This window comes from Bidens hawaiensis, unplaced genomic scaffold (genome assembly GCF_021521415.1).
Source record: "Bidens hawaiensis isolate Kalapana, Puna unplaced genomic scaffold, B.hawaiensis_p1.1 tig00024022_1, whole genome shotgun sequence".
Taxonomy (NCBI): Eukaryota; Viridiplantae; Streptophyta; class Magnoliopsida; order Asterales; family Asteraceae; genus Bidens; species Bidens hawaiensis.
Window position 1 is genome coordinate 302,503 of NW_027493786.1, and position 72,089 is coordinate 374,591.

A 72,089-nucleotide genomic window follows, 5' to 3' on the forward strand; every position below is an offset into this window, starting at 1 on the left:
TGTTCTAAATCATGTGATAAATAAAGTATTGGCATTATATCATCTTTTACATGTGATGTTTTTATATAGCTTGAAAAAGAGAAAAAAACAAAAACGGATGGTACCAATATCGAGGAGGGTTTCGATATTGTAAATTAGGTAATAAAGAATGGACGTCCCCATGGGGGTGCACACTTATAATTTCATAGGTGATTGGTTTTACAAAGGGCCTAAAAGGAGAAAGAAAAGGAAAACCAATTAGGCGACAAAGACGTTAAGAGATGAGGATGACACAACGACAACATGCGAGACTCCTGCTAATTCGTCCCGACACTTATTCTTAAAATCTGTTGTCCATTTATTTTCTATATATATATATATATATATATGAGTAACTATATCCATCTTTGCATGGTGGTGGACAATAGCGGTGTTCAATACTGGATATCCGGAGTTTCGGATAGTGGATTTCACTCTCCGAATCCGTATCCGTAATTTCGGATATCTAAAATTTCGGATATCCGTTTGAATAGTGAAACGGATATCTGAAATCTAAATCAAAATAAAACATTTCTTGCTCTCTACATCAGAACCTGGTTGTTATTTCTTAAGCCATTCGTTTAATTCCTCAGACCACTTCTTCTCAATTTTGTAAAACAGACAAAGCAACTTTAACATAAATATGATTCCACTCATGTTATTATCTAAATAGAGTAAAAACCAAAGTTGGCGCCACAGTTTTGCCATTGTGTCAGACTTGATTTATTAAATAGGTGTGAAAACATAACCAATGTATTCGTTATGGCTTAGTGGTCTATGTATTGTTATCATACTTTCTTTTTGTTTCATTGCACAGGCTCGAGTCCTCCTTGAGACAACCTTTTTCCCCGGCGCAACAAGAATGTTACTGGACCGTTTGTTTAAACCAATCATCTTTGTCCATCTATTGGCTGATCCTACTTTACTGCCACGTTTAGGTCTGACCTCCTAAATCCCAATTAAAGTTATAGAATCCGCTCACCACAACAGGAAAAAACCGACTCTGATTGATCGATTATGTGTACTCTTCTTTGTAACTCAACAGATATTCTGATTGTGCTTCAGCAGAACCCAATTTCCAACGATTGTTGCCGGGTTTCCTATCGGAACCCTAGGTAGCCGTTGTGTGGTGGTGGTCTGCTGAAGCGATGAGTGTTACCTACGGTGGGCTGAGTCGCTGTCGATGGTGTTTTATAATGACGCAAGGTACCTGTATCTCCTCTCCTGTTAGCGCCCCATGTTCATCATCCCTGACCGTCGCTTCCGGGTTCTTCCGTGGAACCCTAGGTTGCGGCGATGTCGTTGTGGTAGTGATGTGGTTGCCGGGAGCGGTTACCGCCTCTGATTCGAAGCTTTATGTGTAAGTGCTACTCTGTAATGTAACATTTTATTACTTATTTCGATTTTGTTGAAGGGTTAACATCAAACCCTATATTTACGTATTGTATGGCTTTAGATGCAGGCTATGACGATCACTTTAAATAATGAGATAACGAAGATCCGGGTTGTGGCTTGGCGGGGCAATTTTCGGATGGTACTGTTACAGTCTATGTAACTGTGAATTTGCAGCTATCACTGTTTTAGGTTTAGGGTTTGTGTTTTAACTTTTCTTCTATCTGTTATGCATGTTACGGATTTGGTGCTGCTATTGGCATGTATTGCCTGTGGTACGTCCAATTATGTATGCTATTTGTCTCAGAGTTGGTGTCGTAAGCTGCTCAACACCCACAATAGCAACTAACACATGTTAAAAGGTACTGCACAGTCTGGCTTTTAATTCAAATTGTTATTAGCATACATTATAGCTTTTAAAGTCTTCATTTCAAGGATTAACTAACCAACAGGAGAGATTATTGCTACAAAATGATTTCTATTTAGCATCAAAATTGAACTTGATTACAAGTTTAGTTTTCGACTCAGTCTTTAACCGAAACCGAATTCATTATTTGTCTTATAGTTCAGTTGCATCTAATAAGTTAGCATCTTTAGTTTTTATGTGTGAACCGTTTTTTAAATTTTATCTACACACGTTCATTATTCAGTTTTTAAACCAGCTTACCAAAAAAATGAACTGAGCCGGAGCCATTAAATCAAACCTTATTATGAATTCATTTTTCTGTTCAGTATTTAACCGGATTCGTTCTTCTTTATAGTTCGGTTGCGGTTAAGAACACACGGACCTGGTTGAAACCGAATAATGAATAACAATCTTTAAAGAGTTGTCCTTTACTAGTAGAGACATCACTAAGCATTCAACTTCAAGTGCTATAAACTTTATTTATATTATTTATAGATTTAATGTAAATTTACATGCCAAAATATGTAGTTTTATGTAACTTTGATAAATAAGCTATTGACATTATGGTATCGTATATCTGACGAGCTTATTGTTACATATGCAGATCAGCACTTAAAATTTTTGAACTTGATAGAAAGTGACGCAGAGGTTAGCGCTATGCCAACAACAAGTTTATTTAATTTTTTTATTACACATAAACTCAATTAAAGTCTATATTTAATGAACATTTTCTGCAAATTGAAAAAAGTAGGTGTGAAGCCGGTAAACGACTAAACATTATGATCAAGAGAGGGTGAAATATGAGAAGTTAGTAGAAGAGTTAGAATCAAACCTGATTTTACTTAAAACCAGGTATATTTTACGTTCCCGAATAGTTAAAACTATTCTAATTTACTGAAAACTTGATTTAACATGAATGGATCACAACTTCAAGTAAGAATTCTGATTAAATGGCAGCCATACTGGATTATAGGAGACCTGAAGCATGCTTCCTTATGGTGGATAGCAACGTAAGTATACTCGACTTGATAACTGCCACTATTATATACCATATACATATATATCACCATCTAAATAGTTCCAAAATACCCATTCAGATAAATTTTGAATTTGACCCGACTTATTACCTGTAAACAGATCCTTATTTGAATCTGATCTGCTTATGGTAATTTGTCAAAATCAATTTGACTATCTCAAGTCAATTGTTATTTCCAATACTACCCTTGGTAGCAAAACAATTCTACAATTTTACTAACATTGACTGCAATGAAAGTCAACTGCACTAATACCAACAAGAACTCTGACCTTTTCTTTTAAAAATACATACCCTTAATCACAATGACTATTACCAAATGGATTTGGAGTTACTTGCTAATGACCCAAAGCGGACCCAAAACCCATGTTAGATGATATGATATATTTTGAAAACAAATTAGAAGGTAACTATATAATTTGGTAAAATGTTTAAGGAAGTCAAGCGCACACAAATTGGGAGTTTGATAAAACTGCTTATTAAAAAATTAAAGGAATTTTAATCATAGGTTTTGGTAACATTTTGATTTTAAAAAGATTCTAATCAAACCCAATATCAAAACTTAAATGAAATGAGTTTTACTAAAACTAAATAAGTCCCAAATAAAGTACTCGTGATTTAAATACATATATTAAGATAGGATTCAAAATTAGTTTAGTATTGGATGCGGCAAGAGCAAGTAAATTAATATTTTATAAAATTGAAGACCAATAAGAAAAAATATATTGTTTACCTGAAGTCTGCAAGGTGTTAAAGTTATGAATAGGGGAAAGATGACTGACAACAGCCTCAACATTACTAAAAACACATATAAGGGCTTGACATAACATAATTGCATTGCCAAATATATAGTTTCTCCTACAATAATTTGATTTATTTTCGTGCGATGCAGGTTGATTGGTGTATTCGTGTTTGTCTGGCGTTTGCCATCATTTAGTTAAAGGTATTTCTTTCCAACAAGAGCAATAATTGCTTGATTTTTGTTGTTGGTTAGTTTGTAACATGAACAATCATGTTAAGTCTATCTGAACCTGCCCGGCGCAACGCGCCGGGTAAAAACCTAGTTTATAAACAAAGACAACACATTTATATGCCCGAAGACCCATTATCTAGAATATATGTCCTATCTAAACAATAACCCATTTGTCTGATGAACCATCCTTATCGTCAATCGATTGTAATTTGTGACGCCGAATCAACTCTGTAGTGGTGATAATAATCGAGCATCGGCGAGGATATAAGGTTGGATTTTGAACACAGATTCAAGTTTGTAGTTGAAGAGCTGCTATAGGAACTGGCCACAAGACATGTGATGAAACCCACCAAGCCCAAGACAACTGGCCCATAGCCAGAGCCCAGGTCAAGAGTCAAGAGGCGGGAATATATAATATGGGGGAAATCCATTGTTGACTCGGAAGAAGTGAAGACCACCCACACACGTATGATCAGGGAGAGGAGGAAGTGACCAGCTGGTAAAGGGAATCCCCATATGCTTTAGGCGACGAGGAAAAGAATCCATAGGACAAAGGAATAGTCAAAGATTTAGAGGATAAAAGAAACACCCTTAGGGTTGTATATATAGGAGGGTGAGTGTAAAGAATCAAGGCATGTAACCCTCAATATTCATAATAAATATTAACATTCTATTGTCATAATTGTTATACTCTTCTGAAAAAACTATCACTCGAGCTTACATTCCAACATAAGTCAAAGTAGGTTCGAACGTTGGCGCCATCTGTGGGACCTTTAATCGAAGGTCTCATCGCTTGTAGTGGAAGGGATGACTGATTGAAGCCTGACAGGGATGCCCACTGCGTTCCTATCAGGTTCTGGCGAAGAAAGCATGATGGTTATTCCTGGAGGAACGGGCGTAACACCCCAGTCAGTTAAAGAGCTGGGAAATAACGACGACCTTGTGTTGATAGAAGACGAGACGGAAAGGGAATAAAGGCAGGAAAATAAGACGGAAGATGAAGGAAACATCGGAGAAAAGTGGAAGATAACCCCCGAGTTTGTTCGAGCACACAAAGACACGCTTAAAGCATGCTTAGAATAGCACGGGAAAAGAGAGAAACTGATGGCGGTTAAAACGAGACTGTCGTTTGAAACTCCTGGCCCAGAAGGAGGGGAAGAACCAAAAAGGATCGAGGAAAAGGACTCGGGGGCACTATTTGAATCTTTGGCCACTCTTCTAGCTTCGGCCAAAGGAAATGAGAAAATCCCGTCCGGAGACCTTCACACTCCTTATCGACCTTCAGACACTTCAGATATGTCCAAATTCACCCGGCGGATTGCTGAAGCCACGCTGCCCCGAAACTGCGATATCCCTCCACAATAGACAAATACGATGGGACACAAGATCTGGAGGACCACCTGCATGCCTTTAGGGGAGCCGGAATGGTCAGTGGATGGTCTATGCCTGAATGGTGTTTAATGTTCCCCCAAACTTTGAAAGGGGAGCCCGAATCTAGTTTGACAGCCTCGAGCTGGGAAGCAACGATAGTTACGAAGAGCTGAGGCGGAAGTTTTTGCGGAATTTTAGTCAGCAAAGGAAGGCCATGAAAAATCCCAACGAGATTTTACACATAAGAAGAAGAGACGACGAAAAGGTGGAACAATTCATGGATCGGTATGTGACAGAAAGCATGAACATCAAAGGAGTGCCGGAAGTTATGAAAATTAGTGGGTTCATTAATGGCGTAAGGTTTTCCCAACTTACGAAAAAGTTTGGGGAAGATTTTCCCACCACTTTCGACCAACTCATAGACCGGGTGCGAGCTTTTTTCACGGGAAAAGATACGGGGACTAAGCTCATAGGATGGGAGACTAAGAGGGTCGTCCCGAAAGGTGGAAATGGAGGAAAATTTGGAGGAAGTCTGAGTCCCGGGAAGGGGAGATCGTCATTTGAAAGGGCTCGTTTCGCCCCATATCGACCTCCGCTAGTTACACCGTACCAACCACAACCCCCGAGGTTCCCAACAAGTATGCACCCTGAAGACCCCTGATATATACCACCATACGAGGAAAGAAATCTCTCGAGCACGGGAGACGTTCTTTTAGCTGATAAGGCCCGGTATTCGCCAAGAACCTCCAGCCCCTTCAAGATGGCCTACAAAGCCAATCCCAGGGGTACTGTAATTACCATAAGAGCCAAGGATACGCCACTGAGAACTGTGTCAAGTTGAAGAAACTATGGGAAACGACCCTGAAATCTGGCAAACTCCCAATCCCAACTTCCAAAGAATGTCCGTCAAAGGTAAAGAATGAAGACGAGGATAGACATTCCGTCGACATGATTAGAAGAAGAGAGGAAGAGGGAGACGACTCGAGAAGACACTAAGATGGGACGATTGGGACCTGGGTCCAGTAGCTCATCATGGAAGAAAATCCCCATATCATTCCGGGCCTAGAAGAGGAGGAGGCTCGAGAGATGCCCCTAAATATCTCAGCTAGTGTAGCAGGGCGTCGAGTGGCTCGAGTCCATGTTGATGGTGTGAGCGGAGTGGAAGTCATGTATGAGCATTGTTTTTCAAGGCTCCAAAAAGAGATCCGAAGTAGACCGGAGGAAGACATATGCCCATTGATGGGATTATCGGGAGAAGTAGTGGAGCCCCTAGGCTCCCTCGCGCTCTCTCTAACACAGAGAGACGGTGAAAGAACACGAACAGTAAGTCTTCGGTTCTCAGTTGTTCGTGCTCCATGGAAATACATCATCTTAGGGAGACCAGGCATAAAAGCTCTCAGGGCTGTTGCTTCCACAATTCATGGGTATCTAAGATTCCCCACTCCTATGGGGGTGGTCACTATTCGTTCTTTGGCAGAAATCATGGCTAGTATCTTAAAGAGCAGCAAAGCTAAAAAGATCTCACAAGGTACTGAATAATGGGTTCTGAACATGTATCACCCCGAGCAAACCGTTAGGATCGGGGCTCAGCTGTCAGATAAAGGGAAGGCGGGTCTCAAAGAAGTTTTGTTACGTAACACCGACGTCTTTGCATGGAGCCATGAAGACATGACCGGGGTTCCTAGGAACTTGGTGCAACACAGTCTGGAAGAATCCCAGTGGATAGAACCTATCGAGCAAAAGAAAAGAAGTCTGGGCCAGAAAAAGTCAATCCGTCCAGGAAGAAACTGGGAAAAAGTCACAGGCTGGAATAGTAGCAAGGTGAAGTACCCCCGGTGGACATCCAAACTTGTGATGATAGCCAAATCTGACAACAGTTGGCGTATGTTCATTGACTTTAAAGACCTGAGCACGGCTTGCCCCAAAGACTCGTACCCTTTACCTGAGGTGGAGAAGAAGAAGATTAAATATTTATCCTAGTTTCCGTTGAGGTGTTTATTGGATGCCTACAAAAGATACCACCAAATCCATATGGACCCGAAAGATGAAGAGAAGACAGGATTCTATACCAACAAGGGAATATTCTGTTATACCAAGATGCCATTCGGTCTAAAAAACGTTGGGGCGACTTACCAGCGGTTTATGGACCGACTTTTCGATCCACAAATGGGAAGGAACGTAGAAATATACGTAGACGACCTGATAATAAAAAGCACAGATGAGGACAGGATTTTGAAGGATATCAATGAGACTTTTAGAACGTTGAGGGGGGCCAACATGAAGCTTAAATACCAGAAAGTGTTCATTCGAGGTTGAGGAAGGAAAGTTTCTGGGAGTGTTGGTAACCAAAGAGGGGATGAAGGCTAACCCCGAGAAAGTGGAAGCACTGTTAGAAATGAAACTTCCCGCCAACATCAAAGAAGTCCAACGGCTTAAAGGGAGACTTGTGGCTCTCAACCTCTTCTTGTCCCGAATTGTAGAGAGAACACTCCCTTTCATGGCAGTCCTTCGAAGGAGCATGAAGAAAAACACATTTTATTGGGACACTGAGGCGGACAAAGCTTTCGAGGAGTTAAAATCTCACCTGTGCTAACATCCCACTATGGTAGCCCCCTGTCCAAGGGAGATACTATTACTTCCCATACGGATCACGCGATCAGTTCGGTCCTCATGGCAGAAAGGGGGGGGAGCCCAGATCCCCATATACTTCGTGAGTCGCATGCTGAAAGGACCCGAAGAGAGGTGGTGTTATCCCTCATTTACACGGCCAGAAAGATGAGATGATATTTTCAAGCCCATGTGATACGCGTTCTGACTGACAGACCATTACAACAGGTTCTCATGAAGCCCCAAGTATCAGGGAGATTAGCCAAATGGGCAATTGAACTAGGTGACCATGCTATCGATTACAAACCCAGGACGTCATTCAAGGGGCAAATTCTGCCTGACTTCATCACAGAATCAGTTCCGGGGGATGATGACATACTCGTCGATCAAGAGAAAGCCGGAGACGAGCTCGATAAGAAGACAATAAAAGACTCAAAAGAACCTTTATGGCTCCTCTATACGGATGGATCTTCTAACGGAGACGGGAGCGGTGTAGGTTTGATTCTCATCAGCCCCGAGGGTATTGAGTTAACATATGCAATACGGCTCGAATTACCCAGTACCAACAATGAAGCCGAATACGAGGCTCTATTGGCCGGACTCAGAATGGCTCAAAAGATCAAAGTCCGACACACCAAGGCTCATGTTGATTCACTGTTAGTGGTCAACCATATAAAGGGAGACTATGAGGCAAATGATCGAAAGATGGTGGAGTACTTGAAGAAAGTCAAGGTGTTAATGCAAAGTTCCGAAAAGGCCGAGGTTTTACACATTTCACGGGGGCTGAACAAGAAGGCCGACGCCCTAAGCAAGCTAGCCTCCGTCGCCTTTGATCATCTAGCCAAGGATGTTAAAGTGGGAACCCTTGGACAACCGTCACTTATGGAAGTTACTGTCACCAACGTCGAGGTACAGGAGGAAAACTGGATGACCCTAATCCTACTGTATCTAGGGGAAAGGGTCGTACCGGGAAATAAGCAGGAAAACCGAAGGCTTAGAATCAAGGCTCTCCAGTATGAGATGATCGAGGGGATTCTGTACAAAATATCCTATTTGTGGCCATCGTTAAAATGTGTAACCCTGGCAGAAGCATAATATATCATTCGAGAAATACACGAGGGTATCTGCGGGATGCACACGGGAGCAAAGATGGTGGCTGCTCTGGCCATGAGAGCAGGATATTATTGGCTAGCAATGTTCCTAAGAGCATTAAAGGAAATACAAAGGTGCGATAGCTGCCAAATTTATGCCCCAGTCACTCGCCAACCGAAGCTTAATCTCATACCCATTAGCTCCTCCTGGCCTTTCCAAAAGTGGGGCATCGACCTGGTCGGCCCATTCCCCAAAAGGCCTGGGAAGGCCAGATTTTTAGTAGTGGCTATAGATTACTTCACAAAGTGGGTAGAGGCGAAACTTCTCACGACCATCTTCGGGCATGAAGTAAAAAAGGTTTGTATAGGAAAACATAGTTTGTCGCTTCGGACTTCCCCATTCCATAGTAAGTGATAATGGGAAGCAATTTTCAAATGGTCCCTTCAAGGAATGGTGTCATCAGTTGAAGATCAAGCAAATATTCACATCCATGGCCCATCTTCAAGCCAACGGACAAGTGGAGAGGGCAACCGGAGCATCATGGAAGGGTTCAAGAATCGGCTAGGCCGACAAAGGCATTCATGGGTAGACGAGCTGCCCCATGTCCTTTGGGCACATCGAACGATGCCCAAAGTCAGCCATGGAGAAACCCCATTCAGTTTAACTTACGGGACTGAAGCAATGGTACTCGTTGAGATAGGGCTGCCCACCCACCGTGCATCAATGACTGAAGAGGAAAATGAGCAAGACCGCAGGCTAAATTTGAATTTAGCTGAAGAAAGGAGAGAGATGGCCGCAAGAAAAGAAATCGAATACAAAAAGAAAATGGAGAAATATTATAATTCAAGGGTAAGAGAGGTAAAATTCAAAGTGGGGGTTTTGGTACTAAGAAAAAATGAGGCAAGCAAACAAGAGGATCAAGGCAAATTGGGCCCCAGATGGGAAGGACCCTACCAGACCCTACCAGGTCATTTGGGATGGAGTCAAGGGATCATACAAGTTGGCATACCACTCCGGGGAGGAAGTCCCTCAGACGTGGAACTCCATGCAATTAAGAAAAATATTATGCCTAAACCCCCCGGGGAAGAGAGGAGGACGCTCACAACATTGATTTTTTGATAAGCATTAAAGGATGGCGTGTCTCCCAGAAGAAATGATAAATCTCAAATAACCTCTTCGCGAGGACACCAACCCTTTTATAACTGAGCCCTGAAAGTTCTTTTTGTAATCTATGTATGTGGTATGAGAGATTTATAGGCAATACGTTTTATTCGAAATTAAAGATGTGTGCACATGACAAACACTCGAGCTATTTTAAACCACATTCCTCTCAGTGAGAACGAACAAATGGATCCATTCATAACAATAACACGCTGCCTTTATGTCATAAATGGCATAAGGAAGGCCCTGCCGATGGGCTGACCGGTCAATCAAAGCAATAAGAATTAAAAGTAATAATAATCAAAAGAAAGTCATAATTAAGATACTACGGGAACCTTTCCCAAATTACCACATAGCCTACAAGGGCATAACATCCACATAAAGTCTTAACCTCCAAGAGGTTCATACATAAACATCAAATAAAACACAAAAGAGTATCATAGTGGGACACATGAGAACCAGCCACTATGGCATGGGAGAAGGAGGGTCAATCACCGATGACAAAGCTTTAATTTCGTCCACAGAGATGTTAGAAGCGGCAGAAAACTGGGACAGGATCAGGGGAATGTGAGCATTGTACGTTGCGAAGGCCTCAGAGAAAGTGGGGACCTCGAAGATGGGAGTCCCTTGTGCGCTATGATCATAACCAGTTTTGAGCCCATGCTGGAACCGGAGGAAAAAACAGTCTGGTTCAAAACATCACGAACCTGACATGTTTCACGACATGAACGAGCTCTCTCGTAAACTAGCCCAAATCCCTCTGTCACCATCCACAACCGATCCTCTCGAGCAAGAGCCAACTTCCCCTGTAACCCGGCAATAACCTGATATTGTGGAACTTTAACAGCCCCACCATCCTTCTTGACGACTTCAAGTTTCACACGTTCTTGGTCCAGCAAGACTTCCAACTGCCAATATATGACATAAAGAAATTCAACAACACACAAAAAAAAAGAAAAAAAAAGAAGGGTGCAACACCAACCTCAGAGAGTTTCAATTCAAGATTACCAGCATAATCACGAGACACTTTCAAATCAGCAGTAAAGGAGGAAACCTCATCCCTTGAAATCTTCAAAGCGCTTTCGAACCTAGATAACTCCAAAACCCTCTCTTCACTAAGAACAAGTTTCTGCTTCAAATCCTGAACCTATTGTTTATCTTTCTCAACCGCACGCTTGAATGAGGAAATCTCATCTGCATTTTCACGAAGGACCCGATCCGCATCTATTACCGCTTGACGAGTCGCGGCTCCCAAAGCCATGGCCCGATACAAGTAGGTCCCAAACTCACCTACGAGAGAATCAACCGGCAAGGATCGGATATAATCATAATCCGCAAGAGGAACAGCTTCAGTCAGGAACTCACAGCCAACTGAGGAGTATTAACACAAGACCCCACAATCATTTTCCATTTAGGAACAAAAATATCTTGTGATGGAGGCTCATCCAAATGGGAATCAGGAGAATCACAGGTCGGCGCCTAAGGTAATTTTCCTTTAGGATTAGGTCCTGCCTCTTTGGAAGAGCTGGTTCCCTGGTTTATCAAAGCCGAGGTAACCACTGAGAAGGAAAATTCTGAGTCTAAGTCAACAACTTCATGAGAAGAAACCAGGGCTGGTGAGGAACTGGAAGATTTGCCCAGGTAGGGATGTTTGGAGCTGCGTAGCCTTCCTTTCATGGAAGCATCAAAAATGTCAACAAGAGGATTCTTACGCTTCGGAGGGTCTTCAACATGGACTTGAGCATCAGCAACAGAAACAGATGGATCCAAGGAAGCTGAACCAGCTGGGGGACTCACGTCCGAGCTTGTAGCAGGAGACACAGGCAATGTTACAATTGCATAAGCTTTTAGAGAACCTTTATTGAGGGTCTCCATTAAGCTCAGTTTTGTAAAACAAGCACGTGAAGGAGTTAACATTAGAAAATACAAACGAAAATAATAGAAAGAGCATGTGATAAATGACCTCGTCCACCCTCAAAACACAGTCGGGCGAGTGGAGGGATCAGACCATATTGAACTCAACCCCGCCAAATATAACAAGGGTTCGGGATAAGTCATGGCTTCAGTTTCATTATTAACCAGCAACCTATACAAGTCATCTAGGCTTGTAGGCAGACATGGCGCTACATCTTTTATGACAGAATCCAATGGGCGGCGATGGTTAAGGCCAGGGGCAAAATCCGGTAACACGAAGAAAAAACTATCTTTACGATCTCGAGGGTAGAACCTGGTCGGCATTTTCGAATAACATGATGGGTACTTCTCCACAGGGCGACGCTCAGAGGTGAACCAGTCACCATCGGATTTTAAACGATAAAATCGCTGGAAAAGAGGTACTGATGGTCGGAGCAAAAGTCGTGTATATTATTATATTATTTGTTTAATTTTAGTTTAAATATTATGTGAACTTTGGTACTTCAAGCGTGTTTATGTGTTTCAGGATACTTGACGTTAAGGACGCTTATCGGGATGAATTACGGGCTTGGAGCGAAGATATAGAAGACTCATAATGATTGGCACGCTTTCCTATGCAAAATAAATGAAGAAAATAAAGAAAATTCTGTCAGAAGCCTTTAGCGCGGTGCTAAAAGGTCCTGATGGTAATATCAGCGTATCTCTAAGATCATCAGAATTTTGAGTTTTTAGCGCGGCGCAAAAATCACACCCCTGGGATGTTAGCGACGCGCTAAGATCCTCCTGACGGGAAAAATAACCCTAACTTTGATATAATCAGTTTTTCAGCCCCCATTCGACCTTTCCTTCATTCCTCCAACCAAGTACAAGCCCTAGGACGATTTTCCACCATCCCGAAGCCTCTAGTTCGTTCGTTCATCGCATGCTTTTATCCTCTGATCAGATAAGCGAATCCTTCGTGATGCCGATGTCAGGCTAAACCATTGTATTCACTTTAGGCTAGGGTTTTGTGTAAACTAACTTTGATCAAATTCTATGTTTTGAATGCTTATGAACTTGATTGAATGTCTTTTATCTTCTTTTACATTATGAATTGATTGTATAAACAGTTTATGATTTTGATTGTCAAACTTTGCATCACTATTCTGGTTGTGTTCATCACACGTAGGGTTAGCTTTTATGTCATTGAACCAATAATCGTTAGTCATTGCTTATAACTGATTTTCATATTTTAAACTGGTAATTGGGTAAACCGGAGTTCAGTTGTGTCAACAATTCGGTTAGGGTATCGTTTGTCCTCACAACCCAACTGTTAGGTTTAGTAATTACTACGCAATTAATCTTATGAATCTGTGATTTGTCGGTCATCACATTACCTGAACCTGAAGTGAATCGTTTTCTCATTATTGTTTACAAACTTTTCCAAGTAACCGTGTGTTTTTATTAAATCATCTTTTATAAACCGCTTGACATCGTTTGTCCACCGTGGTTAATTAGTTAATAATTATGAACTTTACTTGCACTTTCCACTGATTCCCTGTGGAGACGACCTTACTTACCTATACTAGTTATAGGTATTTAAGCTTCATAAATACTTGTTTTTGATTAGAGCACGACATCTACGTCAAAATGGCGCCGTTGTCGGGGAATCAACGCGCAAAGTGCTAGTTTAGCTTAGTTTTTAGTTTTTGTTTTTAATTTTTCTTCGTTGATTTTACGCGGGGTGTTTGTGTTTGTATCTTTGCAGGTAACTTCACAAGTTGATGCAGACGAGATATTCCCGTGAGAAAGAGTCGCTCCAATTTGATCCCGAAATCGAGAAAACAGCAAGACGAAACCGAGCAGCTCAGAAACCCACACTAAACCAAATACCCGAGTTCATAGCACCAAAAGAAGAGACCATGAGTAACCGAATCAGAAGAGATCCTAATTCTTACCAACCACATGACCAAGAACAACCAAACTCTCAAAATCAGAACGTTAACCGTGACAGAAACCGTAATCTGTTCAACCGAAGAGATGTTAACCGTAATCCCAGAAACATGGATGACAACTTGTCAATCAGATCAGCTCCAGTGAACCGTCAAAGACAGAATGATTTGAGAGTGGAAAGACCCGAGATTGATCGTGCTCGTGCACGGGTGGAAAATTGGCGCATAGGGGACGATTTTGGTTACGATTATGAGGATGAGGATGAGCATAAAGATGAACAGCGGGGTCGATATCAGCAAAAAGATCCACGTGATGACCAAGAAATTAGACAGAATCATCTAGAAAATCCGAGAGATCGAGCACTGAGACGGCAACAACACCAAGAACAGCCGTATTATGATTTTGATGATGGAGTTCCAAGGGCGTTTGTTCCACCGCCAGTCAGAGGCGTTCAAAGCCACTTCATTCCACAAGTGGCTACGAATCCTTTACTAATCATCATTCCAGTCAGACGGGGAAGAACTTTTTCGGTAAGGCAGAACAGTTTAGCGGGATTACCGACATTTCATGGAAAGGCGACAGAAGAACCATATTTACACTTGAGTGATTTCAACTCGATATGCGCACTCATCTCGAGTCAAGGTTTTACTTCGGAAGAGGTGAAGATGGTAGTTTTCCAGTTCGGTTTGAAAGACGCGGCAAAGCAGTGGTTTTTATCATTGCCATCAGCTAGTATTTTCACTTGGGGAGATTTGGCACAATAGTTTTTAGATGAGTATTATACCCCCCCCCCCCCAAAGAACCACAGAAGCCCACAACAACATTCGAAACATTCAGCAAATCACCGGTGAAACCTTCTAAGAATCATTCCAAAGGTTTAAACGATTGTTGAGGACTTGTCCACATCATGGGATTGCCTTATGGGAATTGATAAAGGCATTCCATGATAGTCTCTCAAATGATGATGTCTGTGACCTCCAAGCCACCACGAATGGATCTTTCCTTGCAAATGATGAAAACGAGGATTGGGGACAATTGGAGAGACATGCGAGTAATTCGAAGAGACAAGCACAGTCGAACAGTATGTCAAAAAGATCAGTGGTCAAAGTAGTTGAAGGTCATGGGTCAGAAGATATAATGGATAGATTGGAAAAGAAGATGGATAGGTTGTTGGTTGCAGGTGTACAAGGAGCCAGAAATTCAGGAAAAACATATCCGGTATGTGAAGGTTGTGGGGAACTAGGACACGAAATTGCGAGTTGTGGGGTTGTGCAAGATGAAGAAACTGGAGAAGAAGAGGTCAACTATGTATAGGGTGAAAGGAAATACAATAATATGAACTCAAATACTTATCATCCGGGCCTCAGGAATCATCCAAACTTCAGTTATGGAAATCCGAACACGCAACAGAATCCGAAATTTCAGGGTAGTTTTTAGAAGACATGTTATCAGTCAAACCAGAAATAGTATGGTAATAGTTCGGGAAGCGGTCAGAGTGGTACAATCAGAGAGATTCTGGGGGTTACAATAAGGTTTATCAAAAGAGTTATCAGCAGGGGCAAGGAAATTCATCTGGTAACAAAGAGGAGTCGATTAAGGATGTGATGGAGTTATTGAAGCAAATGAGTCAGAGGATGGAACTCCAAGAGAAGGCAAATGCTGCAAGAGATAAACAAGTGAGTCAACTGGCTGAAGAAATGGCTAGACTAAAGAGAAATCCATCCAAATTACCAAGTGACACCTTGAAGAATCCGAGCCATCAAAGTAGTAGTTCGTCAAACTCCAAAAATGCACACGTCAGTGCCATCACAATCGAAGATAGTGTGGAGAATGACACGGTTGAAGAATTTGAAACAGGGGCACCACTCATCTCTATTCAGATTGGTGAGTTCAAGACCACCAAGGCACTTGTTGATTATGGTGCGAGTGTGAGTATTCTACCGGGGAGTGTGTGTGACCGGTTTGATTTTGGGCCTTTACAAGAGGTTGACACCACCTTGGTGTTAGCTGATTTCACTCGAAGGCGGCCACGTGGTAAGCTGGTTCGTGTTGCGGTAAAGGTTGGTGATTTTTACTATCCTGAAGACTTTCTTGTTCTTGATTATTCACCAGCTGAGAAGGAAGAAGAACCACGTGTGATATTGGGGAGACCATTTTTGGCTACTTCAAATGCTCAGATTAACTGCCGAGATGGAACAGTTTGCATGACCTTCGGTAACCGTAAGTTACTTTTAAGTATATTTTCAAATTCATATGATTATTTTTTTGAAAATAAATATTCTAGGTCATGTGCTACTAATGGGTGTTTTCCTCGTACATGTGAGGATGACACCAAAAAGGAGAAAAGTGTTGTTTTTGACAGGTCGAAGCGTGAACGAGAGAAGGAAGAGTTAAATGCAGTAGATGTAAAAAGTGGAGCAATAGTAAGTTCAACAAACAACAATAAGACGGTGATGGAAGTGGTGGTAAATGAGAAGAAGGGTGGAACAAGCAAGAAGAAACCACCAAAGAAGGAGATGGTAAAGAAACCACCCGGATTCGAAAATGAACAAAGAAGGTTGGAGTGTTTTGGGCCTAGGTGGGAGGCATTAGAGCTACCATTGTGCTGGAGAAGTACACGAAGTGAGATGGAGGAAGGTAAGTACTCCATTCGACCACCATAACCGCCAAATCAGGTACTGACCTTAACAAAAACTTACCGCTAACCGGGAGGCAACCCGGATTTTAGTTTTTGGTTTGTATTATTTTTTTTTCTAGTTTTGTATATTTTTAATCTCTTGTCTCGAGTGTTTAGTGTATTGCAAAGATCAAGTGTGGGGAAGACGAAACGCAAAGTGTTTCTCGGGTGTGTTGGTAAGAAAAACATTAAGTAAACAGAGTGCCAGGTAAGTAATTTAAGTTAAAAGGTTGAAAAATGGCTAAGGAATTCAAGAAAATGAAAAATTTTGAAAGATAGAAAATTTTTTCAACATAACAAAAACGGCCAAACTTTCTGTTAAAAGTGCGTTTAGCGCGGTGCTAACATCACTGGGTGAAGCCCTTAGCGCGACGCTAAGATCTTCTTATTTGTGTGCTATTAGCGCGGCGCTAAAGTCTCTTAGGAGATGTTAGCGCCGCGCTAAGGTCTACCTGAAAAAAAAAATTATTTTTTTATTATAATATGGGCTGCACGTGGGGCTTCCCACTGAGTTTATTATCTCCTTTATCATCTTCTCCATTCATTCCACCCAAACACCATCCATAACAAACGCCGTACACCGCCACACCCCACCACCACATTACACCCCACCGCTGTATTTTGTGTTGTATTTGAACTTTGTGGGTGTTGTTCACTTCAAACCCTCACGAGAACTCACTCGTCCACCCGGGCTACCGGGGAGTTTAATGGGCTTGTTGCATACGCTAAATGCAATCGTGATTCCTACGAAAGTGAGTTAGGTCTTTTAACAATTTTACTAGTTTAACAAATTTAATTATGAAATTTATATAACTTGGCTTGGTAATTAAAATTAATGGTTTTGCAAACGGTTTAAAAGACCTATCCTAATGGTTGTGAGAAGCGTGCTTCTACACGTGTGAGAGTTTGCAGATACTGTTGAGTGAATTGAGGAGCTGGGTTTGTTGAGCGCAACCAAGAGTATATTTGAGTGGCTTATTTTTCTTATCAGGTGATTTTGTTTTCATAATTCTTTTTGTTTTATTAGTTTTATTGTTAAAAGTGTAATTGTATAGTTGTATAATTTTTAGGACCATCACATTAAGCCCGGTTTTAAAGTTTATAATCAGTCAATTTTAACCCCGTCCTCGTTAATTTTCTTTTAATTGCTAAATTTTAAACATTGAGGACAATGTCAACCTCAAGTGTGGGGATGGGGGGGAATTAATTTTTTTTGCCTTAGAGTGCCCTTATTGTGCGCAAAAGCCGGAATTGTAAATTGTTTATTGCTATTATTAATGCCAAGTAGAGGTCTTTGGTCATGGTCAGTTTTTAAGCTTCTCGAAAGTCTTCCCATGCAAATATTTTTCCAAAAGAAAAATAAAATGGACCGTTTAGATGGGGATAACGAGTCATGGGGACAAGTACACATGTTTATATCGGCAATCTTATTCCTCCGGTACGTGTGTGAGTTGACCACATATATATAATACACATATAATACATAGTATATACACATGTCATACGAGTGCCATTATAGATAGTTACCAGTATGTCCATGATATCTAGAACTTGGTTGTCTCATGCATTTCGAGATCTTAATACCACCACCTGTATGGAGAAATAGGACTGTAGAAACCCACATTATAATGGCCTTTACATATAAAAATAAAAAATAAAATAATACTCCCTACCCTACATTATCCCTTAGGAGCCAAGTTTGTGCCTTTTCCCTTCCGTTTGTTTAACCCACATTACAAGCCTTGTTTGCCTTGGCCTTTATTATTTTTAACCCTGTGGATGAAATTCGGTATGTCAAGAGTTGTATATAAGTTGTTTGTCGATCATAGTACACAATGTACGCATGTCTCGATTCAGTGGTTTGTATATATTGATGTTAGTAATTGTTAAAAAAGAGAGAGAGAGAGAAAAAAAACGAAATAAAGAAAAAAAGTTGGAAAATCAAAGAAAAGCTCAAAAAGAGTCATGTTTGAGTTAGTGTCATTTGTAAATAATATTGAGTGAGTTGTTTGTTTGTTTGAATAAATTGGGTCTCATCCACCATAAGCTACTAAATAAATTCGCTTCCACACCCTAACCTAAGCCACAGCAAAACCCTTAGTTATATTCTCTATGCAACCGGTGGGTAATGGGTGGAGATATGACTTGCTTCCAAACTTATTACATTGTGTTCATACTTGGTATAGAGGGCAGAGAGATACTAGCACGGGAAAAATAACCCTAACTTTGATATAATCAGTTTTTCAGCCCCCATTCGACCTATCCTTCATTCCTCCAACCAACTACAAGCCCTAGGACGATTTTCCACCATCCCGAAGCCTCCAGTTCGTCCATTCATCGCATGCTTTCATCCTCTCATCAGATAAGCGAATCCTTCGTGATGCAGATGTCAGGCTAAACCATTGTATTCACTTTAGGCTAGAGTTTTGTGTAAACTAACTTTGATCAGATTCTATGTTTTGAATGCTTGTGAACTTGATTGAATGCCTTTAATCTTGTTTTACATTATGAATTGATTGTTTAAACAGTTGATGATTTTGATTGTCAAACTTTGTATCACTTTTCTGGTTGTGTTCATCATATGTAGGGTTAGCGCTTATGTCATTGAACCAATAATCGTTAGTCATTGCTTATAACTGATTTTCATATTTTAAATTGGTAATTGGGTAAACCGGAGTTTAGTTGTGTCAACAATTCGGTTAGAGTATCGTTTGTCCTCACAACCCAACTGTTAGGTTTAGTAATTACTGCGCAATTAATCTTATGAATCTGTGATTAGTCGGTCATCACATTACCTGAACCTGAAGTGAATCGTTTTCTCATTATTGTTTACAAACTTTTCCAAGTAACCGTGTGTTTTTATTAAATCATCTTTTATAAACCGCTTGACATCGTTTGTCCATCGTGGTTAATTAGTTAATAATTATGAACTTTACTTGCACTTTCCACTGATTCCCTGTGGAGACGACCTTACTTACCCATACTAGTTATAGGTATTTAAGCTTCATAAATACTTGTTTTTGATTAGAGCACGACATCTACATCAGGTACCATTGCAGAGCCACCACAAGCATGACAAGACATTTCAAAGTGAATAACACGAAGAAAACCTAACGGATGCACCTGGGAAAACCCTAAACGATGGTATTTCAACAAGTCCATTTGAAACTCGGTAAGGGGATAACGGATATTGGCACATTCTAAGACTTTCGTGTAAACGGTCATGAGGTTAGGGAGACTAATGGCGGTCTCACCCGGTTTGGGTAACATCTGAGGTAATCGCGACACTAATGGGTGCTGAGTGATGGTGGAGGTAATCGAAGATAACCCTTCGCTACTCATACAAAAGAAATTAGGAAGAAATCGGCACTAACCTGGCATGAAAAAAGGTGGTGAAGAATGGCAGACGATGGTCACCGGATTTGAGGGAGAGAAGTAGAGAGAAAGAGGGTAGGTGAAAAGTAAATAATGTGATGGGATTTAAGAAGAGATGTCATATGATGGCTGCATGGGAAGGTGTGTAAATTTAATTTACACCGCCACAATTACAGCTATGAAATGGGCTGCGATGTTGGGCTGCAACAATTAAAGCTACGATTTAGCCGTAGAAGTAAGACAGAAGGCCGGAAGCCCGAGAAGTTTGTTAAAGTTTATTATCTTTGTCGTAAATAACAAAGGCAATAAACTGGGGGACTTGAAGAGCTGCCATAGGAACTGGGCCATAAGACATGTGATGAAACCCACCAAGCCCAAGACAACTAGCCCATAAAGCCAGAGCCCTGGTTAAGAGTCAAGAGGCGGGAATATATAATATGGGGAAAAGCCACTGTTGACTCGGAAGAAGTGAATACCACTCACACACGTATGATCAGGGAGACAAGGAAGCGACCGGAAGATAAAGGGAATCCCCATATGCTTCGGGGACGAGGCAAAAAATCCATAGGACAAAGGAATAGTTAAAGATTTAGAGGATAAAAGAAACACCCTTAGGGTTGTATATATAGGAGGGTGAGTGTAAAGAATCAGGGCATGTAATCCTCAATATTCATAATCAATATAAACATTCTCTTGTCATAATTGTCATACTCTTCCGAAAAACTATCACTCGAGCTTACATTCCAACATAATTCAAAGTAGGTTCAAACAGTAGTCGTCTGATTTGTAGGGAAGTCGGCACTCATCTGACCAGCTTGATAATCTAGTTGTCCACCTCTATAACCATCACCATCCACTGGCGAGAAGTGGGTTCGCCTAAATCAGAGGTGGAGGTCACGACAATCTGAAGATTTGGGTATAAGCTGATAGCGTTGTTGTTGTGAACCATACATATGGATTTTGCGTTCCAAATAGGGTATTTAATTTTAACTATAATAAATAATTAAAAAATATCAAACCTATAGTTTCGGACTTCAGATATCCGAAATTTTTAAAATCAATATCCGAATTCGAATCCGAAAATCGGATATCTGAATTTTCGGATAATTCAGATTGGGATTTTCGGATATATCGGATTCGTTTTCGGATTTGGATTTTTTTGAACACCCGTAGTGGACAGATGTAAAACATACCATATTTTGCGTGAAACTGAAATTCTATATGAGACAGAAGGGGATATGCAAAGCATAAAAGGTAACTTTATTAGTGACCTTTGAGTGCAATAAGGGTATGTTTAAAACATAATCATATACTATCTACTTTGTTTAATAAGTTACTAAGACATATCTTTTATTTATAGATTTTAGATTCTGAGGGAACGACTCCACATGATTCTCATTACAGGCCACTGGTAGTCCTTAATATTTTATAAACTTTTTATGATTATAATAATTAGTTGATATAAAAAGGATTACATTTTATCAACATATTGATTTTGATCAACCCGATGTCGGGCTGGCTCAAGAAGCATTTGACCAGTTCAAACAGATTAACATAGTAAACTTTTTGTTGATGCATGTAGTTTCCACTGCCATCGGATCCGGAACCTACTGGTCTCGTGCATCAATCTACGGCCTCAACCGTGGCAGATGCTGCTAAGACCGCGGGTGATAAATCTATTGCCTCAACCTCAAACGGGACCGTGGTAGATGTTGTTAGGACGGTGGATAATGTTGTTGTTAAACAGCGCTAGCCCAATGCAGAAGAATTACTGATACGATCTGCATTGGGTAAAATTGAAAAAGCATTTGGTAGTAAAAATTCAAAAGATTGCCAATATTTGGTGCTTTACTTTAAAGAGAAGGATCAGACAGGGCTTACATTTAAATTGCCCGACGGTATGTATCATCTAGATGATAATGATCATCAATCTATTGACTTAGGAGTTATGTCTCAACCAATGGGCTGAGATCTCAATTTTGACTTTGTTTATAGCACGTAAGTTTGATTTTGTTTTTTTTCACCTTATTCAATTGTTTTCTTAATTACTATAAATTTTTTCTGTTAATTTTGTGGTCACATGCATCTATTTATACAAGCGAGGAGTAAAGGCTTGAAAAATACCGAATTTATTAGACCAGATGTAATATCGCTTGGTGTTATAAAGAGTCAAAAATATTTCATGGTCAGGTACATCAACAAGGTCATATTACATAATAAAACTGCTCAATTCTTCTTGGCTCCATATCATTTACGATATATTTATACTTTGCAATATTGTAATATTGTTCTATTTTTATTATAATACTAATATTTTACACAAAATTCATTTATGTAGTTCACATTTCAGTTATTTTATATTCATCGCAATACGGCTGAGATGCATTTTTATGTAAGCATCGTCGATTATTTGGGTAAGAATAAGTCACCTGCTAATTATGCATTAACATAAGTAATTCAGGAAGCATTGGGGGGGGGGGGGGGTAAAGAAGGTATCATGGACAATGTTTAACGTAAGTTATATATATTGATTATTGCCTAGAAATTTCATTAATTTTGTTTACTTTTAATTAGTTTAATTGCTTTTAAATGTAGTGCCCACAACACAAATCGGATTGGGAATGTGGTTACTATGTTATGATGGCCATGTATGAGATTGTGATTGCATGCAAGGATCATCTGGTAAGTAATTTATATCTATTTGATCAATATATTATTCTAATTTAGGAACTGTGCTATAACTTTTATTCCAATATATACTTTTAGGTGATGAACTCTTGTTCCTCCCGTACCCAGGAATCAATTACAAATTTTGTGCCTGATACTCTAAAAGACTTTCATGATCACCTAAAATCAGAGGATAAAAAGGATAGGTTAGGAAAGAAATTGTAAAGCTGGTTAAATTCAATATTAAAGTTGTTAATTCTAAATATAAATATATATATTTTTGGCTGCTAATTAATATATTTTGCTGGCTGTATGCTTTTAGTTGTGTACCCGTTGTAAACACATACACCGTCGTATTAACTATCAAATAGAGTAACAATTCAATATTAACAAAACACCCGGTTCACAAAAGTTGTACAAACATAAAATTACCGGTTGTAAAACCATTACAAAAAACGGTTAAAAAGCCATTGTAAAAGCATAAAAATACCGTTTGTCCTTTCGTTATAAATCAGTTATAAATACAGGTTGCAAAGCTGTTATAAATGCATCAGTACACCAGTTTGTTAATTGTTGTATTTATATAGAACGCTGGTTATTTGTCCATTGTAAATACTTTAATAACGGTTAACAACATGTTGTATTATGTTCTTTACAATGGTTAAGAGCCCGTAGTAAATAAAGCTTTATAACGATTACCATCCTGTTATTATTATGTAATATACACAGGATACAAACCGTTCTAGTATCTTTTAGGATATACACAGGTGTGGAAACCGTTTTAATTATATTTTGCAACGCTCCGTTTATAACGGTTTTGAAACCGTTGTTTTTCGCTATTTAACCGTTTTAAAATAGTCATTTTATGTACTAGTTATTAGAGCATCAACAACGGACTTTGTTGCACTGATGGATTTTAACTCTACGGACTAACATGCGTTGTGGGATAAAAATTGTGGTTCCAAAGTTTGTAGTTCCGAACGGAAGTGGGTCCCCTCCGACGCCTATTTTATAATAATAATAATAATAATAATAATAATAATAATAAACAAAATAAAAACAAAAAATTTTGAAATCTAACAGGTATGTACTTTAAAATAGATCGTCGTCTTCATTAGCCTACGTACAGCTACCGAAACACGAGTTGATGGCATAATTTTGGTTCCTATTTGTTTTTGGTGTGTTAATAAAAGTGGCACTACAACAAAATCATGAGATTAACTTGTTTTCAATGTATAGAAGTTTATGATACAAGTGTGGAAACACAATATAATCAAGTGTGCAAAGACGGATTCAGAATTTTGTCTACGGGGGACACAAAATGAATCGGGTAAAAAATGGGTTGGGTCATAAAGAACAAGGCCGTCCAAACATTTTAGAGGCTCAGAACTCTCGGGGCACATGAAACGTGGTAAATTGGTCTTTTTACACACCACTATTTAAAAGTCAAAATACATATTAAGTTTTATTTTAGACTAACCTCTTTGATCATCACACACACTATCATCAAGCACCATCATCATTATTACAACCACCAACACACTTATTCACACACGGTGGCAAATACTTAAACTTTTAATTTAAGGGTCCAAAAATATACATTAAATTTGGGCTTTTGGATTAAGAGTCCAACAATATAAAACCAATATTATTAAAATCTAATAATACTTACACCTATAAACCGGGAATTATCTACGAGAGGGTCACTAATTTTCTTATACATCTATGATTTATCAATGTATAAGATTTTTTCATAGACCAAGTATTATAAAATGTATAGGATGATGAATTAGCTTTTTTAATCTATCAAATAAAATAAATTAAAGATAGTAATACACTAGCTATATTCTAAGAAACTAAGTCTACAAGCCACCGTCACTTTAATGGGCTTGTGGGCTTAATTAATTTTGCCAAAACTAAACAGACAAGTAGCTTAGTAGGGTTCGTTTTTTATCTTGCCAAAAATCTCTTCATAGCAGCAACACCTACATAACAGTCGCCGTAAAAATAGATGTTCGGATCACTACAAGCAACATCTTCTCTCTCTCACACACTAAGATCTGCTGTGATTTGTTCCTTAATCGATGGTGTATTGACTGATTGTCGACTCATCTAATACTAACACGCACCTATAAACACGACACTCCATCAAGCGGACGGTAGGCACCGGCCGACCCTAGGAAAGCCCTAAATCCGCCTCTGCAAGTGTGGTTTAAAGAAAAATGGCTGCAACATTTCGTTTTTAAGGGTTCTAGGGTTTTATAACACAACTAAATAGTTTGAGTTTGGGTTGTGTGAGTGTGTATATATATATAGAGAGAGAGAGAAAAGATGAAATACACTAATCCTTATCGTACAAAACTGTACGCGATAACAGCAAGCGTCGATCTACACTTATGATTCAGTTGAAAAGGACATCCCGTGTATTTTTAAGCGAGAAGGGTACGATTGTCTTTTTGATTCCTCATTTAAATTTGGTAATTTGCGTATGAACGGTTACGATCCTGATATTTAGCTTAATCAAAATCAATTTTTTTCTTATTTTACGAAACAATTTTTGTACCAAAAACTATCAATTGAGTTCACGAATCAGTTTTTAAAGCTATTTTTGTGATTTTAGGGTTTTGAAATGGAAGACGATCGCGAATGTAAGTTTTTGTTGTGTTTGAATTAAGCCACTGTAGATAATTGATTAGTCAAATATACTTAAAATTAACTTACGGTTACCGAAGGTCATGCAAACTGTTTCGTCTCGGCAGTTAATCTGAGCATTTAAAGTAGCCAAAAACGGTCTCCCCAATATCACACGTGGTTCTTCTTCCTTCTCAGCTGGTGCATAATCAAGAACAAGAAAGTCTTCTGGATAGTAAAAATAACCAACCTTTACCGCAACACCAACCAGCTTACCACGTGGCCGCCTTCGAGTGAAATCAGCTAACACCAAGGTGGTGTCAACCTCTTGTAAAGGCCCAAAATAAAACCGGTCATACACACTCCCCGGTAGAATACTCACACTCGCACCATAATCAACAAGTGCCTTGGTGGTCTTGAACTCACCAATCTGAATAGAGATGAGTGGTGCCCCTGTTTCAAATTCTTCAACCGTGTCATTCTCCACACTATCTTCGATTGTGATGGCACTGACGTGTGCATTTTTGGAGTTTGACGAACTACTACTTTGATGGCTCGGATTCTTCAAGGTGTCACTTAGTAATTTGGATGGATTTCTCTTTAGTCTAGCCATTTCTTCAGCCAGTTGACTCACTTGTTTATCTCTTGCAGCATTTGCCTTCTCTTGGAGTTCCATCCTCTGACTCATTTGCTTCAATAACTCCATCACATCCTTAATCGACTCCTCTTTGTTACCAGATGAATTTCCTTGCCCCTGCTGATAACTCTTTTGATAAACCTTATTGTAACCCCCAGAATCTCTCTGATTATACCACTCTGACCGCTTCCCGAACTATTACCATACTATTTCTGGTTTGACTGATAACATGTCTTCTAAAAACTACCCTGAAAATTTGGGTTCTGTTGCGTGTTCGGATTTCCATAACTGAAGTTTGGATGATTCCTGAGGCCCGGATGATAAGTATTTGAGTTCATATTATTGTATTTCCTTTCACCCTGTACATAGTTGACCTCTTCTTCTCCAGTTTCTTCATCTTGCACAACCCCACAACTCGCAATTTCGTGTCCTAGTTCCCCACAACCTTCATATACCGGATATGTTTTTCCTGAATTTCTGGCTCGTTGTACACCTGCAACCAACAACCTATCCATCTTCTTTTCCAATCTATCCATTATATCTTCTGACCCATGACCTTCAACTGCTTTGACCACTGATCTTTTTGACATCTTGTTCGACTGTGCTTGTCTCTTCGAATTACTCGCGTGTCTCTCCAAATGTCCCCAATCCTCGTTTTCATCATTTGCAAGGAAAGATCCATTCGTGGTGGCTTGGAGGTCACAGACATTATCATTTGAGAGACTATCATGGAATGCCTTTATCAATTTCCATAAGGCAATCCCATGATGTGGACAAGTCCTCAACAATCGTTTAAACCTTTGGAATGATTCGTAGAAGGTTTCACCAGTGATTTGCTGAAAGTTTCGAATGTTGTTGTGGGCTTCTGTGGTTCTCTGAGGGGTATAATACTCATCTAAAAACTATTGTGCCAAATCTCCCTAAGTGAAAATACTAGCTGATGGCAATGATAAAAACCACTACTTTGCCGCGTCTTTCAAACCGAACTGGAAAACTACCATCTTCACCTCTTCCGAAGTAAAACCTTGACTCGAGATGAGTGCGCATATCGAGTTCAAATCACTCAAGTGTAAGTATGGTTCTTCTGTAGCCTTTCCATGAAATGTCGGTAATCCCGTTAAACTGTTCTGCCTTACCGAAAAAGTTCTTCCCCGTCTGACTGGAATGATGATTAGTAGAGGATTCGTAGCCACTTGTGGAATGAAGTGACTTGAACGCCTCTGACTGGTGGTGGAACAAATATCCTTGTAACTCCATCATCAAAATCATAGTACGGTTTGTTCATAGTTTTGTTGCCGTGCTGCTCGATCTCTCTGATTTTCTGGATGATTCTGTCAAATTTCTTGGTCATCACAGGGATCTTGTTGCTGATATCGACCCTGCTGTTCATCTCTATGCTCCTCCTCATCCTCAGAATCGTAACCAAAATCGTCCCCTATGTGCCAATTTTCCACCCGTGCACGAGCACGATCAATCTTGGGTCTTTCCTCTCTCAAATCATCTGTCTTTGACGGTTCACTGGAGCTGATCTGATTGACAAGTTGTCATCCATGTTTCTAGGATTACGGTTAACATCTCTTCGTTTGAACAGATTACGGTTTCTGTCATGGTTAACGTTCTGGTTTTGTGGGATTGGTTGTTCTTGGTCATGTGGTTGGTAAGCATTTGGATCTCTTCTGCTTCGGTTACTCATGTTTTTTTCTTTTGGTGCTATGAATTCGGGTATTTGGTTTAGTGTGGGTTTCTGAGCTGCTCGGTTTCGTCTTGCTGTTTTCTCGGTTTCGGGATCAAATTGGAGCGGCTCTTTCTCACGGGAATATCTTTTCTGCATCAACTTGTGAATTTACCTGCGAAGACACAAACACTAACACCCCGCGTAAAATCAACAAAGAAAAACTAAAAACAAATACTAAAAACTAAGCTAAACTAGCACTTTGCGCGTTGATTCCCCGGCAACGGCGCCATTTTGATGTAGATGTCGTGCTCTAATAAACAACAAGTATTTATGATGCTTAAATACCTATAACTAGTATGGGTAAATAAGGTTGTCTCCACAGGAAATCAATGGAAAGTGCAAGTAAAGTTCATTATTATTAATTATTATTCTAGGCGGACAGTCGATGTCAAGCAGTTTGTAAAGATGATTATAAGAACACACAATTACTTGGAAAAGTTTGTAAACAATTATGAGAGAAAGATTCACTTTAGGTTCAGGTAAAGTGACAACCGACTAATCACAGATTCTTTAAGATTAATTGCGCAGTAATAAATAAACCTAACAGTTGGGTTGTGATGACAAACGATACCCTAACCGAATTGTTGACACAACTGAACTCCGGTTTACCCAATTACCAGTTTAAAATATGAAAATCAGTTATAAGCAATGACTAACGATTATTGGTTCAATGACATAAGAGCTAACCCTACATGTGATGAACACAACCAGAAAAGTGATGCAAAGTTTGACAATCAAAATCATAAACTGTTTAAACAATCAATTCGTAATGTAAAACAAGATTAAAAACAATCAATCAAGTTCATAAGCATTCAAAACATAGAATCTGATCAAAGTTAGTTTACACAAAAACCTAGCCTAATGTGAATACAGTGGTTTAGCCTGACATCGGCATCACGAAGGATTCTCTTATCTTATGAGAGGATGAAAGCATGCGATGAATGGACGAACCGGAGGCTTCGGGATGGTGGAAAATCTTCCTAGGGCTTGTACTTGGTTGAAGGAATGAAGGATATGTCGAATGGGTGCTGAAAAACTGATTATATCAAAGTTAGGGTTATTTTTCCCGTCAGAAGGATCTTAGCGCGTCGCTAACATCCCAGAGGTGTGATTTTCGAGCCGCGCTAAACACTCAAAATTCTGATAATCTTAGAGATACGCTGACATCACCATCAGGACCCTTTAGCACCGCGCTAAAGGTGTCTGACAGAATTTTCTTTATTTTATTCATTTATTTTGCATTTATTTTGCATAGGAAAGCGTGCCAATCGTCATTAATCTTCTATATCTTCGTTCCAAGCCTGTAATTCATCCCGATAAGCGTCCTTAATGTCAAGTATCCTGAAACACATAAACACGCTTGAAGTACCAAAGTTCACATAATATTTAAACTAAAATTAAACAAATAATATAATAATATACACGACTTTTTCCTGACCATCATTAATTCGTATGTTTTGGGCTGATGAGACTTCAAAGAGTAATTATCTTGCATTTGGGGATATTATATCTTTTGATGCTACATTTAAGACTAAAAAGTAAGTTTGTGTGTATGTATAGGATTGTGTGTATGTATATGTTTTTGTTTGTATTTTTATATGATTTTCTATGTACAGGTACAAGATGGTTTTTGTCCCGTTCACGGCAATTGATAACCATTGTCATAGTGTTACTGTCTGTGCTGGTTTACTAGCTTTTGAAACTATTGAATCGTACACATGGTTATTGCAAATGTTACTTAAGTCGTTTGGTCATGCACCGAAGGTTGTTGTTACTGATCAAGACCCTGCTATGAAGCAAGCTATTGCAGCTGTGTTTCCAAATACAAGGCATAGGTTATGTATGTGGCATATCATGAAAGTTATTGACAAGGTAACTTTCTTAATCGTGTTTTAGGCTGGTTGAATAATGAGCGTTTGACAAGCGTTTAATGGCAATCGTCTTTTTGTTTTCGATGTTTTAATATGTGAGCGTTTTATGAGCGTGACATGATTATATATTGTATCAACGAGCGTCTAAACAAGCGTTTTAACATGTTTTTTTGTGTATTAGATGGGGGCTGATTTATGTAACAACGAAGATATTAAGAGTAGGCTATGTAACATTGTGTGGACCGATTCAATTAGTCCTTTAGAATTTGAGGAAAAATGGCAGGCTATAATGGTTGAGTTTGAGCTTGACAAGAATAAATGGCTTACTGATATGTATGAAATCAGATTTGACTGGATACCTGCTTTTTATAGAGATGAACTTTTGTCTGGATTGATGCGTACAACATCAAGATCAGAGAGCGAAAACCATTTTTTTGGAAAAGCTACAAATTCTCAATTAACATTAGTTAAGTTTTTCAACCATTTTGATTTTTGTATGGAGATACAGAGATACAATGGCAGACGGTGTGATCATGATAGTAGGTACACGTATCCGCAGCTAGAAACCAGAAGTTATCTTGAAAGGGAAGCGGTTAGGATATATACAAGAGCTATATTTAATGATCTTCAAGATGAAATGCATGAAATTGTTGGTGATGTTTCACAATTCAGTTCATGTGAAGAAGAAGGAGGATTTTTGAGGTGTAAAATAATGGATTTTAATGCGTATGTTCCAGGTTTTTTTGAGGTAATTATGAGCATTTATTAAGCGTTTAGTTTAAGTTTGTTTAAGCTTAAGTTAAATAACAAGCGTTTAACAAGCGTTTTACTTTTTTAGGTTGTGTTTAAAAAGGACGGTGAGTTTGGTGAAGAGTCTATTGCAACATGCTCCTGCAAAAGATTCGAACAATATGGTTTGTTGTGTCGGCATATTTTCTACGTCATGAATATGTATCAAGTCAAGAAATTCCCTAAAAGATATATAAATAATCGACGGAGGAAAGAGGCTGCGGTGAATATTAGAACAGTTCCAATGTCAGAGTTTGGTAATGATCAGAACATGAAGATAAAAGAAATTTCAAGAGAAATAAAGTATGCCGGTGAATACCTTATCAATAGTTATGTTGCAGATATTGATGAATTAATTAAAGTTAGAGATGAGATTAATTTGATGATTGAAAAAGCAGACTTAACTCGGTATGAAAGGGTACGTCCATCTAAAAGGGATATATTTGCTGTTGTTTTAGGTTTTGAACAGCCATCAGAAGTTACTATTCGTGTACCTACTGGAATAAGAAACAAGGGTTGTGGCTCGCACAAAATAATTAAATCAAAGAAAGAGATAGCCATTAGTCGCTCTGGGAAGGGTTATAGGAAGTGTCAAATTTGTCACATACCTGGCCACAACAGCAGAACTTGTAAAGCAATGCAGCAGCAACCGCAACAATGAATTCGTAGAAAATTTTAGTTTTTTTGTGTTTTTAGATTGTGTGTTTTGTAGGTACCTTTTTTTACACAAGCGTTTCACAAACGTATAACAAGCGTATGACAAGAGTATGACAAACGTGATTGATTATTTTAGATAGAAAGAGTTAGTTTTTTTTGTGTCTTATGATGTGTGTTTCACAAATTTTTTTTGTGTCTTATGATGTGTGTTTCACAAATGTATAACAAGCGTATGACAAGCGTATAACAAGAGTATGACAAGCGTATAACAAAATATAAAATTTTTATTATTTATTTTTTTAATACATGGAGTTACACTCCACATACCCCATCATCAGACCCCATCAACCCAAACCCCATCGACGCCCACCGCTCCATGTTTCTGATCTTCTCACACCCATCTTCCTTGAACTCCATGTTTGCTGACAAATTTGAAACCGTGTCAACCAAAGTACCATACACAGAGTTGTAGCATGTAGTCTGCTGCTTGAGGAACTCAGCAGTTTGTGCCTTGAACTCACTGTCTGGTAGCTGCATGAGTTCATTGTATGCATCAAGAGTTTTTTATTTCTCTTGAAGCACGTAGGCCTTTGAGTGTTGAAGGGCGTTGAAAAACTTCTCGACCTTTTCTTTCTCAAGATCAAGTTTGGCATTCACCATGCTTTTCACGGTTTTATCACTTGAAAACATTTTTTTGTGTGATATGATTAATAACAATGGATGTGAAATATATAGACATAATTTGGATGTCTACTGATTGCGGGTATTTGAGATAGAGTTTATTTTGTTCAATGTCATTTAATTTGATGTAGGCTATGATCATCACAAAAACTGCATTTATTATTTTTTAAGCATGGTACAAGCGTGATATATATATATATATATATATATATATATATATATATATATATATATATATATATATATATATATATATATATATATATATATATATTTATCTATGTTTTGGTTGTTGACATAGTGTAATTTAATTAAAGTGATTTGATGTAGGCTATCATTACAAAAATCATTTTTATTTTGGACATAAATTTTTGGTAGATGAGTTTGTAATAAATGTAATTTTATGTTTTTGACAAAACTTCATTAGAAATTAGTTTCTTTTAACGAGATTCGATGGATTAGCGTCTGAAAAGCGTATAATGAGCGTCTCATTACATCGCTCATTACACGTGAGCATATAGTATTGAACTTACACTGTTCGTATGTTAAGTCCGTGAGCATGCACTTATGAGCATTGTTCAAGCGTTTTGTCTTTTTATTATTATTTTTTTTCACTTTTTTTGGTCCGTGACCCTGCAGTTGTTTGTTGTCCTTTTTTTATACTATTTGGTCCGTGATATTTTTCCTATATATATGTTATATTTTGTCACAGTTATATCCACCCATCTCAAAATCAGTTATAATGGATGCCTCATCATCTTCATCATCTTTCAAGGAAGCGTTGAAGATGAAAATTGTTGAGCAGGTAGCCGCCGACAAAGCTTGCCGTGACAAGCTAACACATGAGTTTGTGATGCTTAATAATAACATGGATTATAGGGATGTTATTACGAACGTTTTTGTCAAAATGCCTGCTAGTGATATCCGAGATCTTGCGGTTTTGTTTATGGTTGACATAGGGAATAATGAGTTAGAACAGTTCAAAGATTTATCAAAGGCAATTCTTGAGCTAAACTGTTCAATTAAATTGAAGTTGGATTTTCTCAAGTTACTATTAGAGTAGGAGGCAAGTGGGTGATGTTTGAGAGTTTCATGAGCGTTTTGTAATGTTTTTTTTAATCATTTACTCCATAGTATTTTGTGTGGTAATAATAAAATTCCAATGTTGTTATTAGTTGATTGTTTTTAACATAAGGTCATTAACTAAAATAGACAACAAATTCAAATTAGTGTTTGCCTTCGTTTGAGTTCTTCAACAATCTCCTCCGTGGACATTTCTTTGTCATTATTTTCCATAATTTCTTGCGCCTTCTCGGTTAGAGTATCTCTTTTCTTGTTTATATGCGACAGAAGGATTTTGGCCAAATACTTTGTCCTTAACTTTCATAGCTGATTCACTTGTCTAGGACATTCCTTTTAAAATCCGCACGTCAACGGTTTCTTCCCATCATACTTCTCCATGTGTCTCATAGCAAAAATCCCACAATCTACCCTGTTTTCGGTTGTTCTCCATGACATCCTTAATCTTGTGATTGGAGCTTTACTGATTTGTTCAGCAATGGAGTGATTGATTTTCTTAAGATACATGCAGAAGACGGTTCTCCAAAAATACATTAAAAGCAGTTAAGTATTTCACAAATATTATAATAGATTTTTGTTGAGAGTTTGTTGAGCGTTTACCAGGATTTGGGGATTCTTTTTGTATCTTTCTTCAAAAAGTCTTTTGATTTCTTTTTGTTTGTCTTCTGGCTTTGTAAACTTTTTATTAGTCGGTACTTCTTGATGTCCACTGTTGTCAAGCAAATCTATCACTCCGGTTTGAAGGTTGAAAACAACCACATAGAAGTGATCTCTATCTAGTATTGTCACGAAGAAAATATCAACTTCCTTCATTGTTTTGACATCAGACCTCATCAGCTCTTTCTCAATGTTGTCCGTAAGCACATCGAGTCTTTGTTCGTTTTTGTGACCAAATGCATCATATAATGGTCACTTGTCTGCATAAGAATTCAAATAAGCGTTTGATAAGCGTAAATACATAATACATGTTAAAGCGTTTAACAAGCGTTTTTAAGATAACATGTATAGTTAAAGCATGCCAGCAGTGTGCTTGTACCAATGAACCTGAATGGTGATTCTGCAGATTTTTTCTTTTCTTCAAAGTTCATGAGTTCACAGAATGCATCCATTGCGTTTGTTGTTATATATAAACCAGGACAAAAACTCTCAAAAATCACCTTAAATGAATCGGTGTAAGTAGTCTTGAAAACCTCTTCCCATATGTCGTCAAGGCAAAAATATATATACCCCGAAATTGTTTTCTCATCATCTGTGAGTGATGTGTTTAGTTCAACCTCTCTTAAAACATATGGTGATCTCAATGCAGGAGGTAACTTTCTCTTTCTTTCTTCTCTCACTAACTCTTTGTCTTTATTTTCTTGTATTAATGATACAGGAAATGTAATTTTGGGTATCATTTTTGAAGTTGATGTCGGTGTTATGAAATTTTCACTTTGTGACATATCAGCGTCAGCTTTTGAAATTTTCACTTGGTTTTTCTCTTCAATTCTAGTAACTGAAAAGAAACAAGTTAAAGTCACTGAAGCAGATTACTAAATTTTTGTTTACATAAAGCAAATGCATTTTTTTCTGTCTTACCTATGATATATTCGAGAGTTGCATCAGTGTTTATGGGATCAACACCATCTTTGTTTTCTCCTCCTCGTATCATCTCTGATGCAAGGGCACTAGACTCTCAGGCATTTGTATGAACATGCACCACATGAGCTTCAAGTGAGATAACTGTGAAGCAATAAGTGTGAGTGTTTAGAAAGCGTTTATGCATGAAACTGGTAAAAAAATATAGATAAGCGTTTAAGGAGCATTTAATACCTTCAACTTCTTTTAGAATTTCAGCTTCTTTTGGATGCACCATATGAGCTTCAAGTGAGATAACTGTGAAGCAATAAGTGTGAGCGTGTAGAAAGCGTTTATGTAAGAAACTGGTAAAAAAAATATAGATAAGCGTTTAAGAATTGTTTAATACCTTCAGCTTCTTTTGGAATTTCAGCTTCTTTTGGATGCACCACATGAGCTTCAAGTGAGATAAGTGTGAGCGTGTAAAAGCGTTTCATAAGCGTTTAAGAAAAAAATATAATTTAAAAAAATATAGATAAGCGTTTAATACCTTCAGCTTCTTTTGCAACAGTGTGTTCCATCTTGTCGTCTTTCGATCCAACTTGTGAATCTTAACAGAGCGTTTGACAAGCGTTTATGTTTAAACATATTAACATAGCGTTTGACAAGCGTTTAAGTTTATTATTTAAGAATAAAAATACCTTCTTTCGCCCATGCAAGTGCTGTAGAGACAACTGAATCAAGTTTATTATTTCCTTCTAGCTCTGTTACATTAATTTCTTCATCTTTGTTTAGTTGAGATTCATTACCAATGACAGCTGTTATCTAAACTTTTATAAATAATATTCTTTTAAGTTGTATAAAAGAAGTTTTTAATTTATTACCTTTTTCGGGCTCCTCAACCTCTGTATTTACCATTGCATCACCACACCTTGCATCACCACCGCCTGCACCTCTAACTCCTGCATCATCAACAGTTCCCCAAGATTTTTTCTTTTTTTCTGATAGATTATAAACTTCAGGAATCGTACCACTTCCTTCTTCACCAACCTTGGTTTGAACCAACTACTGCATCTGAATGAACTATCTCAATTGCGGCTGCTGTATAAGAAGTGGGAACTTTCAAAGACATATATATATATTTTGATAAAGAGTTAGATTGCTTTTCTCGCATAAATTAAGGAGTGTGTTGTTTTTCATGGGTTCACTTTCTTGTGTTTTGGTAACCACATTAGGATTGAACATGTCTTCCCAATCACAACACCTAGTAAAGATATATGGATTTGATAGATGTTTTTCCTTCCCTTCATGGACCAATTTATTGATCTCTTTGCAAAGTATTTCAAATTTCTTCATCTTCTTATCCATTTTCTTATTCCAAGACTGCAAAATGAAAATATAGTTTTTAATTAAATTAAGATATTCTGATTTTATGTATGTCTCACCTTTTCTTCCTTTGTTTCTTTTGGTGGTAGGTAAGATGATATTCCAGATAGCTGAAGTGGGGTCATATAAAAGTCGACCAGCTCTTGCGTGTGTGTTCCGAATGGCATTTGCAAACTCAAATGTGAATACGTATCATCATCATCATCATCAAATTCGTCTTCGGCATTGTGATCGGCATTATCTGATTCTGTTTCACTCCCCCCATCTGCCCCTGACATATGTTAATGTATCATTAAAAGAAATACAAATCCCATAAGCGTTTATGTATGAAACTGGTAAAAAAATATAGCTAAGCGTTTAATACATTCAGCTTCTTTAGGAATTTCAGCTTCTTTTGGATGCACCACATGAGCTTCAAGTGAGACAACTGTGAAGCAATAAGTGTGAGCGTGTGGAAAGCGTTTATGTATGAAACTGGTAAAAAAAAATAAGCTAAGCGTTTAATACCTTCAGCTTCTTTTGCAACTGTTTCTGCATGTTTATTAGCAGAAGGAATATCAACTGTATTATCAGCAGCAGCTTCAGGAATTATCTTGTCACCGGTGGCTGTAATCTTACCAGCAGCTGCAATTTCACCAGCAGCTGCAACATCATCTTTACCAGCATCAGCAGTATCACTTGCAGTTTCAACATTAGCTTCAACATCATTCTCATATGCAGAAACATCATCTAAAGGACGTCAATTATTATACAAGTATTTCTCCATCCTTGCAAGAGTTGTTGTTGTTATGTAGTTGACTGCAGGTGTTGTGACCGGAGACCCAAATGGACCATATTTCTTCTGGTACTCATGTGTGTAAAGCATTGTAAGGAAGGTGATTGGACCGTTGTATTGTGCATTGACATCTTTCCATTCTTTCTTTGTCATATTTAGGTTTTCAATTACATAGCTGCACCAGTCCATATGGAATATCTGAGATTTTATTGATTGCGTGATGAATCGTTGGTTGACTATTGTTGATTTTGTTATAAATCCTATACATGTGTTGAACAACACAAGAAAATTAATTTTAAACATGTCACCAACTCCTTGATCAGCCAACAATTTCTGTCTCACATGCTTTATACTTATTTTTGGAGTCGTGAATTGGTTCTTGAACAGATCTGTAATTACATCATCCCCCAACCTTGGTCTACTCCTGTCTAAAACGGGTATCTTACTAATTGGTACACCCAACACCTCATGGACTTTTGTTGCTGTTATCTTAATAACACCACTGCCAATGTTCAATTCATAAACCGGTGATCATAGTTCATCAGCAACCAATGCCCTAAGATTGATGGAGTTTGATTAATTTGCAGGTTTAATATTGAACCAAATCCCATTTCGTTCAAACAATCTTTGTTTTCAGAGCTAATTTCAGCCACTACTTCGACAATGTTAAATGGTGCACATCTGAGCCACAACTTTCTATCTATAAATTCAACAAAAGGATTCCTTTGTACCCTCTCAGCTGGCTTCTTTTCTTTAACAACCTTCCTTTTTTTAACAACCTTCTTTTCTTTTAACAACTTTATTCGCTGGTTTTTGGAAGTCTGAATCCGAACTACTCTCTTCCACCTCTTTCCTCTTATTTGATAAAAATTTGTTGATTGGAACTTCAAAGTCCGAATCAGAGTTTGCTTCAACATGTTTTGTCTTAATTTTTTTGACTCCGACATCAACTTGTTTTGTTTCATCCTTTCGCTTAACTGATCACACATAAAACACTCATCAGACGCCTAACACTATATGCAGAACCAGTTCTTCAGTTATAAAAAAGAAGCTTACCAAACGCTCATCAAACGCACAAGGCCAGTTAAAGAACATGTCATTCAGTTATTACAAACGCCTAACACTATATGCAGAACCAGTTCTTCAGTTATAAAAAAGAAGCTTACAAAACGCTCATCAAACGCACAAGGCCAGTTATTTAACATGTAATTCAGTTATCACAAACGCTTAACACTATATGCAGAACCAGTTCTTCAGTTATAAATAAAAAGCTTACAAAACTCTCATCAAACACACAAGGTCAGTTAAAGAACATGTTATTCAGTTATCACAAACGCTCATCAGACGCCCAACACTATATGCAGAACCAGTTCTTCAGTAATAAAAAAAAAGCTTACCAAATGCTCATCAAACGCACAAGGTCAGTTAAAGAACATGTTATTCAGTTATCACAAACGCTCATCAAACGCATAACATTATATGCAAAACCAGTTCTTCAGTTATAAAAAAAAAATCTTACAAAACGCTCATCAAATGCACAAGGCCAGTTATTTAACACTTGGTATACAAATATGGTGAAATAAACCCAAACGCTTTTCATACGCTTACGAACAGATGTTAATTAACAACGTAATAACCAATAACTAAAAACAAATAATACAATTTAACATAAAATTAAACGATTACATCCACTGATTGTTGTCAAACGCTCATGAAACAACTGTTATAATGCTCTCTAAAACCTAAATCGATTACAGGAATAATAAAAAAACACCTGATTTATTAATAATCTGAGTTTTATCTTGTTTATGCTTTGATCTTCGTTATTTCATTAAAGCATGTGAGTTAGGGTTCTTTGTTTTATCCATCTTCGTTACGATTGAATGTAGTGTGATTCACTTGCTTCGCCGTCGGAACAGTTAATAGTTTTAGTTGATTGAATTAGTACACTTTCGTCGCCGAGATTAATTTATGGTAACCGCTCTCTTAAGTGAGAGTGATTTTAGGGAGAATAATTGACGATGTTACTATTTTTGAAGAAAGGTGCGCGTGTTTTAAAAAATTAATTAGACGCTTGATTGTGTCGCGTACTGTTTGTACGATAAGAAATTAATGTACGATTACCGCATTTATATATATATATATATATATAAAATCATGTGAGAACTATTTTGAAAGTGAGAAATTTGAGAACCATTTTCAGCCAAAAAAAAAATTCTAGATAAAAAAATTATAAACCAAAACAAAACACGAAAATAAAAAAAAGTAAAAAAACCAAATTTTTTTATTTTCATTCCAGTTTCGTAAAAAAATAAATAAAATTAAAAAAATATCGGTTTAGCAAAATTATACATATATGTATAATATGTATTTTTTAATTTTATAAAAGTTATTTTTTATACACATGTGCAATTAAGATAAATGATAATGTATATATGTGTACATTATGTAAATTGATATTAAATAAAAATATACATATGTGTATAATTAGTTTTTTTATAATGAAACCAGGATGAAAATTTTTGCTTTTTTTACTTTTTAAAATTTTCATTTTTTATTATATAAATTTTTTTATAATTTTTTAAGGAAGTTTCTTGTGACTTAAAAAGGTTCTCAATTCCTAAAGAGTTCTCTTAGGGTCCTCACCCTATATATATATATATATATATATATATATATATATATATATGATTTCAATTAAGAACCAAACTCAGTTTTAAGAACTTGATAATTCAATACTTGGTCTATATTAATCCACGTCATCTAATTAATTTTATATAAGAAGGATAATTTGGTCCATCTAACATCAGTTTTCTTTCTCTCTCCATGATCATGTCATCCCCTATCTTTATTTAATTATTTTCTCTCTCCATTTATATCATCCATCTTCATCTAATTTTTCTTTTCAAATTAAAATACTCTCTAGAAAAAAAATTTAGTTAATGAATTTGAATGTGGGTTTTATTTATAAAGGCATGGATGAGATATTTAGTATTTTTATTATAATAATATGGATCTTATTACAATAATATGAAAAACGTAAATGGTTTTTTGTTAGTGTCTAGACATATTTGTAAATTTCATTAAATTAAATTTCTTTTAGGTAAAATAAGATTACTTACAGTATCTTTGAAAAATAAATAGGTTTAATGTACCTAATGCTCATTACACGTAATCTAATATTACCATCGTGTTACATTATATTTTTATGTATTAATAATAAGTTTTACATTTATAATAAACTACAATTTCACATTCGGTTTAAAACAATTATCAATTTTTATAGAATCAAAAAAAAAAATTCATTATTTAAAAGTTATTTATTATTGAATGCTATAATAGAATTATCTTATAAAAGCATATTACGCAACAAAAATATGTAATTTATGTATTTGTGTATTGTACTTGTATAATCTCTTTAATTTTGGAGAATTTGAGTAATTTGCGTATCTTTGTGTACTTTATGTATTTTGTGTAATATATGTAATTTGTGCATTTCATAGTTGACTAATTAATATAATTTAGGTAATTTGTGTAATTAGTGTTGATTTAATTTGAATAATTTGTGTAATTGGTATATATGTAACTTGTGTAACTTATGCCATTTATGAATTGTGTAGTAATTTGAGTAATTTGTGTAGTTTACGTATTTTTAAACTCGTAGCCTAACGATTTTTGAAGCTTTTACCGAAAGATTCATGTAATAATTGTTTGTAAAAAAAGTCTAGTTATTAAACAAATTCGTTTATTATAAAAAAATGATATGATGTGACCTTTGTAAAAAGATGGTGTAAGAATTGTTTCATAAATGCCCTTTTATAATTTAACATAATTTTTTCTCTCACCTCTCTCATTTTTATATTATGGTTTAATCTCAACCAGAAATCCAATACTTATTTAATTGAATATGTGGTCAGAATTGGTTCTCAAAGTTCTTACAACTCAATAAATTCTTAAAATATTCTTCTCCTATATATATATATATATATATATGATTGATTTCTTTTGAGAACCGCTTTGAGTTTTAAGAACTCGAAAGAACCCAGCGTAACAACTTTTTTTTATGAATTTTTTTTACACATGTGTAATACGTAAGTGTAAGTAATGTACAAAAAATTAACATGATTTTGTACACACCGAATCGACTTTTTTACACATGTGTAACTAAAGTTTAAACTTGTATAATCAACAAAAATCTTTATTATCTCTCCTGATTCATTTTTTAATCAAATTTAACTCAGCCACATATTCTAACTCATTTAATTAAATATGTGGTTCAAAATTGAGTTATTAAAGTTCTTATAACTCATCAAGTTCTCAAAATATCCCTCCCCTATATATATATATATATATATATATATATATATATATATAGGGATATATATATATATATATATAGGGGAGAGATATTTTGAAAACCGTGTTGAGTTGTAAGAACTTTAAGAACTCAAATTTGGACCACACATTTAATTAAATGATATGAAATATGTGGCTGAGATTAAATGTAATTAAAAAATGAAGCAGGAGAGAGAGTAAGTATTTTTGACGATTACACAAGTTTAACTGTTAGTTACACACGTGTAATAAGTCGATTCGGTGTGTAAAAAAATACCATAATTTTTTGTACATCACTTACGTATTACACATGTGTAAAAAAATTCAAAAAAAAATTGTTACGTTGAGTTCTTTCGAGTTCTTAAAACTCAAAGCGGTTCTCAAAAGAAATCAATCATATATATATATATATATATATATATATATATATATATATATATGGTGATGATCCTAAGAGAACTTTTTGAAATTGAGAAATTTGAAAACTATTTTGAGCTAAAAAAACCTCTTAAAAATATTATAAAAAAAATTATAAAACGAAAAAAATAGCGAAACTTTTAAAAAAGTACAAAAACCAAAAAAAAATATTTTTCATCCGGGTTTCATAAGAAAAGAAAAGAAAAAAACCTAATTATACACATATGTATATTTGTATTTAATCTCGATTTACATAATATACACATATTTATATTATCATTTATCTTAATTGTACATATGTGTATAAAGAATAACATGTATACAATTAATAAAAATAAGTATTATACATATGTGTATAATTTTCTAAACCGATATTTAAAAAAAAGTTAATGAAACCGGGATGAAAAATAAATTTTTTTGGTTTTTTAACTTTTTTTTATTTTCACATTTTTTTTGTTTAATGAATTTTTTTATTTTTTTTAAAATAGTTCTTTTGTGGTCCAAACTGATTCTCAATTCTCAAAGTTCTGAATTTCAAAATGGTTCTCACATGATCCTAATCTTATACATAGATACATACATACATCTATATATATATATATATATATCGTTGGGATCAAATATATATGGAATTAACGTGCTAATAATTATGAGAATCAAGTAGATTAATTATATATACACGTGGAGTAATTATGTAATTATATCATAGTGTAATTACATAATTACTCTCCTTAATTCTCACATTGAGCACTCTAATTTAATTTGTACGTCAACTTTACCCTGCATATATATATATATAGATAAAGGATCCGATACAATAATAATTTATCGTACAATAGGTACGCAACACTTTAAAACATTGATTTTCAATAGTCACCCTAACCATAAAATCCTACTACGCGAGTCGGTCTTCGTTCACCTCTGCTCCCATCGATTCCGTCCACCTTAACCATCATTAAGGCCCCGTTCACGGTGCCTTACTTTGGTGTTGGATTTACTCATAAACACTGTTCTAAATATTAGAGTTAATAAAAACTTTCGCAGAATAATAGAACTTCAATCATTCATTACAAAACATTCAACTTGGCTTTAAAAAATAACATAAATTAGTTTATTAAAACATCATGACAAATCTTCTCTAGATGCCAACCCTTCTGATCATGCCATGTGTCCCTCTCTCAAGCCAACTGCTACAATCTATTCACATGTGTGCATACTAAAAGCTAGCTACACTGAGTGTGTTCTAGTTAAAACTGGTAACATACAATACATTCACATACTTAATTATACGTATCCAAACATACATATTAGTTACATAACTTGTTCATTCATTCTTTCGTACATACATAAGTATACACCTTCTTTCTTTCTTTCATACATTAATATTTAATCATACTTTACATACTTATACGTTTTAAAGAGCATTACGCCCTACTTCCTCGAGTATTATTAGGGCTCGGTCCCTTTCTTCCTCGAATATTATTAGGGTTCGGTCCCTTCTTCCTCGAGTATTATTGGGCTTGGTCCTCTTTTTCCTCGGATATTATTAGGGTCCGGTCCCTTCTTCCTCGAGTATTATTGGCTCAGTCCCTTCTTCCTCGAATATTATTAAGGTCTGGTCTCTTTTTCTTCGAGTATTATTAGGGTCCGGTCCCCTTCTTCCTGTGCGTAAGGCCTCGTTCCCGGTGCCCTACTTTGGCATTTGATTTACTAATAAACACAATTCTAAATATCAGAGTTAATTAAAAACTTTCACAGAATAATAAAACTTCAATCATTCGTTACAAAACATTCAAACTTGTCTTTAAAATCAAACATAACATAGAACATCTTATTTAATATCATGACAAATCTTTCTGCAGATGTCAGCTACTTTAGATCTTGCCATGTGTCTCCCTCAATCTAACTACTTTAGTCTGTTAACCTGCGTGCATATTAAAAGTCAGCTACGCTGAGTGAGTTCTAGTTAAAGCAGGTAACATACAATACATTCAAATACTTACTTATTCGTATCCATAGATACATATTACTTACTTAACTTTCTTATCTTTCTTTCGTACATACATAAGTATATACTTTCTTTCTTTCTTTTATTCTTTCTTTCTTTCATACTTTCATAATTTATCTTGCTTTACATGCATACTTATACGTTTTAAAGAGTTTTTCGCCCTATAACCTCACATATATTATTAAGGTTTGCCACCCTTAAAGAACCTTTCACCCTATAACCTCACAGATATTATTAGGGTCTGCCACCTTCCTTCACAGATATTAGTAAGGGTTTGCCACCCTCCTTCATAGATATTATTAGGGTCTGCCACCCTCTTACCGTCAATTCATACATACATTCCTTTTCTTTTGTATTTATATACTTTCATACATACTCTTAATCTTTTCTACATCATTCATATATCATACATAACTAATCACATCATTCATAAACATTCGTATGTCATACATACATCATTCATAAACATATACATAGCATACACTTACCACTTAAGGTAAGTGTATTAACTAATCACACCGAGTATGCACACAACCCCGAAAACATAACAAGGAAGTTGGGCTAGAAACTCACCTGAGCTCGGTTTCTTTCCAAGTTAATGGTAACTCCTCTCTTTAACTGGGCACGGCTAACTGTATAACAATTACACGTATCAATTAACTATCACTACCCATATCATATTTATAGTTCAATATAACCTTCAACGAACGGGGGTCGGGGGCAACGCCCATGGCAACAAGGTTCTAGGGGCGGCATCCCCTAGCGGGGGTTCAAGGGGCAGAGCCCTTGGTTGGGGTTAAGCTGCCAGGTAAACTTAGAAAAATTTTATTTTCATTAACAGTCATTTACTAAAAGTTCATCAGATATTCTACGTCTTAATTAATCTAATCGAATTCTCAGTTCTAGTCGAATGACCATTTCTAATCGAATGAGCCTTCTATTAGAATGGCAGATTCTATTCGAATGGTAGACTTTATTCGAATGTACCTGCTATTCGAATGGCAGATTCTATTCGAATGAACCTTCTATTCGAATGGCAGATTCTATTCGAATGAAACCTCAGTTCGAATCAAACTCCCATTCGAATGGACCCTCAATTCTAATCAACCCTCTATTCGAATGAACCCTTCATTCGAATCAACCTGACCCTTTTATCGATTCAAATGGTATATTCACCTCTTTCCTTCTTTCATCTCTTTTCTAATCTAATGCTTTCCATTTGAATGCTTGCTTTTCATTTGAATATACCCAATGTAAGGTATTAACACCTTTATCATCATTATTACCTCATATATTAACGCATGTTCTCATTTTTCAGTGTCGTATCATCTCCTAAACATTTTTCCTTTCTATCTTAGACCAAGATATAGCTTACTTATCAATAAAGTTTACACCTTTATTGATTTCAAACTTGTTTAAGCTAGATCTAGGGTTATTATATGAACCGTTTATACTAACAAGTTCATTAAGTCCACTTTTAACATCAAGTTTATATATTTATGGCATAAAATACCCGATTTGCCTTAGTGCCAAGTCTTACGACAAACCGTTCTTTTAAAACACAATCTTTATACATAAAACGTACCTTTTGACCTATGTTAAGCTATAGGTTAGCTTCTTGTATAGCTACGGACTTGTTCTTGCTTGCTCAACTAAAGATCTAAATAAATCTAAGCTTGGTTCTTGGATTTCGAATCTCAGCCATAAGGTTGAGAGTGTTTGTGTGTGTTTTGAGTGTGTAAGGCGGCTTATGGATAAGAATGAGAGATTTTAGGGTTTTAGGGAGGTTTAAGAAGTATTTATACTCTCTTATGCCCATGGACCTAAGGCCCATCTTCATCCATTATTCCATATTTCATTAATCAAACCCACACTCTATTATTTTATTTAAATTAATTAAATATTATCACACTTTTAAACAAACACATTTCCTTTTATTTATTATCAAAATAGGATGTTACACCATGCATCCCTATCATACTTTTCTTTACACTTTCATACATACTCTTAATCATTCATATAACATACATATATCATTCATGCATCATACATATAAAACTCACCTTTCCTGGCGATACATACAATATCCGAAGATAATTCACGTACCGAAAAGCATTCATTTATAACCTCAATCACATAAATCACATAAGGCATACACTTACCAATTAAGGTAAGTGTATTAACTAATCATATCGAGTATGCACACATTCCCGAAAATATAACAAGGAAATGGGGCTAGAAACTCACCTGTAAGCGATTCCTTTTTGAAATTACAGTTATGCCCCTCTTGAGCTGTGCACGGCTAATTGTGTATTAATCATAGTATCAATTAACTACTTCTAGCTATACCATACTTCTAAGTTATTATAGCCCCTAGCTACGGGGGTCCGGGGGCAGCGCCCCTAGCAGTGGGGTTCTAGGGGCGGCAGTCCCTATCAGGGTCCAAGGGGCAGAGCCCCTGGCTGGGGTCAATGAAAAATTTTATTTTCATTAATAAGTCTTTACTAAAAATCTCAACAGAAAATTGAAGTTCAATTATTTAATCAAATCAAATCTTCATTTTAAACGTTACCGTTCATTATTAATTATTTACTTATCTTTAGCTCATATATCGTTTAAGTCCATGCCTATCGTTTACGTACGTATACGCTGTCTATTTTTCGTTTATTTTATAAAATCATTTAATCGTATAAGTTCACTGGCAGGCGTATAAGTCCTTCTTCCGCCGTATAAGTACATCTGGCACATAAGTCCTTGTTGGCGTGTAAGTTCTTTAGCGTATAAGTCATGCATGCATATAAGTTGCATATACATTTATATACATACACGTTGGTCACACTTATACGTTACTCATATATACACGCTGGTCATACTTATACGTTACTCATACATACACGGCGTAGCTGCTTATACGTTGCTTATACTTATATGACTGTGTCATACATATACGGCGTACTCATACATATGCACTACATACTTACACGCTGCCCACACTTATACAGCGTTATTCATGCATTTTTAAGGTTTTTCTTCGATTTCGGGGCCGTCAGCCGCCGTTAACCACCATGGTTGGTCAGGATTCGATCGTTTATGACTTAGGTAGCTTCGGGGTGTCCGGATCTGAGCTAACGTGGTCCTTAAGCTCGTTTTTGGTTGATTAAACACCCGAATAAGCTAGATCTAGATCCAAACTCCAATATCATGCTAAGAATAGCTAGGATTTCCGGTGGCTCATACGGTATCACGGGGCTGCGGTGTCGGGTTCTAGTATGTTGGGTAAGCTGAGATAAATGATTTCTTACCTTCGGTTGGTCTCAGATCGTTGAATATAATAGAGTAGAGAGTGTTTGGCTTAAGTGTGTGTTTTTAATGGTGTCGACTAAGATGTAAAATGGATGGAGATTGAAAGAACTAGGGTTTAATGGGTATTTATACTCCTTAAGCCCATGGACCTTAGGCCCATCTTCATCTTAGTCCACCATCCTTTTATCTTTATTATATTATTATCTTGTAACTTAAAATAATTCCTCCGACATAAATAATATATTTTATTATTACTCTAGAGATTTCGGGATGTTACACATCACTATTCAACAATTCGTCACGTTCAATGATTCCGTTCACCATTGTGACAATCATCTACCGTCGTGAACACCATCTTCTTCCGTCACGACCATCAGTCGTGTTCACAAGTCAATTGATCAAATTGACCAATTGAAATTGAAATTGAAATTATTGAACCTAGTTGATAAATTAACCTTGAAATTGATCCAATTAATGTACGTTAAGCGATTATTTTATGTTAACTTACCCTTATATATATATATAGAGAGAGAGAGGGTTTGGATCAAATACAAATGAAATTGACGTGCTAATTGCTAAACATGAGAATCAAGTAGAGTAATTATATATACAAGTAGAGTACTTATTTAATTACTCTACTTGTTTATATAATTACTCTATTCGATACTCACGTTTAGCACGTTAATTTCATTTGTACGTTAACTTCCCATATATATATATATATGATTGGAATCATATGAGAACCATTTTGAAATTGAGAACTTTGAGAACCATTGTATACCACAAAAAAACTCTTTAAGAAATTAACAAAATATAAAACAAAAAAACGCGAAAATAAAAAAAGTGAAAAAACCAAAAAATTATTTTTCCCTGTTTCATAAAAAAACAAAAAAATATATATCGATTTAGCAAAATTATACATATATGTATAATACTTATTTTTAAATTTTATACATTTTATTCATTTATACATATATGTACAATTAAGATAAATGATAATGTACATATGTGTACATTATGTAAATCGAGATTAAATAAAAAAATACATATGTGTAAAACTTGTTTTTTCTATTTAATGAAACCGAGAAGAAAAATAAAAATTTTTGGTTTTTTTTTTACTTTCTAAAAATTTTTGTTTTTTTCGTTTTTATATTTTTTTAAAGTATTTTTAATGGGTTTTTTGTGAGCCAAAATGGTTCTCAAAGTTCTCAATTTTAAAAAGTTCTCCTAGGATCCCCACCATATATATATATATATATATATATATATAGAGAGAGAGAGAGAGGGAGAGAGAATCATGAGAGAACTCCTCCTTAAAGAGAGATCTATACAACTATTAATGAAGTATTTTTAAATTAATAAAAAAATATTTTTAATTTTTTTTCTTTCATTCTATTTTATGTTGTTATTTTTCACAACAAAAAGAAACATGAAAATTAAAAAAATAAACTCATTGTAATGCATATATGCAATACATCAACTTTTTTATAATGCATATGTGTAATATTGTGTATTTTAATATTTAAAATAGTGTTGAATAGCATATATATACAGTTGTTTGTATTGTATATTTGCAATAGTGTTATATTATATACAAAAATAAAAAAATCGTTATAGTGCGTATATGCATTAGTGTTGTATTACATATATGTGATATTGTGTTTTGCATACAATTGTTAGTGTTGTATTTTCATATATTTAATTGTGTGTATTAGATAATAAAATATTATTTTATATATGCAACACACATTAATGCACATATTCATTACTTTTTTCTTTATTTATTTATTTATTTATTTAGGAACATTACCATCTTATTAGAATGAAAAAAAATCACAAAATATTATTTTTAAAAAAAGTTAAAAATAATTATTTACTAGTTCTATAGTTCTCTCTTTAAAAGAAGTTCACTCTAGATCTCACCCATATATATATATATATATATATATAGAACAAGCAACTTTTTTTACCTATTTTACCTCATGTCTCAAGTGAGCTTAGAACCTACAAACGTTTGGTTGTAAGACACTTTACCACTAGACCAAGTTAGTGGTTATAGTTTTTTAGATAACCCACAGTAATTTTGGTCCATGTAGTTTTTATTTTTAAATTTATAATTCTATTAAAATATATATTTCAAAAAATATTTAAATATTAGGAGATATAAAAAATAAAATTGTTATAAAAGTTATTTGATTAAATTAATTGTTAAGGGAGGTGATCATGTGGTGGTTTGTGGATCAGTGCGTGTTTGTTGTTGTGAAAAAAATGAAGGTTTTTGAGAAAAGTTTGGAATATAATATGACGCTGATGTGACGGTTTGTAGATGTTTGTTGTTGTGGATGCTCGGCAATTTGCACAACTACGTACATGAATAGTTATTGGTCTACCTTGTCAACCTAAATTCTTCACGCCTCGATGTTAAGCTTGAAGACTATTTCTTTAGGCCTCGATGTTAAGGTTGAAGACAATTTCTTCTTTAGCATTCTTCGAGTAGTAGTTGATAAATTCATAAATTGCTAATAATAATGCTAATAATATATCAATCATGCTCTTTGTCATCTCAAATATTCTAAAAGGGTGTAATTTTAAGCATGGAACCTTCTGTGTTTTATTTGATTAACTAACATGTCATTGTGAGTGAAAGGTACAACGTACCACTTTATAATTGCATGAGTTGCAACGTGTCACTATTTGATGCAAGTCGTCAAGTAATTGTAATAAATTTGTGTACGAAGATTTGGTTAGGGCTCTTGGTTCATAAAATCCTAAGTGGAAAACCCAAACTTTTCTCTGATGGACTGAACACATCATTAAGAGTGAAAGATGCAACGTGCCACTCTATGATTGCACAAGTTGCAACGTGGCACTCTTTGATTGCTTGTGACAAGTCATCAATTGGTTGTAATAAATTTATATAAAGAAATTTAGTTAGGGCCCTTGCCCAATTTGTAAAATCCAAGGTAGAAAATCCAGGTTTTTTTTCCTTTATTAATTGAACACGCCCATTGTTTGTAAAAGGTGCAACGTGCCACTCTATGATTGGTCGAGTTGCAATGTCTCACTCTTTTGATGCCCGTGTTGACTCTACAGGTTGCTGTAATATAGAGAGTCTACATGGAAAGGATCTTAATCGAATTGTAACGTGTCACTCTTTGATTGCCCCGTGACAAGTCATCAATTGGTTGTAATAAATTTATGTGTAGGGAGAATTAGTTAGGACCCTTTGTTAGTAAAATCGAAGGTTGAAAATCCTTCTTTGAAGAATTAAATGCGTCTTTGTGAGTGAAACGTGCGATGTGCCACTCAATGAATGCATAAGTTGCTACGAGGCATAATATGATTGCATGTGATAAGTCATCAATTGGTTCTAATAAATTAAGGTAGGAAGATTTAGTTTGGACCCTTGGTTCGTAAAATCCAAGGTGGAAATTTCAGGCTTTTCTTAAATTGATTGAATGTGTTATTTGTGAAAGGTGCAATGTGCCACTCTGTGAGTGGACGAGCTGCTACATGTCACTACTTTCTTGCCCGTGGTGACTCAACAGGTTGTTGCAATAAAGAGAGTCTGCGTGGAAAGGATCGTAAGTAAGTTGTTTTAGGTATAAAAGCATGAAACAAGGATGCCTAAAGATATAAAACGATTTGAGTCTAGAGCAACACATAGAGCAACACGTACAATGATCAATTGAATTACTTGGATCTACAAAAATCAGAGAAACATAAATGGAGATCCAATTTAACGCCTGAAATTTGGTTTGTGTAAAACTCCATGGTTACTCTTGGTGGCGAGGCATCATTTACAATGAATCACATGTATCAACGGTAGGTCTAGATCCACTTTGGAATAAAAAGGAATGCCTTTTATTTTATGTTTTTGACTATAATTGCTATCGTTTATAATTAAGATTGTTTCTTTACCTACATGATGCTAAGAAAATCGAATCTTTGAAAAGTTTGATGATTTGCATTTTGTCGAGAAAGAAAATGGTTGGTCTATTGGGTTTAAACCAAGGTTAATTATGTAATCCCTCACTCAATACGTCACGTATAGCATGTTGGAAATTCATTATAAGATGAATGAATATTTTATTTATTATTTAGTGAAATAATTAATAAAACTCTTAATATGGTGAATTAAAAATAAACTCGTGAGTAGAGTATTTATGTCACTTTTATTAGAGTTTATGTCTCAAATTAAGTGAGACTTTTCACTCATTCATGTCTCTTGTATAAACTTTTATAAAGTGAAGAAGAGAATATTTTGGAACAAAAAAGATGATCATCAAGAAGAAGCCTTTGTATATTTCTTTCAAGAAATATTAGAGATGAAAAACTCTCTAAACTTCATCTTTATATTATCAAGTTCAAGAACACTAAAGTATCTGGTGTAGCCTCTGGCGCGTAGCCTTTCCCGACAGTACATACGGCTTTGGTTGTTATACACTGGGAGACTGACGCTTTGTCTTATGTAGAGGCGCGAAATCTGTTTTTAGATTGTAGGACATGGGTCACTGAATAAATCACTTTGTGCTAGTGTGAATTCCAAGAGTTTGAGTGTTAATCTAGTTGACTTTATCTCAACATAATAGTGATTGTAGACCAGTAGCGTTCATCTTGTTGGTAATAAATGTATTTATCAAAATGATTCGGATTAAGATTTATAAGTCAATGGTGAAGCCTTGAAGATCAAAGGCAAAAGATTTATGTTCCTTAAATGAATGAAAAAAATTTATTTTTGTTCTATATACAATAACTTGTGAGACTTTCCTGAATATTAAGGTTTCGTGATTGTGAATAAGTCTCTTAATTATGTCTAAACAAAGGGTTGAGTGTTTCAAAGTGATATTGTAATGGCTATGAAGGATTAGAATGAAGCATCTTCTGTTCACATGCTAAAGTATTGTAGCCTAAAGCATGCTAGACTAATACTTGTTAATTATGGTGCTTTATGGAGACTAATTAACGTGAAATTCTTCTGTTCACATGCTAAAGTATTGTAGTCTAAAGCATGCTAGACTAATACTTGTTAATTATGGTGCTTTATGGAGACTAATTAACGTGAAATTTTGAAGCATCAACAACACAAGAATTGTGTATACACAAATTTAAAGAAATTTTCATTCAATATAAGGTAACAATGTAACTTATGAGGATCTTGAGAAGACCTCAACTTTCTAGGGTTGCCTTAAAGAGTGATTTAGAATCCTTCTAAGTTGGTGATGTTTGATAACAAACTTTTTACAAGTGTTATTTATTAGTAAGCAACGATAAACTTATTGATACAAAGACATGATCTTGTTCAAATCATGAGTGTCAAGTTGTCTTTATAAGTAAAGTTAAACAAACTATATCAAAATGTAAGAAATGTGGGGGAAAGTCATTTAAGAAACTACTATTTAAAAGTGTGTAGAAATGGTAATTGATATGATTTATCAAACTTGTGTAGAAAGGAAGAACCTTTCTTTACCCCATTATGCTATCCAATAGAACTTAAATGTGGAGGTGTCTTGCATTTGAATTTGAAAGGTTTAGTAATGAGGATTATTGTAATCCAATCTAACATAGCAAACACACGACTTAGAGGAGGACAAAAAGGTCGTAGTGCATAATGGAGATGTGTTTGCCTTAATGATAAGTGTATCCTACAAGACAAATATTATAACCAGATTCAGGTGGCCACTGAGGTTATAGTCTTAGAAATTTGACACTAGGCAAAATTAACTTGTAAGTTAAGAACACATCATGACAACTGATCTCAACTACGCAAGTTATCTGTAGTGAGTTGACAAAGTCAAAAATAATATTATGGATCCAACAACCTAAGGGTTTAATAGAGATCAAGTTGTGGAATGAGACTAAAGCCCATGAAAAATGGCATATAAAGGAAACCTAACTTAGTTAACTGGAGATCCCAAGATCTAAGTTCAATAGGACAACCTAATTATATATCTAAGGGTGGTCACTGTGGGGGAGTAGCTTATGTATAAGCTGATATATATATCCTCCTAAATTATAAGAGGAGTTTAATTACTTCCTAGTCCATTCCTATAACAACAGTGACATGTTGTGAGGCTAAGCATAATATATGGTTAATGGTTTGTGTAAATCATTATAACCTTAATGTTTTTAATGATTTGTGGATAATCACCTATGTGAAAGAGAAGTGGGGTCGCTTCTAATAAAATTGTGGGGTGCGCAATTCCTAGAGCTTTCACAGAACCAGGCTAGTGTTCCAGGACCATAATGGACACGACAATGAGGGGATGTGCTCGGCTAGGGAGAGTATTGTGTGAAGTTTATTGTCGTCTACACAAAAGGGGGTTTGTTCAAGGACATTGCGTCTACTAACCGATAGGAGACTAAGTATACTTCACAAAGGAAGGTCCAAAGCTAACACCTACTTATCCTGCAATACTTAACTTTCGAGGTTTCATTAGATATTTTATGTGTTTTGATCAATCTCCATTCATGTGGGGGATTGTTGGAAATTTATTATAAGATGAATGGATATTTTATTTAATATTTAGTGAAATCATTAATAAAACTCTTAATATGGTGAATTAAAAATAAACTCTTGAGTAGAGTTTTATTTATTTCACTTTTATTAGAGTTTATGTCTCAAATTAAGTGAGACTTTTCACTCATCCATGTCTCTTGTATAAATTTTTACAAGTGAATAAGAGAATTTTTTTTTGGAACAAAAAAGATGATCATCAAGAAGAAGCCTTTGTATATTTCTTTCAAGAAATATTAGAGATGAAAAACTCTCTAAAGTTCATCTTTATATTATCAAGTTCAAGCACACTAAAGTATCTGGTGTAACCTCGGGCGTGTAGCCTTTCCCGGTAGTACATACTGCTTCGGCTGTTGTACCCTGGGAGACAGACGTGTTGTCTTATGTAGAGGCGCGAAATCTGTTTTAAGGGAAGCGTGTTGAACACGTGCCTTAGCCTCAACTGTCAACATTTTGTTTGCTTTTTTGTTGTAGTCAAGGCGCTTAGTCGAAGACCAAATGTGATGAAGACACAAGACAAAGATACTACATGAAGACCTGTTAAACTGCCTGCTAAAGACTTTGGATCATATCAATTTTGAATATAAAAGTTTGTATTTGTTTAGTTTTGTAAACGGTATCATACTAGAATATTTTTCTTTACTAACGAGAGTATCGTTAGTGTTTACTTTATTACTTTATTTTTTAAATAAAAAGTGACCCATGTCCTACATAGCCCTATACATGATGTATAGGGTACGAGTTGACAACTAATTACTAGCAGGTTGTCATTGACCCTATAGGCCATGTATAGGGTCACGTATAGCCCTATTAGTGGCAGATAGAGTACACGATAACGTGCGGGTATCAAATCATTTGTCAACGTGTATCCTATACGCCATGGATAGGGCTATCCGTGATGTATTGAGGCAAAGTTGAATTATTGAGCCGAAAGGCTCCCTCCCTCTCCTTCTCCTTATATAATCTTCTCTCTCTCTCTCTCTCCCTCACACACACACACACACACACACGTTTCACACAAATACACAACCTGACGGAGGAAAAAAAACCCTCATTTTCACGTACTACTTTGACTGTAAAGGGAAAAAAATGTCGTGGTGAGACTCTCTATTTCAGGAGTTGAATGAGGTGTCGAATATTCCCGATTTGAACGAGGAGCTGGGGTTCAGAGAACAACGAGCATATTCTACCTTACAAAATTTGGACCATGTATCGTCATATGTTTATTTAATTTAACAATTATTAGTTAGTTTTAATTAAGATATGTTAACCATATTGTTTGTTAGGAGTATTTCGTATAAGATAGTCACCCTTCGTAGGTGGAGGGAAACAACACAAGGAATTCATACGAAAGTCAACCAGCGTACCGGTCATGGTCAGAACAGCCTTTCGGTCAGCCCTCGTACTAGTTACCTGAAAAACCGTATTACCTTGAAAATTTCCAACTTAAGATTTAGTTAAAAAATGCCAATTCTTAAAGTTAGGGTCTTAAAATGAAAATTATGAAAATTCCAAAATTCTGACCCCTCGTGTAACGGGACATTCATAGGCCCATCGCAATATGCGATGGAAGTTCACAAGCATTTTGCTGACGTATTTTTACCACCCATTGTAGGTAACTAAGTTTAGTAAACAATAGCAAGGATTATAGTCATCATGAAGATAGAAGCTTGCGTTACAAGATGACCCAATTTTGATAATGAAGTCCTTGTAATATAATATACAATGTTTTTGTAAACAAATACTCGGGAATGTAATTCTCGAATAAATTTTCAATGTAAATTAATATTTTATAAAGATAAAAGTCTTCCGCTAAAAGTAACCCATAACTCTGATATATTTACAAAACAAGTACCAATTGATGGTCTTCTTATATATTAGCACCTAATGCAATGAAAGAATTGAAGAAACAGTTGGATGAGCTGTTAGAGAAAGGATTTATACGACCAAGTTCTTCACCATGGGGAGCTCCAATTCTATTTGTTAAAGAGAAAGATAGGTCGATGAGAATGTACGTAGACTATCATGAGCTAAACAAGGTTATAATCAATAACAAATATCAACATCCAAGAATCAATGATCTGTTTGATCAACTACAAAGAGAAAGTTACTTTTCCAAAATTGATCTCAGATCATGATATCATTAGTTGAAAGTACAAGAAGAAGATATACCAAAGATGGCATTCAGATGTAGATACGGACATTATGAGTTCATCGTTATGTTTTTTGGACTCACTAATGCATTGGCGGCTTTCAATGACACGATGAACTGATGTGTTGTAAAACACACTTACTTTCCTTATCATTTTATCATGATTTAATTGATTTTTAGTTTAATAAATAAGAGTTATGGATAGTTTTTGCATGATCTTACAAATATTGAATATTAATTGTAGGTTATGAGTTTTAATGGAGAAAAGAGTAAAGTTTGAAGACTCTAGGGGCCTTTTTGATCAATTTTGAAGACTAAAACTCAAGGCCCGACCCAAGCCCACAAGATTAAAGCCTTACATGATAATATATTAAGTTAATTAACAAGAAAAAAAACCCTAGACCAGCCATCAATCCCGAAATCAGCAGCCACCTAGGAAAAACATAACCCTAAAAGCCCCCATTCAAGAGGAAAAATTCGTTTTTTGCAATTCTTGAGCCAAGGGAAGAAGAAGGAGGTTAAGGACGGTTGTGGACAGCAGCTAGGGACCATATACACTCATAATCTCAGCCATAATATTGAGTAATACATTCGTAAACTTTGTGTTTTTGTTCAAGAACCCTAACTAGTTGATTTGATCTTTTGCTTTGGATTGTTTTGCAAGTAACTTGAAGATTGACTTGTGTTTGATTGTTCTTGAATTTTGAATGAGTTTACTTATGTTTATATTGATGTTTATGATGTTTAACTTAAGTATTAGCTGCTGTCCAAAACCAATGTTAGGCTAAAGTAGTTAGTTCTACCTAGGTTAGATGATTATTGTTAGGTTTTAGTAAGTAGTTTGGATTGTTGATGATCATGGCTTGAATTGTTAATGTAAAGTTTGGTTTAACATTTAATTAGGTTGTGTTTAGTGGCTGTGTTTTGATTAATAATACTCAATTACCTCTTCCTTTGATTGATTGAATCGGTTTTAGTTGATTTTAGCTTGTTTAAACTCTTTACTTTGTGTTTAGAGATTGTTTGCGGGAAGTACAACCGTAGGGTTTAAGTGGGTATATTAATTAGTTAAAATCAGCGGGTAAACACCTTCTTAGAGACCGAGAGGTGATAGGAAGTAAACTCGTCTCATATCTTTTACTTGTTAGGATTAGGATCGCACGAGAGCGTGTTCGGTTCTTGTCGGGTTTGGATTTGTGAGCGATTAGTTGACCTAGTTAAGTTAAACTAAATGGTTCCTCTATCCTTGGTTGCGTAGTATTCTTATCCATTAGGGTAGTGTGTCGGTGAGACTGAGAGGAGAGTCGACATTAGAACACTTTAGCAATTCATTACCCGGTTAGTTTTTAAAATCAATTAAGTGTAGGTTAGGGTTTGTTAGTGAGACCGATAGGTGATCTAGCTTTCTTGAGTGAACCTTAGCTGTGTCATCCTTAGAAACCGGTGTCGTGAGATTCTACAATCCATTAGCTTACTATACCTTCAATAGGAATCTTACCTAGGTAGACGTTGCCTCCATTGATAAATCTTATTCTTAATGTTTCGTCTATTCTTGTTAATTTAAGTCTTTTAAGTTAATTAAAGTAATTTAGGTTAGATAGTTAATAATTAAAAATAATTTAAAATATATTATTCTTAGGTGAGTCTTGGTTAGGCTTAAGTATTAAGTACGTTTTCTCGTGTCCTTGTGTTCGATACTCGGACTTCCTTAGTGCTATACTATTAGTGATCGGTACACTTGCCGGTTTTGTGTGGCTTCTTTAGGATTTTCGTTTAATAAATTTAAAGCTTAGTTATGAGAGCATCATTATACACACATCAAGTTTTTGGCACCGTTGTCGGGGACACGGTTAGAGGCGTATTGAGAACGACCCTAGTTAGAATTTACCTATTGTATTTTCGTATATTTAGATTAGATTAGTATTTTAATTAGTTTAGTTTTAGTTTAATTTTATTTAAGTATTCTATTCTATTTTTGTCTGGTGCCTGTGATCCTTTTCTTTTGAGTGTTCTTTAAAGGAAATATGTTCGGACGACACGTTGGAACGCCATGGTGCAAAATGTGTGGCAGATATCACTAGGTACATTATGCTTATGAGCGAAGGAGGATAGATGTAGAGGCACGAAAAGCTCCATGGGAATCACTTGTGGCAAAGCCTCCTCCATACCAATTTGCATATGATCAAATGGGGAACTTCTTAGGCTATAAAGACTTATCGGGAAATATATTAGAGCCAACCCTAGAATTGGAATCAATGGCGATGTATTATTTGCTATTAGAAAGGATTTGGAATATATTCCACTTTTGAATCCACCTTTCTTTGAAACCCCGAGTGAGATTGAAGATACCGGAATGGAGGAGCAGAGAGTAGAGGAGTATGTTCCCTCTTGGGAGAACGAGTTCATGGGTGAGTTTGGCTAAGAGTCTATGGATTTCACCATGACAGTTGAAGGAGAGTTTGACCCACTTGGCGATTTGAAGTTGCTTGAGGATCTATTGTATAACGAGCCAAGTGCGGGGATCAAGAATGAGCCTTGTGAAGAGAGCCATGAGGTGGTTGGTGAATCAGTCTTTCCACCATTGCACTTTGAATGTGAAAAACCAAAACATGAACCGTACTCAATCTCCATTCGGGACGTGTCGATGATTAAAAAGTTGGCTAAAAGAATAAGGAGGATATCTAGGCTCAGAGATCATGGTGTGGAGAAGAGTTCGTTACTCCCGTTTCACTTTAGGGGATCATTTTCTGGGGAGCCTAAGAGTTGGTGGGCCGAGTTTAATTCATATGGTCGGGCCCATGAGAGTTGTGCAATTGGTTTCTTCCCAACCAATTGTAAGAGGACAGTTTTAAGGAGCATCGATGGGAAGAGGATAAAGGAGAAGCCTCCTGATTGAGGTTTCGGGAGCGAGTCTGGCTGAAGACTATTCAATAAACTTAGCGCTTCCCGGGAGGCAACCCGATAATATCTTTTCTTATTATTTTATTTTCATTTTTATTTCGGAGTTTTGCCGGGTGTTTCTTCTCTTACTTTCAGGTTATTCCTTGGTTGGTTGATGACGGTTGCTGAGCTGGAGTTTTAAACAAGTGTGGTGATGCAATTTTCTTAAGTATTGTCGCTTTCGTTCGTTAGTGATAGCTTGATAGAGAGCACTGGAGTTTTAAGCTTACGTTCAAATAGGAGGGCGAGGAACATGATTCACCTCACATTTGCATGACCACATATGCCAGGGGAGTCTGTTCCATTTTGTTTTTCTTTATGTTTAGTTTTGTCTTTTCCTTGTCTCACATTGAGGACAATATGAAATTTAAGTGTGGGGATGGGGAATTGACGTTTTTATTTTTAAGAAAAATAAAAGAATTTTTATAATAAAAAAAAGTTTTAAAGAAAAATGGCCCTTGAATTTAGTTTTTTTTTTTGCGTTAAAGTGGGAGATGATGATATTTATCGGAAATTGGTTTTTCAAACTACTAATAATATGAGATAAATAAAAGAAAACGCACTTAACTTGGGATGTGTTGGTAGGCTCAGCCTTGAAAATGAAAGGGCAAATTTGATAAAATGGTTAAAACATAAATCTTTTGTGGGTAAAGCGTTTTGTCCGTGGAAGATAAGTAATGAAAGGTCGGGCCATACTCAAGCCTCAAATTTTGGTATGAAAAAGTGGAAATATCATGAGTTTTAAAATTTGAATACGTTATCATATGATGCTTGGGTAGGTTTAACGTTAGAGTATGCCGTGTAGCCTGTGATATAAATCTTAACCTGCTAGTTTAGTGTTTTACACCTAATTGGCGTATGGTTTTATAACCTTAAATCTTGTATTGATGGGATGCTTTGGGTCCGGAGACCATGGGTCTGTATGCAATCTATTCATCTGGGTATTCACAATTCCTAAGTGGGGTTGTGGATATTTAAAATAAAGCCAAAAAGAGCAAACCCTTATAAGTCTTTAAACATGATCACAAAAGTACAAAAGTACAAATACATTACAGATTTGATCATCCACGTTGTTAGCCATGTGGGGTCCCATTGCTCGCGTCTCAATACCAATAAGAAACGGACCACAAGAGACACACTACATGTAAGCCCTACAGATGAAATTTTGCACACTCACCTATGGTGATGGATTCGGTGTATTTCTTGATAACGGGGGTATGTCATGTTGTGGGGAACACTAGCTATTAAATAATTGAACCTTAATCGTATGTAATGGCTGCTTGGTAGACTTTGATTCTTAAGCTTAGGTGGATAAACAATACCCTTGATCGTCTTAACTATTCATGAAAAAAAAATAGAGCAACAAAAGTTTTAATTCTGCTAATTTTGAGGTTTAAGTCAATTTGGGGTGGTCTGGTCCGGTAAAAGCTGAAAATAAGCAGGTCTTAATTGTGTAAACCACTGAGTAATATTATTGTCGGATCTTATTTGTCCCCGTAAAGATTAAGGCATGGGTTTAAGTGGACAACATTATCGGTGATCGTGGTTTTTGCGACTGTATTTTCCGACTGTATTTTCCTATATGTTTTTAAGACTGTATTTAAAAAATTAACCTATATGTTTTTAAGACTGTATTTTCCGATTCTGATCCAACTGCATTAGATTTCTTCAGGGACGAAAAAGACTTAAATGTGGGAACGTTTGATGTGTTGTAAAACGCACTTACTTTCCTTATCGTATTATCATGATTTAATTGCTTTTTGGTTTAATAAATAGGAGTTATGGATAGTTTTTGCATGATCTTACAAATATTGAATATTAATTGTAGGTTATGAGTTTTAATGGAGAAAAGAGTAAAGTTTGAAGATTCTAGGGGCCTTTTTGATCAATTTTGAAGACTAAAACTCAAGGGCCGACCCAAGCCCACAAGATTAAAGCCTTACATGATAATATATTAAGTTAATTAACAAGACAAAAACCCTAGACCAGCCATCAATCCCGAAATCAGCAGCCACCTAGGAAAAACATAACCCTAAAAGCCCCCATTCAAGAGGAAAAATTCGTTTTTTGCAATTCTTGAGCCAAGAGAAGAAGAAGGAGGTTAAGGACGGTTGTGGACAGCAGCTAGGGACCATATACACTCATAATCTCAGCCATAATATTGAGTAATACATTCGTAAACTTTGTGTTTTTGTTCAAGAACCCTAACTAGTTGATTTGATCTTTTGCTTTGGATTGTTTTGCAAGTAACTTGATGATTGACTTGTGTTTGATTGTTCTTGAATTTTGAATGAGTTTACTTATGTTTATATTGATGTTTATGATGTTTAACTTAAGTATTAGCTGCTGTCCAAAACCAATGTTAGGCTAAAGTAGTTAGTTCTACCTAGGTTAGATGATTATTGTTAGGTTTTAGTAAGTAGTTTGGATTGTTGATGATCATGGCTTGAGTTGTTAATGTAAAGTTGGGTTTAACATTTAATTAGGTTGTGTTTAGTGGCTGTGTTTTGATTAATAATACTCAATTACCTATTCCTTTGATTGATTGAATCGGTTTTAGTTGATTTTAGCTTGTTTAAACTCTTTACTTTGTGTTTAGAGATTGTTTGCGGGAAGTACAACCGTAGGGTTTAAGTGGGTATATTAATTAATTAAAATCAGTGGGTAGACACCTTCTTAGAGACCGAGAGGTGATAGGAAGTAAACTCGTCTCATATCTTTTACTTGTTAGGATTAGGATCGTGTGAGAGCGGGTTCGGTTCTTATCGGGTAGATACCTCCGATCGATAACTTATTCGCTTTCCAAAATGATAATATCTTTCTAAAAACTTCTACAATTGGGTCCCAAGATGCAATCAGGTTCATATTACCGCCTACCTATAACCCAAGGTATTTAAATGGCAAGGACGCCATTCGACATCTCAACAACCCCCCCATAACCATCCGCTCCGGCTCCTCAACCTTTATTCCATAAAGGCAGCACTTGGAAAGATTAATTCGTAGGCCCGACACTAAATAAAAGCATTGCAGTATACACCTTAGGTTCACCACATTCTCTTTTTCCAACTCACCCGTGAACTCAACATCATCTGCATACAAAAAGTGAGACACCTTTGGACCACCAAACCCACACCTCCCTTTGTACAACCCAACCCTCTCAGCCCTCTTCATAAAACTAGTAAGTGATTCCATCGACAACACAAAAAGAAAAGGTGAGAGTGGATCTCCTTGACGAAGACCTCTCGAACAATCAAACTCCGGGGTCGGCGAGCCATTTACAAGCACCGACGCCCGACCCCCATTAAGTATGGCTCTAATCCACCTTCTCCATTTACACGGAAAGTTCATATGTTCAAGAACCGCCAACAAAAAATCCCAATTTAATGAGTCGTAAGCCTTTCCAATATCCACTTTAAAAATCATACCGGTTTTGTATGTTTTTTTTTCCACGCCACCAACTCATTTAGGATAAGCGGACCCTCTAGAATACTCATGTTTACCAAGAAAGTCGTTTGTTCCACCGATATCAACTTTCAAATCACTTTTTTAACCGAGTTGCTAGAACTTTAGAAATCACCTTATTTAGGCAGCCAATTAAACTAATCGGCCTGTAATCCCCCAAGTTTATCGGGTCTTTAACCTTGGGAATTAGAGCTAAGAACGAAGCAATAACCTCATAAGATAACCGACCAACCTCGAAGAACTCATCGAACACCTTCATAAATTCAGCTTCAAAACAAGGCCAGCATCTTTTGATAAACTTAAAGTTGAAACCATCCGGGCGGGAGACCGATCACCCTCGCAATCCCAAACCGCCTTTTTGACCTCTAACAAAGAAAACGGTTCTAACAACCCCCTAGCCTCCTCCCCGTTTAGAGAGTTGGCATCAAGGCACAAGACCCGAGGTCTAACCACGAAAGTTTCAGTGAACCTTAACTTAAAAAAATTATACACTTATTCGTTGACCACCGCGGGAATGGATACCCATACATCATCAATCAATAACCTGTGCATGCGATTTGAAGAAAGATTAGCATTCAAGATGCCATGAAAAAAACTAGTGTTATCATCCCCATCTATTGCCCACCTTACCCGTGCCTTTTGCCTCAAGTCACTTTGTTTAACCCCATCTGCTTCCACAATGAAATTTGAGCACTCGAGTCTTTCCCCTATCTCCACATCCGATAATTGTCTCCGTTCAGCCAGGCCAGCCAATTCGACAAGTCTTATATTTTTCTATTCATACTCTCCATTAACACCTCTTTTCTTCACCTCAAGCCACCTTATTATTCTATTTTTCAACCATCTCAATTTGATGGTAAGAGCTAAGTCGGCTGGACCATCAAACCTGAAACGATCACTTTGACCGGCCACAAATTCGAGAAAACCCGGAATTTAGTGTTCACCAAAAAGGGGTGTGGCCGAAATTCGTCGGGACCATGCTAAGAAGCAACGGTTTATGGTCTGAACACCCTTTAGAAAGCACACTTAGAGATGCAAGAGGCCACTTGTCTTTAAAGTCGTTACACACGAGGACCCGGTCGTCTTGCTAAACTTATCACCCCTGTTGGACACGTAAGTAAACCGCCCCCCTCCCATATGGTATTCATCCAGTTCAACGTTTGCGATGAACTGATTAAATGTGTCGGCGTGAGACGCAATAAAATCAGAAGCATTCTGATGGGTCCCGAACGTCATTAAAATCTACCACCATAACACACATACCCAAACATGACCGTCTTTTTTCCAATAAATCCGCCCATAAAGCCTTTCGTTCCACCGGATTGTTAGGCGTGTAAACGTTAATAATGTTCACCCTTCCCCCGTAGGTCTTAATAGACCCGTGATTATAAGGAATCTCCTATTCTTGTACACCCCTATTTTTGCAAAAAAAAAAAAAGTCGGGTCCCAAACACACAACAAACCCCCGATTGACCTTGAGCCTCAACTTTCTCGAACTCAAACACTGTACGACCCCATACCTTATTAACCCGGAAAAACGACGATGATCGCAACTTGGTGTCTTGGATTGCCACAAAATGAACTCCATGACAAATCTTTAACCCACGAATCCAATCCGATTTCCTATCCTCATTTATCCCCCTAATATTGATGGAAAGAATATTCATTGGTTACCTTCCAAGCCACCATCTTCCTCAACCAGTTTTCGCACTAGACCGACATGTTGGACCAAATCGACCCCAATGACATCACCCACATCAATCGTCAGTTGAGCCTCAAGCCTCACATCCCCGTGCTCGACCTCATCATCTTCGTCTTCATTGGGAGGAACCCCAACCCCCCTGTCAACATCATTCTGAACCCTCATCTCAGAACTACTCCTTATATTTTCTCCAATATTATTTTCCAACCCAGCTGCCTTTTCTAACTCACCAGCAGGTTCATCAGGAAAAAGAACTGAGTTTAATGGACCAAGACCAGATTCAGATCGACCCAGGACAAGCAGTGGGCTTTGGGAACCAGGGGTCCTTAATCTCCTGGGCCTCTTACTAGATAGAGTTCCAAGATGAAGGCCCATTTCACCATCAGGCCCATCGACAACATCACCCTCCAACTTCTCACCAGAATTTTGAAATTTGGTGGGCGTATGGCCCCAGACTCATCATTATGACCCTCTCTCATTCACACCACTTTCCCATGCAAAATACCTTCTCGATGTAACTCCTCCACATTGAATCCATATCACCTGAAAGCTGATCATCGTACTCTGGCATTTCTAGTACCTTTTCGCCCTCCTGATCGTGATCCACCTCCATCGGTCTCAGATCCGCACCCGACACATCACCGGTCCTTATATCATTATTAACAGACACATGAATTTCTCCCTCCTCGAGGTCCTCATTACTTCAAGTATCCTCGGAGTTTGAGGTTGTAGACGAGTCAGGTTTTGACACACAACGTTTAGAATGAGGGTACAAAGGGTTAATCTCTTCAGCAACCCATACCGAAAAGACCTTACCCTCACACATCACCTGCACCTGCTCATCAATTCTCGACCAAATCTTCGTAACCACGGACACAACCCCGACGGAGTTATCTACCTCGTCCCAAGAGAAGTCTGACGGCCATGCTATCGAGCCAAATTCCAACCCAATTTTATCGAAAACCTTGGCGTCACGGAGCATGATGGGGCCCCAGAAATACGAAGACAAGCAATCCGGTTTTGTTCCACTTCTACCCCGTTCCACTCCACAACCGAAGATAAATACTTCTCCCAAACGGCCTTCTGCTTCACTACCTTCAACATGTTCTCCTTGCCATCAAAAACTAAAATCACGGATAAACCCCCAACATAAGCTATCCCGGCTCTGATAGCCCCGGCCTCATCGTGCATATCGCGAAGCCGTTTCAAGGAGCCGATGCACTTTACTACTCCAACTGCCGACCTACCGACCCAATCCGACGGGGGATGCTTAACTATCTTCTCCACCGCCACGACCTTTTTTCTCTTTTCCACTCCTTTTAATCCTACCATTGCCGCGTCGGCGTAAGACCGACCAGACTGTACCGTAGCCTTCAGCACCTCCGTGTTACCACCCCTCCGCGTTGGCTGCCCATACGAAGCCACATGCTCAACCCCTCTCACCTAGGTCTTACCGTGTCCTTTATCAAACTTTGCCACCTTCACCCCACGTTAGCCTCTCTAATCTTGACCTGATTCAACCCAAGAAGGAGACTCTGCACCTCTCCGACGCCTTTAAACCGAATGAAGCCAAACCGGTTGCCAAATAAGTCCCTTTTCTTGGCCACATACGCATCCGACATCTTCCCCCATTCTTTAAACCCTGCCCATAACTCATTCACGGTTATACCTTCCGGCAAGTTTGAAACGAAGAAGGACGTTTCACTCCTGTCCGGCCGCCGCCTTGCCTCTCTCTGCATTTCTTTTTTATTGAAGTTGTCAATTGTTATTAGTATTTATGTATTTGTTAATAGTATTTATGTATAAAATGACTTATATACATAAAGAAAAATTAAAAGAGTTAGCGTCGAGGGCTGAAAAATTATTACAATACTCAAACGTAAGGAGATGAAATGTCAAAGGATTCTCTTTTATGCTGAAAGAGTTAAATAGGTAAAACAACGAGGGGAAAAAATAAATAATTAAAAATATAAAGGACAGGATATTTAATTTTAATAATTCTAACTTTGACTCGTTAACTATTGATTGATATCAATCTCAGCTAAGGACATTCTCTCTAACAGTTCCAACTTGCAAACTAGTCTATCTCAACTAAGGAAATTCTCTCTGACAATCCCAACTTGCAAACAATTTTCCTCCACTAAGCCTTTTCTAATTTGGGTCTAACACAATTAGTTTTTTTTTTTGTTGATGTGGACTGTGCCCCTCCCGCTGCCATTAGCCACCACCACTTGCAACCACTATCACCCACCACTACCGCCATCAGCCATCAGCACCTACAATCATCACCATCAGCCACCACCGCCACCATAATAAAACCACCCTCAACCCCCCCCCCCCCCCCCCCACAGCTCTTTTTCGGCAAGACAAGTAGAAACTTTGGTGAAGGTATGTAACTCGGCTTTCAATCCGTATTGTTTGTAATTTGGGTTATGTTAAAGTCAATTCAAGCAGCTTTGGTAGACCCTACAAGTTATTTTAGGGTTCCGGAAAGATTCGAATAAGATTCATATTTACAAGTTCCTGGAGATCCTATCTATGCATACAAGAAGGTTTGGTTCGAAAACAATGAAGAAAAGAGCCAAAAGTTTTATTTTTGTTTTTTTTTGGAGGGGGTGAGGGTGGTTGATGGTGGTGGGTGGTGGTGGTGATAGCTGATAGCGCTGGTGGTGGGTGGTAGTGGCGGGTGGTGGTGGTGGTGATGGCTGATGGTGACAATGGTGGTGGTGTTGGAGGTGGAGGTGGAGGTGAAATTGTGGCATGTCAGGTTTAGCGTTACCAAAAAAAAACTGACTTAGACCCAAGTTAGAAAAGGCTTAGTGGAAGAAAATGGTTTACAAGTTTGAACTATAAGAGGTAATTTTCTTAAGTTGAGATTAATATCGGTTAACAAGTCAAAGTTATGATTATTAAAATACAATATTCCAAATTGATTCACTCTTTAAAGTTATAATAAATTGTAATTTGGATTTGTTAAAACATGAAATGATTTAAATTGTGAAATTGTTATAAACTTATATTTGTGCTTGAGTGTTTGATATTATTCGTGTGTTAAGAAGAGTTTTAGATCAGCTGTTTGGTAATAAAAAAACAAGGGTGATTTGAACAATGTAAGTTCATAAACGGGATCCTTGCTATTTGTGTGGCTATCGTGAACTTGACGAGTTGTGAGTATTATTTGTCAACTGAAATTACTTAACCTTTCCTAAAAATTGGCACCCCTAATAATGATATCCCAATGTATGCAACAAAGTATGGGTTCTTCACTTCTTCTTCATCGTAGTCATTGATCGCCACTATTAATTCTTCCCTTTTTCGTATTCTGCTACAACCTACAACATCAACAATGGATTTCTTCTCGTTTCAGGTTGCCTCGTCCAGCCATGAGTGAGCGCGAGCTGTGAAGCTCAAGTTATTAGCTCAATGGAAAATTTTGAGTCAACTAATGAGCTAGGACCTGTGCTTGGCTCGTGAACAACCCTAGTTGATCCAGTAATGTTGAAACACTTATAGAAATAAACTATCATGGGTTAAAATGTTAGCCCGGTGGTCTCGGTCAGCTCTCACAACATGTAATGATGGACCCAACCTTGCAACCAACTTTGGTTGTGAAAAGTCGATGATGGAGGTTATGGAATGTGTGACATTAGTAATTAAGGTATGGAGTGAGAATAAGCTTGTGACAATAAAAAGAGATGGAGAGGTGGTTTATGTTATGACGAGGGGTTGTTGAGATGACCAAACACATGACGATTTGTCTAATGGTGTAACTAAATCAATAAATTTAACAAAGAAGCTGATAAAAATTTTCTATAATTATTTTCAAAAATTTTAATGATGATGTTTGACATGAAAAAAATCTAGTTATTTTGTGTTTAAGACAAAATGTAAAACTTAACGCAAAGGTTGTCAAACAACCCCTACATTGCATTACATACCAAAAATCAGTATAAACATTTCACGCAAGCATAGGTAAATTGGCATCTTTACTTTACCTCCAAATCACAACACTATATACTTGTGTTAAGCTTGTTTCACACAGATGAGCCTATACTTGAAACTCCTGGCCTAAAATGAGGAGAACGAGAATGTGGATCCTTTAATAGGCAGTGACCGATTTAGGTTCATGGAACTAAATTGAAAACGTGAGTAGGGGTGATATTTTACCTAATCTAAATCAGGTAACCTATGGAGGATCAACATCTAGAACGACAATTATTTCGAAAAGAAGACACACTAGGCTTACTCTCTGAAATTGAAAGATAAGATTTGGTGTTTGTAATATCCTACTTTTAATAATAATAAATAAAAAAACTTCGTTTACTAAATGGTGTGCTATTATTAGCTAAATAATAATAATAATAATAATAATAATAATAATAATAATAATAATTAGAGCTGGAGGTCTCTCTGGAAGCCACCTCTTTATCCCTTTGGATAGAGGTACGGTGTGCTTACATCCCACCCTCCCCAGACCCTTATAGCTTCGCTGTTTGTGGGACTTCACTGGGTATGATTGATTAATTGAATAATAATAATAATAATTAATTAGTAAAATAAATCCCCCTCAAATATTATTAATAAATAGTCGTGTCTTGTAGTTGAGTCTAATTTGTTAGTTTCGCAATTTATAGAGTCTCGTGGGTTCGATATCCGGACTTACTTAGTTGTACTAGAGTCGACCGGTTCACTTGCCGGTTAGTAGTTTAAGCTAAGTTTAAGGGTCTAGAGCATTACTTAGAGTCTAGATTAGTATAATTTTTTTAATAATTATTTTACTACTTCAAGCACATCAAGTTTTTGGCGCCGTTGTCGGGGACTCTTGGTGATTGCGTTATTAGTTTTGATTGGACTTACTTGCTATATATGTGCTATTGTGCTTTTGCTTTTGAGTTTTTAGGGTTTTAGTTAATTAGCTTTTTACGTGTTTATTATTATTATTATTATTATTATTATTATTATTATTATTATTATTATTATTATTATTATTTATTGTGAGTCGTAGGTGTCTAACTGTCCGTGTCTTTTGTTTGTTTAGATTCTTGTAATTATGTGTGAAATTCGTAATGGACCTCACTTTACCATTAAATGTCCATACAATAGTAACCTTAATTTTGATACGTGTGGTGATCCTCATTTACACTATGATTGTCCATACAAGGGTTCTCGCTTTATTTGTTATAGATGCGCTGGTTGTCATATGACTCGTGCTTGTCCATATAATCGTACTAACCCTTCTGTGCAGTCGGTGCAAAATTTTTCACAGGGACCTTTTCCATATTATTTTGATAATTCGTATCAGCAACCTCAGCAAAACCAGGAGCAGTGTTCTGATCAATTTTCTAAAAGCCTTTCTGATGAGGATGTAGCTGCTATGGGTAGGATAGAAAAGATGTTGGTCCAATACATGGCTATAGATACCCAAAATATGTTCGTTAAGCATGATACCATCTTCAAAAATCACCAGGATATTATTACAGATCTCCAACATTAAGTAGAAGAAATTTATAGGAGACTGGATGAAGAAGATGAAATGGAGAGGTTGAGATCCTTGGAATATGTTGAGAAGTCAGATGAGGAGATCACTCAAGTAACGGAGACAAAAATGGATGTTGAAGTCCCACCTCCGGTTTCACATGCTATTATTGATATTTGGAGTGCCTCTCATGATGAGATAAACGAAGAAGAGTGGGCTACTTATCAGAGGTCGTTAGTGAAGGAAGAAGAGATAGAGGATGACGTGGATTTGGGGGATTCACTTGAGTTGATGTTTGGCGTTGAGGAAAAGGTTGTGAATGAATTGAGTGAGGAAGATGAATTCCTTGATCTGGAGCTAGATGGATTGTCAGAGTATGACGAGGGGGTACATTGGACGTTAATGCGGATGTTGCGTTTTTCGATGCCCTACTTGTAGAGGACAGTGTAGATGAGGATGTGGTGTTAGAGGAAGAACACTATTTCCGACCCGTGGATTGTGTTTTGAATGCTTCTCGGGAATTAAAACAACGGGAGAAGGTCGAGGATGATAGGTTACCTGAAAACTGAACTTGCTTATACTTTAGAAGATGGTCTACGGGAGTGAAAAGGCCATTAATAGTCAAACACGACCAGTCTTCTCGATACTTACAACGCATTCGGCTCTTTTTAGGTAAGTTTAAATATAGGTGGTCTGACCTGTTATTGATTTTTAATTCTAAGTTAATATTTTACGGTTCCATCATTGATATATTACTGTTTGATAAATTTTGGGTGGAACTAAACGGGTTAGATATGGTCCAGATTAAGGAGAAACCTCCTGATTAAGTTCAAGTGTGGGGAGGTTTCGCAGAGTTTGTATAATTTATTGAGTCACTAACGTAGTTTTTTGTAGTTCTTTTTTGTTTTGTGTTTTTAAGTTTTGCTAGTTTAAAGATTGTATGAGCTAGAGAGACGATCCCCAAGGAAGAATTTAATGAAAAAGACAAGTGTGGGGATGGAGTAGCAGCTAGGGGTGTCCAAAATACCCGAACCCGAATAAGCAAATTCGGGTCGGGTTAAATCGGGTCAAAAAGTATTAATCGAGTTATTCAGGCCAACCCGAATAACCCGAGTTGTTAATAGGGTCGGGTTTCGGGTTCATTTTTAGGAAAAATTCGGGTTTCGGGTTAACCCGAATAACCCGATTAGTGGCGATACTTAACTTTATATACAATGATTGAAAGGTGAAATAAGCATTATAAAGACAATAACGTTTCATTTATGTTGTGTTCATTTAAATAAACGAACAAGCATGAACACATATTTCACTCGTTCATCTATGTATGTGAATGATGGTTTATGATCGTTCATTTAAGTTTGTTTACGTTCGTTCATGTTCGTTTACATATTAATAGAAAATTATTAAATATTATTTGCATTTAGTAATTATATCACCCTAATATGTTTTATATTCGTTTGATTGTGTTTATTTAAATGCATTCATTTATGTTTGTTAACGTATGTTTGTGTTCGTTAATGTATGTACATATATGTTCCTTCATGTTCGTTTATCTTTGTTTAACTATGCTCGTTTATGTTCATGAATTCTTCGTTTAGATTTTAAATGAATGATTATGAACACAAATATTTGTTCGATTAAGTGTTCGTGTTCATTAAAAGTTAAATGAAAGAATACGGACATGCCTTTGTTCATGTTCGTTCGGTTCATTTTACAGGTTTATATGTGAAATTATAAGATAATTACTTGTAAAAGAAATTGAAAATTAAGTGGAATGAGAAACTTTGCAACCTACAAGTTACAAACACATAAAACAACTTAAAATTATAATGTATCATGGTTAACCCGATTAACCCGACCAGACAAACCACGAAACCCGAATAACCCAAACCCGACTAACCCTATCCTTAATAGGGTCGGTTTGCGGGTTAGATATTTTTTAAGGAAAACCCGACTAACCCAACCCGATTAACCCGAAACCCGATCGGGTTGACCGGATTAACACCCCTAGTAGCAGCCGAGCCGTATACTTTATGTTTTATTATTATTTTCTGCTAATTATTCATGATTTATTTGTTGGTTGGTAAAGTACTTTAATTGCTTAATATCTATCGTTATGATAAGATACATTTTTAGATATGTTTATTTGTTTTGTTTGGCTGCTTACGTTTGTTAGAGAAGGAGTTACCATTTGCTGATCACGTTTGTAGTTGGAAGGCATTCATGGAAGAATACTTTGGCATCATGTTTCATTCGCATATTACCAGCTAAGTCTTTTCCATTATCTAGCTTATTAACTTTTTATATTATTTTTGTTTTTATTTTTAGGTTTTTAATGTTTTGTAGTCCGACTTTATTTTTATTTTATGTCGTCCTTATCCTTGCATTTCCTTGCATTGAGTACAATGCAAAATTTAAGTGTGGGGATAGGATATGTGAGTCGTAGTTTAAATCAAGTTTATGTAAAAAAAATATAAAAAAATAAAAAAATGAAAAATGTTTTAAAAATGTCTCTTGAATATATTTGAGTCGTAGTTTTAATCGAGTTTACATAAAAAAAATAAAAAAAATTGAAAAATGTTTTAAAAATGTCTCTTGAATGTAGTTTTTTTGCGTTAAAGTGGGAGATGATGAATTTATCGGAAATTGGTTTTTCAAACTACTAATAATATGAGATAAATAATAAAAAGCGCACTTAACTTGGGATGTGTCAGTAGGCTCAGCCTTGAAAATGAAAGGGCAAATTTGATAAAATGGTTAAAACGGAAATCTTTTGTGGGTAAAGCGTTTTGTCCGTGGAAAATAAGTAATGAAAGGTCGGGCCATACTCAAGCCTCAATTATTGGTATGAAATGTGGAAATATATAAAGTTTAAAAATCTTAATACGTTATCATATGATGCTTGGGTAGGTTTAACGTTAGAGTATGCCGTGTAGCCTGTGATATAAACCTTAAACTGCTAGTTTAGTGTTTTACACCTCATTGGTGTGTGGTTTTATAACCTCAAATCTTGTATTGATGGGATGCTTCGGGTCCGGGTCGTTGAATAAGCAAAACAACCAATTGATGCCGTTATAAAAGAATTTCCACCATGGGTCTGTATGCCGACTATTCATCTGGGTATTCACAATTCCAAATGGGGTTGTGAATATTTAAATGAAGCCAAAAAGAGCAAACCCTTATAAGTTTATAAACATGATCACAACAGTACAAAAGTACAACTACACTATAGACCTATTCATCCACGATGTTAGCCATGTGGGGTCCCCTTGCTCGCATCTCATTACCATTAAGAAACGGACCACAAAGGACACGCTACATGTAATCCCTACAGATGGAATTTTGCATGATCACCTATGG

The 72,089-nt window shown here is 36.6% G+C and overlaps 2 protein-coding genes and 1 long non-coding RNA gene across 3 annotated transcripts; all 3 read left to right on the forward strand.

Moving 5' to 3' along the window:
• Positions 1 to 744: 744 nt before the first annotated feature.
• LOC143568602 (uncharacterized) lies at positions 745 to 2,993 on the forward strand. Its single transcript, XR_013141594.1, has 3 exons — positions 745 to 1,772; positions 2,421 to 2,679; positions 2,755 to 2,993. It is a non-coding gene; the product is annotated as an uncharacterized LOC143568602 (long non-coding RNA).
• A 5,041-nt stretch (positions 2,994 to 8,034) lies between these two features.
• LOC143568599 (uncharacterized) lies at positions 8,035 to 8,895 on the forward strand. Its single transcript, XM_077054714.1, has one exon. The coding sequence runs from the start codon at positions 8,035 to 8,037 to the stop codon at positions 8,893 to 8,895; it is 861 nt and encodes a 286-aa protein (XP_076910829.1).
• Positions 8,896 to 29,073: 20,178 nt separating this feature from the next.
• Positions 29,074 to 30,942, forward strand: LOC143568600 (protein FAR-RED IMPAIRED RESPONSE 1-like). The gene is made up of 4 exons (XM_077054716.1): positions 29,074 to 29,159; positions 29,238 to 29,493; positions 29,674 to 30,240; positions 30,331 to 30,942. Exons 1-4 carry the CDS (start codon positions 29,074 to 29,076, stop codon positions 30,940 to 30,942), a joined length of 1,521 nt encoding a protein of 506 aa, XP_076910831.1.
• Positions 30,943 to 72,089: the final 41,147 nt, after the last annotated feature.

Bases quoted from the DNA above. Each gene is read 5' to 3' on its own strand.
- LOC143568599 (XM_077054714.1), top strand. From the start codon at position 8,035: ATGAAGCCCCAAGTATCAGGGAGATTAGCCAAATGGGCAATTGAACTA.
- LOC143568600 (XM_077054716.1), top strand. From the start codon at position 29,074: ATGTTTTGGGCTGATGAGACTTCAAAGAGTAATTATCTTGCATTTGGG. The intron at 29,160-29,237 runs GTAAGTTTGTGT...TTCTATGTACAG, and splicing joins GCTACATTTAAGACTAAAAA to GTACAAGATGGTTTTTGTCC. The intron at 29,494-29,673 runs GTAACTTTCTTA...TTTGTGTATTAG, and splicing joins TCATGAAAGTTATTGACAAG to ATGGGGGCTGATTTATGTAA.